The sequence below is a fragment of the Globicephala melas genome, chromosome 8 (assembly GCF_963455315.2).
Source record: "Globicephala melas chromosome 8, mGloMel1.2, whole genome shotgun sequence".
Taxonomy (NCBI): domain Eukaryota; kingdom Metazoa; phylum Chordata; class Mammalia; order Artiodactyla; family Delphinidae; genus Globicephala; species Globicephala melas.
This window is the reverse complement of record NC_083321.1, coordinates 4,302,114-4,371,286: the sequence shown is the minus strand read 5'-3', so window position 1 is coordinate 4,371,286 and position 69,173 is coordinate 4,302,114. Positions and strand designations below refer to the sequence as shown.

Genomic DNA, 69,173 nt, shown 5'->3' with positions numbered 1-69,173 from the left:
TTCATTCAACACGTATTTACTGAACACCAACAAAGTTGGGGCTGGGGAAAGAATTGTGGAGGAATCAGACATGAAGGAAGAGAAGAACGGGTGATAAGTAGAAACAAATGAACACAAGAATTCCAACCGGAATCAGTGCAGTGAGGATAATGAACAGGTGTGGTGATAGAAAATTATGTGGTAGCAGAAGAGAGGGTGTGATGTAGGTGGAATAATGGCTCCCTAAAGATGTTGAAATCCCAGTCCCCAGATCCTGAGCCTATAGGAACTTATGTGGCAAAAGAGACTTTGCAGATGTGCTGAAGTTAAGGATCCTGAGAAGGAGAGATTATCCAGGGTTATCTGGGTGGGCCCTGTATAATCGCAATGGTCCTTACAAGAGGGAGGCAGGAGGGTCAGCGTGAGATGTGATGATGGAAGATGATCAGGAGATCAGTCAGGTGATGTGATGAGTGAAGAAAGAGGTTGGAGGGATGTGAAAAAGGGGCCATGGACCGAGAATGCAGAAGCTGAAAAAGACAGGGAAATGGATTGTACCCTAGGGGCTCCAGCCCTGCCGACACCTTGAGTTTAGGCTTCTGATCTCTAGAACTACAAGAGAATAAATGTGTGGGGACTTCTCTGGCACTCCCGCTGCACGGGGCATGTGTTTGATCCCTGGTCGGGGAACTAAGTTCCCACATGCATGCCACACCGCAGTCAAAAAAAAAAAAAAAAAAAAAAAATAGAGCAGCAATAGAAAAACTAAGAACGGTAGATAAGCCTTTTCAGCAAGGCCAGGCTGAAAGCTCTGCTTGAGCTGAGGCCTGAGGAGGGAGAGGAGAGGCTCCAGATACCCACTGAGTCCACAGGAATAGTCCAGGATAAAAAACAGCAGGTGTAAAGGCCCTGAGGTAGGAAAGGATTTGGTGTGTTAGAAGAACAGAAAGGGGGACTTCCCTGGTGGTGCAGTGGTTGAGAATCCACCTGCCAATGCAGGGGACACGGGTTCAATCCCTGATCTGGGAGGATCTCACATGCCGCGGAGCAACTAAGCCCGTACGCCACAGCTACTGAGCCTGTGCTCTGCAGCCCGTGAGCCACAACTACTGAGCCCACGCCACAACTACTGAAGCCCGGGCGCTCTAGGGCCTGCATGCCGCAACTACTGAGCCCGCGTGCTGCAACTTCTGAGGCCTGCATGCCTAGAGCCCGTGCTCTACAAGAGAAGCCACCGCAATGAGAAGCCCACGCACCATGATGAAGAGTAGCCCCCGCTCGCCGCAACTAGAGAAAGCCTGCGCACAGCAATGAAGACCCAATGCAGCCAAAAAATAAATTAAAAAAAAAAAGAACAGAAAGGGAGGTAGGAGGGCAGTAATGGGAGGGTGTGTGTGATGAGGCTGGGGAGGTGGGTGGGGCCTCCAGCCCCTGCAAGCCCAGGGGCAGAGCCGTCTCCTGGCGCCCGAGACGGGATGTCCCAGCAGCAGGGCCTTGGCTGGTTTCCCATCTTCCTAGTTTGAGGCTTTCTGTCCAGCTTCCAATTCCTCACTTTCCTGCTGCTCAGACATTTTCCAGCCGTGTCCACTTCTCTCCCTCCCCACGGCCACTATGCTGGTGCGGGCCCGTTGTACCTCCCACCTGGACTCCTGGCTGCACCACGACCACTGCACTGTCCCTCTGTGCATTCTGCTCACTCATCAGACTCCTTAATGTGGGTCACTCAGCCAGTAGGGACCGCCAGCATCATTGCCCCGCCGCCCTGCCCACCTTAAACTCCTCGGTCAGCCTTGACACCAGCTGTGGTCCGTCCCTGCTCCCTTCCCTCCACGTCTGCATCCTGGGACCAAATCCCAGTTATCACATCATTTGACCCGTGACCATTTCAGCATGGGATTGAAAAATAAGGAAACTTTTCAAAGGCCACATTTTCATTTTAGAAGTCCAACATGATCGTTTCTAAAAGTCATGAACGATAATTCCCTAAAATTAACAAATACGCAGTGTCCATATTCATTTATTTATTGGTTTATTTACAGGATTGTGTGTGTGAATCAGGATCCAACTAGATGCGCTGGTTGGTACGCTTCTTTTCCCCTATTTTCAACTATAGGTTCCCCTGCAGCATCTCTCTCTGTCTCTGTCTCTCTCTCTGAGTTGGATCAGGAAACAGACACACCACACTATCAGGGAAATAAGGGTTTTCATACAGGAATGTGGGTGGGGCTGGGCCATGGAATTCTGGAAGGCTGGAACCAGAGGATGGGAGAAGCAGTCACTAGCCTTCAGGATACTGGCCACTCACCCACTGGTGCCGGGGCAGAAGCTGGGGAAGTGCTGACCCAGTATCACTCAGAGAGGACATGGTGCAGCGGAAGACACTCCAGCCCAGCCCACTCCCCACCCCTTTAACTATTCTTAACTTCTTGGGGGGCTGCAAGTCATTTATTTGGGAGATGATCCCAGGAAGCACTACACAAAGATGGAGAAGTGAGGCAGAGAAGGAAGAAAACCCTGAGAGTTCACTCCTGCCTGGCTTTGAGAGGTCTGGTCCTCAGTCAGCTCACCAGCGCCCCAGCCTCCATCAGTGTGCTGTTGTGACAATTGCAAGACATAGGCAGGTACCCCAGGGAGGGTGGCTTGAGCGGGAGGAGACAGGCTGAGTCCAGTAGTTGGGGGGAGACTGGTGTAAACCCACTCCTGATCTGGGGGGACAGGAGGGAGGTAGGCAAGGGATGATGTTGCACTAGGCTCTGTGTTTCCACTGGGCCTGCCGTTGGTGCATGTGGACACATAAGATAAAAATATGCCTTGGAGGATTGGTTCAAGATGGCAGAGAAGAAGGACGTGCGCTCATTCCCTCTTGCAAGAGCACTGGAATCACAACTAACTGCTGAACAATCATTGACAGGAAGACACTGGAACTCACCAAAAAAGATACCCCACATCCAAAGACAAAGGAGAAGCCACAATGAGATGGTAGGAGGGGCGCAATTGCAATAAAATCAATCCCATAACTGCTGGGTGGGTGATTCACAAACTGGAGAACACTTACACCACAGAAGTCCACCCACTGGAGGGAAGGTTCTGAGCCCCACGTCAGGCTTCCCAACCTGCGGGTCTGGCAACGGGAGGAGGAATTCCTAGAGAATCAGACTTTGAAGGCTAGCGAGATGTGACTGCAGGACTTCAACAGGACTGGGGGAAACAGAGACTCCACTCTTGGAGGGCACACACAAAGTAGTGTGCGCTTCGGGACTCGGGAAGGAGCAGTGACCCCACAGGAGACTGAACCAGACCTACCTGCTGATGTTGGAGGGTCTCCTGCAGAGGGGGGTGGGGTGGCTGTGTCTCACCGTGAGGACAAGGACACTGGCAGCAGAAGTTCTGGGAAGTACTCCTTGGCATGAGCCTTCTCAGAGTCCGCCATTAGCCCCACCAAAGAGCTGGGCAGGCTCCAGTGCTGAGTCGCCTCAGGACAAACAACCAGCAGGGAGGGAACCCAGCCCCACCCATCATCAGACAAGCAGATTAAGGTTTTACTGAGCTCTGCCCACCAGAGCAACACCCAGCTCTACCAACCACCAGTCCCTCCCATCAGGAAACTTGCACAAGCCTCTTAGATAGCCTCATCCACCAGAGGGCAGACAGCAGAAGCAAGAAGAACTACAATCCTGCAGCCTGTGGAACAAAAACCACATTCACAGAAAGATAGACAAGATGAAAAGGCAGAGAGCTATGTACCAGATGAAGGAACAAGATAAAACCCCAGAAAAACAACTAAATGAAGTGGAGATAGGCAACCTTCCAGAAAAAGAATTCAGAATAATGATAGTGAAGATGATCCAGGACCTTGGAAAAAGAATGGAGGCAAAGATCGAGGAGATGCAAGAAATGTTTAACAAAGATCTAGAAGAATTAAAGAACAAACAAACAGAGATGAACAATACAATAACTGAAATGAAAAATACACTAGAAGGAATCAATAGCAGAAACTGAGGCAGAAGAACGGATAAGTGACCTGGAATACAGAATGGTGGCATTCACTGCTGCGGAACAGAATAAAGAAAAAAGAATGAAAAGAAATGAAAACAGCCAAAGAGACCTCTGGGACAACATTAAACGCAACAACATTCACATTATAGGGGTCCCAGAAGGAGAAGGAGAGAGAGAAAGGACCTGAGAAAATATTTGAAGAGATTATAGACAAAAACTTCCCTAACATGGGAAAGGAAATAGCCACCCAAGTCCAGGAAGCGCAGAGAGTCCCAGGCAGGATAAACCTAAGGAGAAACACACTGAGACACACAGTAATCAAACTGACAAAAATTAAGACAAAGAAAAATTATTGAAAGCAGCAAGGGAAAAACGACAAATAACATACAAGGGAACTCCCATAAGGTTAATAGCTGATTTCTCAGCAGAAATTCTACAAGCCAGAAGGGAGTGGCATGATATATTTAAACTGATGAAAGGGAAGAACCTACAGCCAAGGTTACTCTACCCAGCAAGGATATCATTCAGATTCGATGGAGAAATCAAAAGCTTTACAGACAAGCAAAAGCTAAGAGAATTCAGCACCACCAAACCAGCTCTACAACAAATGCTAAAGGAACTTCTCTAAGTGGGAAACACAAGAGAAGAAAAGGACTTACAAAAACAAACCCATAACAAATAAAAAAATGGTAATAGGAACATACATATTGATAATTACCTTAAACGTGAATGGATTAAATGCTCCAACCAAAAGACACAGTCTCACTGAATGGATACAAAGACAAGACCCGTATATATGCCGTCTACAAGAGATCCACTTCAGACCTAGAGACACATACAGACCGAAAGTAAGGGGATGGAAAAAGATAGTCTGTACAAATGGAAATCAAAAGAAAGCTGGAGTAGTAATACTCATATCAGATAAAATAGACTTTAAAATAAAGAATGTTACAAGAGACAAGGAAGGACACTACATAATGATCAAGGGATCAATCCAAGAAAAATATATAACAATTATAAATATATATGCACCCAACATAGGAGCACCTCAATACATAAGGCAACTGCTAACAGCTCTAAAAGAGGAAATTGACAGTAACACAATAATACTGGGGGACTTTAACACCTCACTTACACCAGTGGACAGATCATCCAAACAGAAAATTAATAAAGAAACACAAGCTTTAAATGACACAATAGACCAGATAGATTTAATTGATATTTATAGGACATTCCATCCAGAAAGAGCAGATGACACATTCTTCTCAAGTGCTCATGGAATATTTTCCAGGATAGATCATATCTTGGGTCACAAATCAAGACTTGGTAAATTTAAGAAAATTGAAATCGTATCAAGTATCTTTTCTGACCACAATGCTATGAGACTAGACGTCAATTAAAGGAAAAAATCTATAAAAAATACAAACTAGTAGAGGCTGAATAATACATTACTAAATAACCAAGAGATCACTGAAGAAATCGAAGAGGAAATAAAAAAATACCTAGAAACAAATGACAATGAAAACATGATGATCCAAAACCTATGGGATGCAGCAAAAGGAGTTCTAAGAGGGAAGTTTATAGCAATACAAGCCTACCTCAAGAAACAAGAAAAATTTCAAATAAACAATCTAACCTGACACCTAAAGGAACTACAGAAAGAAGAACAAACAAAACCCAAAGTTAGTAGAAGGAAAAAACATCATAAAGATCAGAGCAGAAATAAATGAAATAAAAAGAAAGAAAACGATAGCAAAGATCAATAAAACTAAAAGCTGGTTCTTTGAGAAGATAAACAAAATTGATAAACCATTAGCCAGATTCATCAAGAAAAAGAGGGAGAGGACTCAAATCAATAAAATTAGAAATGAAAAAGGAGAAGTTACAACAGACAGCAGAGAAATACAAAGCAACATAAGAGACTACTACAAGCAACTCTATACCAATAAAATGGACAACCTGGAAGAAATGGACAAATTCTTAGAAAGGTATATCCTTCCAAGACTGAAGCAGGAAGAAATACAAAATATGAATGGACCAATCACAAGTAATGAAGTTGAAACTGTGATTAAAAATCTTCCAACAGGGCTTCCCTGGTGGCACAGTGGTTGGGAATCTGCCTGCCAATGCAGGCAACACGAGTTCAAGCCCTGGTCTGGGAAGATCTCACATGCCTCAGAGCAACTAAACCCATGAGCCACAACTGCTAAGCCTGCGCTCTAGAGCCCGTGAGCCACATCTACTGAGCCCGTGTGCCACAACTACTGAAGCCTGCGCGCCTAGAGCCTGAGCTCCACAACAGGAGAAGCCACCGCAATGAGAAGCCAGAGCACCACAATGAAGAGTAGCCCCTGCTCGCAGCAACTAGAGAAAGCACGCACAGAGCAACAAAGGCACAACGCAGCCAAAAAATAAATAAATTTATAAAATAAAAAAAGAAAAAGTTTCAAAAAATAAAAAATCTTCCAACAAACAAAAGTTCAGGACCAGATGGCTTCACACGTGAACTCTATCAAATATTTAGAGAAGAGTTAACACCCATCTTTCTCAAACTCTTCCTTAAAATTGCAGAGGAAGGAACACTCCCAAAGTCATTCTATGAGGCCACCATCACCATGATACCAAAACCAGAAAAAGATACTACAAAAAAAGAAAATTACAGACCAATATCACTGATGAATAGAGATGCAAAAATCCTCAACAAAATACTAGCAAACAGAATCCAACAACACATTAAAAGGATCATACACCATGATCAAGTGGGATTTATCCCAGGGATGCAAGGATTCTTCAATATACACAAATCAATCAATGTGATACACCATATTAACAAACTGAAGAATAAAAACCATATGATCATCTCAATAGATGCAGAAAAAGCTTTTGACAAAATTCAACACCCATTTATGATAAAAACTCTCTAGAAAGTGGGCATAGAGGGAACCTACCTCAACATAATAAAGCCATGTACAACAAACCCACAGCCAACATCATTCTCAATGGTGAAAAACTGAAAGCATTTCCTCTAAGATCAGGATCAAGACAAGGATGTCCACTCCCACCACTATTATTCAACATAGTTTTGGAAGCCCTAGCCACAGCAATCAGAGAAGAAAAAGAAATAAAAGGAAATACAAATTGGAAAAGAAGAAGTAAAACTGTCACTGTTTGCAGATGACATGATACTATACATTCAGAATCCTAAAGATGCCACCAGAAAACTACTAGAGCTAATCAACGAATTTGGTAAAGTTGCAGGATACAAAATTAATGCACAGAAATCTCTTGCATTCCCATACACTAATGATGAAAAATCTGAAAGAGAAATTAAGGAAACACTCCCACTTACCACTGCAACAAAAAGAATAAAATACCTAGGAATAAACCTACCTAGTGAGACAGAAGACCTGTATGCAGAAAACTATAAGACACTGATGAAAGAAAGTAAAGATGATTCCAACAGATGGAGAGATATACCATGTTCTTGGATTGGAAGAATCAATATTGTGAAAATGACTATACTACCCAAAGCAATCTACAGATTCAATGCAATCCCTATCAAATTACCAATGGCATTTTTTACAGAACTAGAACAAAAAATCTTAAAATTTGTATGGAGACACAAAAGACCCCGAATAGCCAAACCAGTCTTGAGGGAATAAAATGAAGCTGGAAGAATCAGGCCACTGGACTTCAGACTATACTACAAAGCTACAGTAATCAAGATAGTATGATACTGGCACAAAAACAGAAATATAGATCAATGGAACAGGATAGAAAGCCCAAAGATAAACCCACACACCTATGGTCAACTAATCTGTGACAAAGGAGGCAAGGGTATACAATGGAGAAAAGACAGCCTCTTCAATAAGTGGTGCTGGGAGAACTGGACAGCTACATGTAAAAGAATGAAATTAGAGCACTCCCTAACACCATACACAAAAATAAGCTCAAAATGGATTAGAGACCTAAATGTTAAGACTGGACACTATAAAACTCTTAGAGGAAAACATAGGAAGAACACTCTTTGACATAAATCACAGCAAGTTCTTTTTTGATCCACCTCCTAGAGTAATGGAAATAAAAATAAACAAATGGGACCTAATGAAACTTAAAATCTTTTGCACAGCAAAGGAAACTATAAACAAGATGAAAAGACAACCCTCAGAATGGGAGAAAATATTTGCAAATGAATCATCGGACAAAGGATTAATCTCCAAAATATATAAACAGCTCATGCAGCTCGATATTAAAAAAACAAACAACCCAATCCAAAAATGGGCAGAAGACCTAAATAGACATTTCTCCAAAGAAGACATACAGATGTCCGAGAAGCACATGAAAAGCTGCTCAACATCACTAATCATTAGAGAAATGCAAATCAAAACTACAATGAGGTATCACCTCACACCAGTTAGAATGGGCATCATCAGAAAATCTACAAACAACAAATGCTGGAGAGGGTGTGGAGAAAAGGGAACTCTCTTGCACTGTTGGTGGGAATGGAAATTGATACAGCCACTATGGAGAACAGTATGGAGGTTCCTTAAAAAAACTAAAAATAGAATTACCATATGACCCAGCAATCCCACTACTGGGCATATACCCAGAGAAAACCATGATTCAAAAAGACATATGCACCCCAGTGTTCATTGCAGCACTATTTACAATAGCCAGGTCATGGAATTAACCTAAATGCCCATCGACTGATGGATGGATAAAGAAGATGTCGTACATGTATACAATGGGATATTACTCAGCCATAAATAGGAATGAAGTTGGGTCATTTGTAGAGACGAGGATGGATCTAGAGACCGTCACACAGAGTGAAGTAAGTCAGAAAGAGAAAAAACAAATATTGTATATTAATGCATGTATGTGGAACCTTAGAAAAATGGTACAGATGAACCGGTTTGCAGGGCAGAAATAGAGACACAGATGTAGAGAACAAACGTATGGACACCAAGGGGGGAAAGCGGCGGGTGTGGTGGTGGTGTGATGAATTGGGAGATTGGGATTGACATATATACACTAATATGTATAAAATGGATAACTAATAATAACCTGCTGTATGAAAAAATAAAATAAAATTCAAAACAAACAAACCAAAAAACCCAAAACAACAACAACAACAAAATATGCCTTGATCCCCACATGAATTAGTCACAGTTTTCCATGAAACAAGTGCAAAATTGCAGAATTGTTCTCCAGTCTGACTGCTCTGTTGTCTCCTGTTTATGGGAGGCCATGTTTCCTAAACTTTCTGGCAGAAGTAGCTGTTTTCCAGATAAACCTCAGAACTGTTTAGCCCCTCAGCTGTTGGAACTGGAATTTTCCCCCCAGGCCTGGGCGAGCTGAACAGATTACACTGATTGGTATGTGTGTGTCTTTCCACTCATTTAAAAAAAGATTTTTTTTTTTAATTCCAGGATCTTTTCAAATAAATTGTGGTGAAATACACTTAGCAGAAAACTTGCCATTTTAACCATTTCTATGTTCTTTGGCAATGAGTACATTCACATTGTCGTGCAACCATCACCAGCAACCATCTGCAAAACTCTTTATCTAGTGACACTGAACATCTGTCCCCGTTAAACACTCCTCTTCCCCTCCCCCACCCCCTGGCAACCACCATCCTACTTTCTGTCTCTAACAATGTGACTCTTCTAGGGACCTCCTCTGAATGGAATCACACAGTATTTGTCTCTTTGCTACTGGCTTATTTCACTGAGCATAATGCCCTCAGACTTCATCCATATGGTAGCATGTGTCAGAATCTCCTTCCCTTTTAAGGCTGAATGATATTCCATTGTACGGATGGACCACATTTTGTTTATGCATTCATCCGCTGATGGACAATTGGGTTGCTTCTGTGTTTGGGTTGCAAATCCCTCTTTGAGACCTTGCATTCAGTTCTTTTGGGGTTGTACCCAGAATCGCTGGATCTTCTGGTTGTCCTCTTTCTAATTTTTTTGAGGAACTGTCATACTGTTTTCATTCCCCATTTTACATTCCTATCAACAGTGCACAAAGGTTCCAATTTCTCCACACCCTCAGCAACACTGGTTATTTTCTATACCTTTTTCACAGTAGCCATCCTAATGGGTGTGAGGGGGTCCCTTCACGTAACTTTTAAACAAAGAAAACAATAATATCTTTCTAGGAATGAAACTGGGTCATTTGTAGTGATGTGGATGAACCTAGAGTCTGTCATGCAGAGTGAAGTAAGTCGAAAAGAGAAAAACAAATATCGTATATTATCACATGTGTGTGGAATCTAGAAAAATGGTACGGATGAACCCATTTCCAGCGCAGGAAAAGAGACGCAGATGTAGAGAATGGACTTGTGGACACAGTGGCGGGGAGGGGAGGGTGGGATGAAATGAGAGAGTAGCATTGACATATATACACTACCAAATGTAAACTAGATAGCTAGTGGGAAGCTGCTATATAGCACAGGGAGCTCAGCTCAGTGCTCTGTGATGACTTAGAGGGGTGGGAAGGAGACTCAAGAGGGAGGGGATATATGTATACATATAGCTGATTCACTTTGTCGTACAGCAGAAACGAACACAATGTTGTAAAGCAATCATACTCCAATGGAAAAAAAAGAACTAACAGAACCCCATTGTCCCCTGTTCAACCAAAGACACACTAATCCTCCCTCCAAAAACGGAGATGCATGGGACTTCCCTGGTAGTGCAGGGATTAAGAATCCGCCTGACAATGCAGGGGACATGGGTTTGAGCCCCGGTTCGGGAAGATCCCACGTGCTACGGAGCAACTAAGCCCGTGTGCCACAGCTACTGAAGCCCACGTGCCTAGAGCCCCAGAGAATCTTTTGGACCCTGGGCATAGTCTCTCCACTGCATTCCCCCTCTGAACCAGGACCAGTCATGCCGGCGGGTACAATAACCCCCTTCTTTGTCTCTTGGTTCAGAGTCTAGGCTGTATCTTAGAAACAGCAAAGTATCATCACCCAGGCATTAAAAGGCCATCCCTTCATTCAACGATGCTTAGGACGATGGGGAACATGGTGAGACCAAGGAGCCAGTGGGCTCAAGCCTGGTGATGCACCTTCATTTGTGGAGAAATGAGCCCCTTGGTGAGAAGCAGTGTTGTGGGGTTTAGTAATGACCAAGGAGATTCCGTATGTCCATGGGTGGTGGTTTCGGCAGAAGACTTCCAGGCAGGGAAGGCAAATTCATGTTCAGAGCAGTCATAACTCCAGAAAAATCGAATCACTGCCCCTTTCATGATGGAAGTGGCCCAGTGAAATCAATCCACAACCAGGTGGCCAGCTGTCCCCCGGGGAATGGTGTCTCCTGGGGGTTCCTGGGCTCGCAGCAGTGACTGAGCTGGGTCAGCTTTGGAGTAGGGAAGCTTGGGTTGCTGAGCCCATGCAAAGCAGGGTGGCTGGGGACACAGGCTGGCTGATGCCATCAGACAGGCCATCTTGTCCCTCTGATGACACTGAGTCTCCTCTGTGAAGCTGGCCTCTGGTGAGTATTTACATGGGATGCTAATCTCTATCTGGCTCCCTTGCACCTACTCCAAGAGGTTCTTCCTCAGGCCTCTTCTCCTGACCTTCTGTGACCAATCATCCAATCCTGTTCCTTGCTTTTTACTTTTTGGTTGTGCCGTGCGGCACGTGGGACCTTAGCTCCCTGACCAGGGATCGAACCCATGCCCCCTGCAGTGGAAGTGCGGAGTCCTAACCACTGGACCACCAGGGAAGTCCCCCAATCCTGTTCCTTTTGGGTCCCTGACCATCCATTAGGTTCTGCAGACGTGTCAGTGTAGACCCATACCTCTGACCCTCTCTCCTTCCAGGTAAAAGGAAAAACCAGGCACATGTCTGAAAATGTGGCCCCAGACCCTTCAGGACCACCTCCCTGGAGCCGCAGAGCTGCAGCTGTCCACCCTCAGACGATGCCAGCTCATCGTGCGGGCCTGAAGTCTTTCTTCCTGTCAGCTGGTCCTAAGGAACTCCCGGGAGATCATTTGCGTGGATGGAGGGAGAGGGGCTGACACAGCAAAGGAAGTACCGTGGGAGTCTAGCTTCTGCTTCTGCAATGACTTGTGCTTTCAGGTCTGATCTGCTGTATCTCACTTCCCCTTGACCGTGGAGAGCCGTGGTGGGCATCTCAGTGTCTATCTTGCTGGGTTGGGTAACACCTAGCTCGGGATGGACAGCTCAGATTGATGGTAACTTTGCAACCTGTGTTCACACGTTTAGTCTCTATTAGGGCCCAGAGGCCAGCCAGGAGCTGTCTTCTCAAAAGGAGAAGAGTTCTTTTCAGAAGAAGATGTGCTTTGCTCCAGAATTTGAACGGTCTGTTCTGCAATACCCCAGTAGGAGCCTGCTGAAGACTTCCCACAGAATCCCCCCATCTCCTGACACCTTATGTTCCATCGGATCTGCTGGGTCATTTGGCCTGAGCAGCGGAGTAGCTTCCGCTGCATCCTGGGTGCATCCCAGAGCCTTCTCTCGTCCTGGCATCTACTCACACCTGCCTTACGTGTCACAGGCAGCCTTACGGGTAGACCAGTTGGACGAGCACACTTTATAAGATGTATGTTGTGTCCAAGATCTAAAGAGGCTCGCCAGGCATCGTGGGACTTTCCTAGCAGTAGGAGCTGGCTGGTCTAGCAACTTGTATTTTCTTTTGGCGAGGCTACCTCAACACGTCCCAGACCATTGTCCTTCTAGAAGTTTCATTGCATTTTGTGGGGATCACTTCCCACCCCCTGACATGCATGTGTCTGACCAAGATTTCTGGAGGGTTTATGTCTCTGGCTCATTGGGTCCAATCTGCCCGATGTCATCGATATGGTGGGTCAGTTTGTTGTCCTGCGAATCGGATCTAGAGGGTTTTCTTTGCTTATTCCAATCAAGTAAATCTCAGTTAGCTGCTCCTTTATGAGTCTGCACCATGTTAAATGGTAGTTCAAGTCAAAAATGGTTCCCTATCACCAATTTTATGGGGCTAAACCAAACGGTTCAGTCCCAGGTACTTCCTGAGCAATTAGCCGCTACCAAAGAGCTCCTCTGGTCATTCATGTTTCCGTGATGGTAACTACACCCTTCTTGTCTCCTTGGCCCCTGCTGTGTTGGGATTCCTTCATCCTCATGGAATTCAGGAAGCCTGTTTCAATGGCAGCGTCTCCCAAGGTCATTCCTAGCCTGCAGAGAACAGCCACGAAGACTTTCCACACACCGTGTTCCCCTCCCAACTGTATTACTCAAAGCTTTGGTGAAGGGCCCTCTTGGGGCATGGTTGGGGCGTGGGGTGTGGGGCGTGAAGGGCGTGGGCGAGTGGGTTGTATATAATGAATCCACTCCAATATTCCTATTTCCCCAAGTGTTTGGAGAACTTTCTCTACAGCAGGGGTTCTCAGTCAGGGAGGATTTTGCTACCACACACCGCCCGCCAACCTGGGGACATTTAGCCATGTCTAGAGACATTTTTGGTTGTTACAACTGGGAGGGGTGTGTTACTAGCATCTAGTGGACCAGGGATGCCACTAAGAACCCCCGCTAAGAGCCTCCCCCAACAAAAAGAATTATCTTGTCCCAAATATCAAAAGTGCCAAAGTTAAAAAACTGTCCTTTACAGTTTACCAAGGGAATCCCATAATCTCATCTCCATCTCAAATGGGCCACCACGGAATGTAAATTGGTGCAGCCACTGTGGAAAACCAAAAATAGAACTACCATATGACCCAGCAATTCCACTCCTGGGAATATATCTGAAAAAAAGAAAAACACGAATTCAAAAAGCTACACGCACCCCGATGTTCACAGCAGCGTTATTTACAATAGCCAAGGTATGGAAGCAACCTAAGCGTCCATCAACAGATGAATGGATAAAGAAGGTGTGGTACATACATACAATGTATACTACTCAGCCATTAAAAAAAAAAAAAAAAACCACCAGAATTTTGCCATTTGCAGAAACATGGATGGACTTGCAAGGCATTATACTAAGTGAAATAAGCCAGACAGAGAAAGACAAATGCTGTACGATATCACTTATATGTGGAATCTAAAAAAATACAACAAACTAGTGAATGAAACAAAAAAGAAGCAGATTCACAGAGATAGAGAACAAACTAGTGGTTACCAGTGGGGAGAGGGCTGGGGGAGGGGCAGCATAGGGGATGGGGAGGGAAAGGGTTATTATGAGATTATATGAAACCATGTGTGTGAAATTTTTTTTTCAGTTTTTTTAATTGAAGTATAGTTGATTTACAATGTTGTTCCAATCTCTGCCGTACAGCAAAGTGACTCAGTTATACACACATATACATTCTTTTTAAATATTCTTTTCCATTATGGTGTATCCCAGGAGACTGGATATAGTTCCCTGTGCTCTACATTAGGACCCTGTTGTTTATCCATTCTAAATGTAACAGTTTGCATCTGCTAACCCCAAACTCCCAGTCCATCCCTCTCCCTCCCCCTTTCCCCCTTGGCAGCCACAAGTCTGTTCTCTATGTCTGTGAGTCTGTTTCTGTTTTGTAGATAATTTCATTTGTGCCATATTTTAGATTCCACATATAAGTGATATCGTATGGTATTTTTCTTTCTCTTTCTGACTGACTTCACTCACTATGATAATCTCTAGTTGCATCCATGTTGCTGCAAATGGCATCACTTCGTTCTTTTTTGTGGCTGAGTATGTGTGTGAAATCTTTGAACATTGTAAAGCGCTGTAGAATTGAAAGAATCTTTCTTTTAATTGAAAAAAATAGTTAAATTTTGGAAAAACAAAAAAGAGGAGTCATTGCTGGGTCCAGACTCCAGTCGATGACATGAAGTCATGAGCATTGTATTAGAGCCAGCTCTGGGTTATTCGAGTCTGGGATGGGCGATTGCATCCGTATCAGAAAACATCACGTTTCTTCCATGCTGGCCTGACACCCGCAGGGCCATTGCCGTGCTTATTCCCAAGGTTTCTGCCAATGGAAACTGGTAATGCCTGTCAGTTCTTTTGTTGTACGCAGTACATCTTCCTGGGTCAGAGTTTTTGTGTTTTGGCTGTGCCGTGTAGCTTGCGGGATCTTAGTTCCCAACCAGGGATTGAACCCGTGCCCTCGGCAGTGAAAGCGAGGAGTCCTAACCACTGGACCGCCAGGGAAGTCCCCCTGGGTCAGATTTTATACCCCTGCTCCTGCGATTCGAGTCCAGATCCAGAAGCCAGAGGTGGTGGCAGGCCCTAGAGGAAGCGTCTCCCTTAGGGGTGATGGGGGGGGGGGGACTCGGGACGGCTTCTGCAGGCAACAGAGTGTCTGAGGGATTTGGAGGTCCAGCAGCACCGCAGTCTTTCCAAATGGGATCCGTTCCAATGTTTGGGGTTCCCCTCTTTCCCATAGGTACCCTAATTCACCCCAGGGAACCCGTGTAGCTACGATTTCAAACGGCCGTGCTGACCCCACGGGGTCAGAGTTTGGGTCTGGTTTTCGAAAACCTTCACCCTGTGATTACAAGAGATGTGGACTTTTGAAGGGCAGTCATGGAAGTTTTCTGGTACTTTAATAACTTGGTCATGGGTTCAGGGTCCAGACTGCCCCAGCACCGTGTGACCCCATTGCCGTCCTCCTGCGGTCACCACAGATAGAAGCCTGCCCGTGAGGTACTGACGTCTGCTCTCGGATGGGACCACCACGCTCTGCAGTGAGAACTGTTGGCAGCTGGGGTGAGGGGTCCTCAGTTCTCAGGACCATCAGAGCCCCGTTGACTTGCCTCCCCGTCCTCCCTTGCAGAGGCTGACACCACGTGGCTCCAGCACCCGTTGGGGATTCATCTCCACCTCCTTGCCTGCCGTGGCCTCCTGGCCGTCTAGTTCCATCCTGGCTGCAACCCATGAGTTTTGGGTTTTGCTATCCTAGGTGCTCTGTCCATTTCTCTAGGGGAATTTGGAGAGATCAAAAGAGATGCGTCACCCTTCTGTCTTCCCCAGACGGCCTTCAAGCTCTCTTGAGATAGCAGCAGAAGTGTCTGCTCTGAAAGTCCCAGGCTTGACGGCAGCTCGAGGTGGGCTGTTTCTCAATAGAAACAAGAGCACCAAAGAGCAGAGCATGACGCCTGGGCCCCTGTCACCAGACCCTGAGGCCTGGCGGAGAGAGCTGCGAGCGGGGCCACCAGGCACTGTCTCTGGGTCACATGTCCTCCGTGCACTTGGCTGACAGGGCAAGTGGGACTGAATTCCAGCCCATGCACGAGCCCTGGGTCCCGTCCCGGGGCTGCAGCCTCCACCCTGAGAATGCACCCTATGTGCTGGGGGTTTCCCTGACCATAGGGAGGGCGTGACTGCCTGTCTTTAAGGCCTCTTTCCGCGGTGGGATTCCCTACAAGGGGGTCAGCAAAGTGGCCTCTCCCTGAGATGGTGGGAGCCGTTGCCAAGGTGAATGCACGCCCTCTTGGCTCTGAACTGTACCAAATCCCTCCCAGCAGAAATGTGGGGTTCCCTCACATCTGTGGTCACCGTGCCACCTGCATCCTCACCTGGGGAAGGGTCTCAGGGATTGGGGGCAGGTGGGCAAGCAAAGCCGGGAGAGTCAAAGGAATCAACCAAGTAGGGAGTCGCTGGCCCATCCTAGCTTGGCCCAGCTCGAGGGGGCTCCTGGCAGAGAGACCCCAGGCTTACCCCCCTCCTGGAGGAGTACCTCCAACTTTCCAACCCCTGCCCAGGCAAGGGCTGCTCGGTTCCCTGGTTGGTGCAGGCCTTTTCCAACCTCTAGGTCTGTGCTTGTGTGTTCTCTCTACCTGCTGTTCTTTGGAAAACTCCCACTATCCTTCAGGGCCCGGTTCAAATGTCACCTCCTCCAGGAAGCCTTCCCATGAAGCCCTGCCAGGACTTGGCACACCGAAGGCACTTGATGAGGGATGAATGGGTCCAGTGTGACTCCCTCAGCCAGCTCTGAAGGGCAGCGAAGTTCCCTTGACATCCTTCTCCCAGATGCTTCCCTGTTCCAGCTGCTGGGACGTCGCTGGCTCTCTGAGGAGCTCACATGTTGCTGAGTCGTGTGGGGACTTCCCCTCCACCCTCAGAACAAACCTTGAGTGTGACCTGCCAGATCCGCTGGCCTGGCTTAGATCCTTGGCAGGACGGCCGTCTCCAGCCCGGAAGACCACCAGTCCCTCCCCGTCAGGTTTCCTGGTCCTGGTGGACTCTGCCTCTTGGGCCCGTGCTCCCCGCAACCCCCCTTCCCCGCCCCGAGGAGCCTGGGCAGCTCAAAGTCCGCGGTGCTTCCCAGGCGGCCCCGGGGTCTGCTTCTGCCCCTGCCCTGCTGCCTCGCTCTCACCCTCCCTGCGGCCGGACGCGGCGCCCGCTCAGCCCCTTTTCTGTGCTGCGGCCTTTTCTCCCTCACCCTGGGGTTTATCATCTCAGGGCAAGGGTGCCTTTAAGATACTGCAGGATACAAATGGCCACAACGGAGCAAGGTGTCCCCACCCACAGTCCCTCTTAGGGCATGGGGGTGAGAACACGTTTGTACTGGGTAAGCCCCAGTCCCAAGGGGTTCCCAGGAGGCATGTGGTCTCCTGGGGGGTTCTGTCTCCTGTCCCCTGTAGTCCACCCCGTCCAGCCATCACACTTTTTAATTTTTTTGCAGTATGCGGGCCTCTCCCGTTGTGGAGCACAGGCTCCGGACGCGCAGGCTCAGCGGCCATGGCTCATGGGCCCAGCCGCTCCGCGGCATGTGGGATCTTCCTGGACCGCGGCACGAACCCGCGTCCTCTGCATCGGCAGGCGGACTCTCAACCACTGCGCCACCAGGGAAGCCCCAGCCACCACACTTTAAAAGCGTAAATCCCACATGTTTCTCTCCCAAGCTTGAGCCCCTCCAGCTGCTGTCAGAACAAGCTACCCCTCAGCACGGATGCCGCCCCCTCCCTGCACCTCGGGCCCCTCCCCTCAAGCTCACTGTCCTCAGCCCTCCGTCACTCCCCCTACGTGCCACACCCCCTCCTGCCCTGCCCCATGGCCACTTCCTCCTCATCCTTCAGACCTCAGCTAAAATGTCACCTCCTCCCAGAGGCCCTCCCTGACCATCTCATGTAAAGAGGACCCTTCTGTGTGTGTTTTTCATTTTAAAAAATTTTATTTATTCCTGTTTTTTTTGGCCACGCTGCACGGCATGTGGGATCTTACTTCCCCAACCAGGGATCGAACTCGGGCCCCCTGCAGTGGAAGCGTGGAGCCTTAACCACTGAGCTGCCAGGGAAGTCCCCGGGTGTGCTTTTTAGGATCGAGATTTAATGAATTCTCTTACCATAAACTTCACCCCTTTAAACTATAAAATGCAATGATTTTCAGTACGTTCACCAGGTTGTGCCACCATCACCACTGTCTAACTTCAGAGCACTCTAATCACCCGGAGAAGAAACCTCGTGCCCCTTGGCAGTCTCTCCGACCCTCCCCTCCCCCAGGCCCTGCCACCACCAACCGCCTTCTGTCTCCGTGGACTTACCTCTTCTGGACACGTCGTATTAGTGGAATCCTACATTACATGGCCTTTTGTATCTGATTCTTCCACTTAGCGTATTTACCGTCATTCAGCGCCTCATTCCTTTTCACGGCTGAATAACATGCCCTCGTGTGGATCTGCCCCGTTTTGTTCCTCCGTCCCTCACTCCCTTTGTGCGCGAATCCAGCCTATGCTTTTCATTTCCCCACGGTGCTCTTCTCACTTTTGGTTTCTTTGATGAGACACGGTCTCCGAGAGAGAGGCCCTGACTGCGTGCTCCTGGCTGTGCCTCGGTGCGTGGCCAGGGCTGGGTGCACCGGGGTGCTCGGTGAATAGGGCGCCCCGAGTGGGATGGTCTGAGCTCCGCCCTGCCTTGTCTCAGTGGATGGCGGCTGGTAGCGCTGTGGACCCACGGATCCAGGCCAGGCCAGCGATACCCTCCCGCCAGCACCTGTGCCTTTCTGCACTGGGAGACTCACACCCTAGGAGTGGCTCCAGCCAATGGCCTTGTCACAGGGGAGTTGGGGGAGCACCTAGGCTTCCTCGCCCCGAGGAGGCGGGGACCCCCTGAGGTTTTTCTCTGAGGTCCCCGCGGGGACTGAGCCTGGCCGCCACGGGCTGATGGGGCACCTTCTATGGCTTCCTTCCCTTCCCTGACCTGCTTCTGGGATTGCCACATCCAAACACACTGCTCAAACTGTCTCAGGATCCCAGCCCGGGAGGACACGAGTGTGCCTGCCTGACCTGGAAAGGCCCCAGATTCCTCCCCAGGCTGACACGGCCCCCGCCTCTCCCAGGCTCTCACTCCAGCTCCCCACGGGCCTTCTCTCCAGCAGGTACCCCAACCCTGAAGGCACCTGGGCTCTGCTCTCCAGCCCCCGCCCCGCAGACCCTTGTCACCCTCAGCCCATCCCTTGGCCGCCACCCGAGCAGCTCGGTTCCCGATGCGACCAGTGATCCGGGTCTCCCCAGATTCCTGTTGCTTGTGTCATGTGTGGGAGAACTCAAAATAGCCAGTGCGGCCTGTGCCCTGCCTGGGAAGGATCTGGTTTTCCCAGGGGTTGGTCCCCAGGGCACAGACGAGGTCTTGGTCACCAACGCCCCTGCTTTTGGCCCCGTGCTCAGCCGATGTGCTCTCTTCCCACGCTTGGGCAGGCTTGATGTCCACTGTGTCCCTCACTCGCCGTGTGACTGTGGACAAAGCACGTGGCCTCTCTCAGCCTCAGTTTCCCCAAGTGCAACAGGAGGATCGTCGCTGCGCTAATCTTGGTGGTCATTTCAAGACTGAAGTATGACGAGGGACTTGAGAGTTCTTGGTGATCTTAAAACACTGCGTCGTGTTTCTCCCAGAGATGGTATAGAAGGGAGGGACCAGGAGAGCAGGGACAGGGTCTGAGGCCCTGTTGCGTGTCCCTTGTCGCTGCAGATGGGAGTTGCTGCCATCATTATCCGCGTTTTATGCAGGCAGAGACCGAGGCTCAGCAAGGGGGTGGGGCTGCCCGAGCTCAGGAAGCTGGTCGTGGGCAGGATATGAATTCAGATCTGCATGATTCCAGGCCTATGATTTTCCCTTGTAGCCGTGAGGACGGGTGATTTAAATTTTTTTTCCATGTGCTTTTAGAAATCATTTGAAACTGTTACGAGGAGCAACTTTTGTCTTATTCAGTAGTACCCAGGCCAGTTCCTGGCATGCAGGAGGCCCTCAGTAGATGCATGGATGAATGAGTGAGTGAATGAATTAAACCATAAAGCTACGTTGGCTTTATGGGCACATAAACCGTGGGCACATGTTTTCTGCTCCTGCAGGTGACAGGGGAGACCTAGCCCCATGGTGGGCGTTGGCCTGAACTGACCAGGAAGGAAATGGATGAGATCAAGCAGCGTCACGAGCAGGCCCAGGGTGCCCGACCTCTGACGGTCATGGGCCCAGGCTGGGAAGACGTTTGGGCCCCTCTGGGGTCTCCTCCATGCCCTGGCAGCCTCTAACCCTATAACCCTATAAAACAATGCAGAAATGCGCCAACACGGTTGGCACGTTGCCCAAAATAACACTGCTGGGGGCCAGCGTTCGGGAGCCGTGGGGGCATCTCTGTCGTTCGAACCACGTTTGGTGCGTCCTGCGGGCTGGTATCTCGGGAGAGAAAGCTCTCTGTTGATGCTGCGAGCCGCCAACAGTGGCCCTGGTATGGCATGAAGGATGCCCAGGCTGACTCAAAGCCAGTGTCCCCACCAAGAGGACATCTTCCTCCACTGCAGGTTCCGGGGACAAGGACCACAAGAGCAACGCTGCAAAGGCAGCTGCGGGGGGTGGGGGGTGGATTCCTCGTCCGTTTACGGTGTATGTGGGGTAGGGGGTGGCAGGAGACAGGAGGACGCTGGCCCCTTATGAATCTCAGGTCTGTTTCCTTGCCTGGGCGCAGGGCAGGGCACAGAGTTTGTGCCAAGGATGCCCTTTCTCATCTGCTTTGTAAACCAGCGGCTCTGCGACTGCCCCGTTGCAGGAGTGATGGTTGTTGCTTCCAAGATTAGGTTCTAGAGGACGGTGATCTCCATCGCGTTAGTCCTCTCCGACTTTTCTCACTTTCTTGTTCTGACGAAGCCGGCTGCCCTGTTGTGAGCTGCCTTATGGAGAGGCCATGGGGCAGGGAACTGAGACCCTTGGTCTATCAGCCCGTGAGGAACTGCACCCAGCCCACAGCCGCTGGGGCTCAGTGAGCCCGGTCCCTGGAGAGGTCTGCAGCCCCTGCCACACCTTGACTGCAGCCTGGAGAGACGCAGGCAGCCATCCAGCTAAGCTGTATTCGGATTCCAGTCTGGGAGAAACTGGGAGACAGCAAACATCATTTCAAACCATAATGTTTTGGGGTTACTTGTTACGCAGCCATAGATAACCAATACAAAGATTTCATTGAATGTGTCTTAGGAAAAACGTAAGTAGCACGTGAAATTGGGTTTGGGACATTTATTGCTCGCAACGACACTAAGCAGGGAAAAGCAATCCATTTAAATCAGTTTGAAGAGAACGATAAGGTAAATAAACGTACAGATGGGTGTGGGACGGCAGAAATCGGGAGGAGGAAGGAGATGACTGACTGAAGTTCCGAGAGCACTGAGATATTGGCGGGAGGGTCACTGATGCCACAGCAGGTGTGTTCAGAGGTAATTCTGGGTTGTGTCTGGGTGCAGCTGTCTACAGGGTGCCACAAGGACTGCCTCTTCCCAGGCTGAGTTCTGCTCTGCTGAGGGGATGCTGCACAGGAGATCACCCCGGTTACTGCCCCCTTCCACAGCCTATGCAGGGTGCAGCATCCCCAAGGGGGGAGGAGTGGCTCTGTGGCCTCTTTGCTGTTGCCCAGTGTCCAGTGGGTTGAGGGGACCAAGGATCTGGGAACCCTGGTTCTAGGACAGCTTCTTTTTTAAATTTTATTTTATTAAAAATTTTTTTTGGCCACACCACGCGGCTTGTGGGATCTTAGTTCCCCGACCAGGGATTGAGCCCACGCCCTCGGCCGTGAGAGCACAGAGTCCTAACCGCTGGACTGCCAGGGAAGTCCCTAGGGCAACTTCTGGCTGTGGCCGTCACCTGCCTGTGGGCTGAGGAGGGACAGTAGGTCCATGGGAGGAAGGGGAAGGAGAGAGGAAGATGGGGGTAGGGGTGTCAGATGACGTCACTGTCACACCCCGGGTTTCCTGCAGGCCTGCTTCCTGGTCTGCGGCACCAGAAAGACCCATGGGCAGAGCTAGGAGGAGGCCTGGTGACCTCATCCGACGTCAGCCACAGACAAGGGGAGATGTTGGCAGAGCCTTTGTCACCTCTGGTCTCAGTTTCCCCATCCCATGGCCTTTTGGGGGGTGTGGCCAGAGCCCACTGAGTCTGCGTCCCTTCCTCCAAGCCTGTCACAGCATCCTCTTTCCCAGTTCCGTCTGTGTCCTCCACTGGACCAGACAGACGAGGAGCTCCGAGGGCCAGCTGGCCCCTGACACTGAGTGCCTCCCTCTGCCCAGCGCCTGACACGTGTCACCTTGCTTGTATCCTCTCAACAGCCGTGTGAGGCTGGTGTAATTCTCCCCTCACCCCCACTTTACAGATGGGGAAACAGGCTCAGAGAGGGGCATGACACGCCTACATCCTCAGAGCTGGGCCAGCCTAGGAGCAGAAGTAGCAGAGTCAGGATGCTGGCATCCCAAAGCACCTGTTTTGTTCGCTGCTGTATCCCAGCGCCCAGACTGGTTATCCCAGCGCCCAGCCTGGTGTCTGGCAGGCAGTAGGTGCTCGGTAGACACTTGCTGGGCAGGACTGGCTGAGTGGTGGCTCTTGGTCAACCTCACAGAGCGGCTGGACCTTGAGGGGCAGCTCACCCGGGGACTGGACCTCAGCGGAGGTTACATTGCCACTAGGGGGGCTGTGTATGCCCAGAGAGTCCTGAGGGCCAGTGCCATCTCCTTCATGCCTCACAGTGGTCTTGGGTTTGTTATGATCCCACTTCACAGAAGAGGAAACTGAGGCACGCAGAGGGGCTGTGACTTGCCTGAGGTCACATCGAGGCCAGGCTGGTGCCCCTCTGGTTTCACTCCCAGGCCAGCTCTGCTCCCTTGGTCCTGTCCCCCTCAGGCAGTGCCCTGGGCTCCAAGAGACCCACACATGGGACCACCAGGCTGTCGTGAGGACCCGGCTACCCAGAGGGCCCCACCAGCCCTTTCTCTCCCCACGGGCACCTCCAAGCGCGAGGCTGACTTACTTACTGAAAGCTAGTAGTGGACATGGCGCAGAGGCCATGTGTCTGCACCCCAGGGTCAGTTTGGTTGTACAGGGGCATGCACTGGCATCTGAGAAACCTTGTTTCTCTCTCCCCTTTTATGAGCACTCCTTCTGTTAACCCCACCTGCATCCAAACCAGCCTTGACTGACTCCAGAAAGTCCATGCAAACGCTTACACAGCACTGCTTTCCAATCGGGCCTCATGAGTTTGTACAAACATCAAAGGAATTCTTTAACTGCAGTAAAGACAAGTCCTTGGGGGATGGGCCATTTTTGCAAAGGGCTGTGTGCATCTATTATTTCCTTTTTCAGAACAAACATGTCTTACTTTTTCCTAGGTTTTATTTATTTATTTAATTTCTTTTGTTTTTGCCGTTCTGCTCAGGTATTTTAGGTGTGTTTGTCTTTTTTCTTTTTTTGGTGGGGGAAAGGTTGGAAGTGAGACAGAAAAACAAAACCAAAGGGAGAAAAAAAATCCACATGACTCTTCCCACCCACTGCTACCCCCGGTCCCGGGCCTGAGTCGATGAGGGCGAGATGAGCACACACGGGGCAGAACAGCAATAACTTAGGGTGGGGGGGGGCATCAGGAGAACCCCAGATATAATCTCCGGACTCCACGGCAGACGACGCTGCCTGTCTAGAGGCCCATACGGCTAGGGGTGAGGTGGGCAAGCGTACCGAGGAAGGAGCGGTGAAAGGGAGGAGAGATCTGGGACTGGAGAAACTTCACTGAGTAGTGGCAGATGAAGTGCGTTTTCAATGCTCTAGATAAGCGCTGGGGAGGAGCTAGAGTTGGCCACACCTCCAGGGGGCGGGGCCCCAGGGCTGGCGGGTTCGGGATCTCCGCGCAGCTAGAGTCCCTGGTGGTGGCCTAGCCGGCGCTGGCTGCGTGGTAGCAGCCGGGGGATACGGCTGGGCCGCTCACGGCCAACTGGCCAGTGTGTGGATGGCCCAGGGGGGCAGGCGGTTGGCTAAACCCCGGCTGACCTGTGCCAGGTGCCAGTTCCAGCCCTTGCACGGGCCCCCAAACCTTGCCAACAGGGCTAGTGGGTGTCGGGCAGTGAGAGGATTACCCCGCCGGGGCCCAGGGACAGGCAGACGGCTGCGGAAACCATCCATCCTCGTTGGTCTTGGGGTAGAGTGCGAATAGGCCCAGGTCCCCCACAGCCCTATAGGGCCCTGAAGGTCATGGGCGACAGACACAGCAGAGCATGCAACCAGGGTCGAGAGATGCCCTGGTGCATCCGGGGGCCCTGCTGCCGCACCCATTTGTCCCCAGCGGCCAGAGCTGCCTGAGGTAGAGCCAGGCCTGGCCAGGCTGGGAGCCAGGCAGCCCCAAGGCCCAGAGGGACACCCATGAGGCCTCGGCGCCCCCAGTGCGGTGCCCTGAGCCAGGAGTAGGAATAGACGGGGGTCAGGTGCAGAGCTGTACAAAGAAGTAGGTAGGAGCCTCCGACCTCGAGGGCCAGCAGGGCTGCCTGCGGGCCACCACCCGCCTGGCCGCCAGCAGTGGGAGCGGCAGCAGAAGTAGCAGGGGCAGGAGGCCAGAGGAGGACCCCGCTGCAAAGGAGAGTCCAGCCAAGAGGCCATGGGACAGGAGTCCAGGGAGCTGGCTAGTCGGGCTGGGCCTCAGGGGTGTGGGAGGGGGTTCGGGGGGCATGTCTGGTGAGGGACAGCCATCTCCAGGATCCCTCGGGGTCCTAGACGGAGCCCCCTCCTCCTCAGGCACCGGGGTCACTGCTGGACCCTGGACCCAGCCAAGCTCTCCAACTCCTCATGCAGGAGGCTACCATCCTCCTTCCCCCACAACCTCCATTTTCCGGATGCCTCCTGGCCCCAGGGGCTCCTCTCCTGGGGTGCCGGGGATGGAACTCTATGCTCCTCCATCTCCTCCCCAGGTAGCCCCCAAACTTCCTCATCAGCCAAACTCCTCTGCTTTTGTGGGCTGGGGCTAGGGGTTCCTGACTCTTTCCCCAATATCCTCTGCTCTCCTGGCTCCAAGGCAGCCCCTTCCTTCCCCAGAATCCTCCTCTCTGGAACTGCTTCCTCCTCCTCTCCCAGGATTCTTCTCCTTTTTTTAAAAGATTTACTTATTTTATTTTATTTTTGGCTGTGTTGGGTCTTCGTTGCTGTGCGCGGGCTTTCTCTAGTCGCGGTGAGCGGGGGCTAATCTTCGTTGCGGTGCGCGGGCTTCTCATTGCAGTGGCTTCTCTTGTTGCGGAGCACGGGCTCTAGGTGCACGGGCTTCAGTAGTTGAGGCTTGTGGGCTCAGTAGTTATGGCTCGCGGGCTCCAGGGCGCAGGCTCAGTAGTTGTGGCGCATGGGCTTAGTTGTTCCGCGTCATGTGGGATCTTCCCGGACCAGGGCTCGAACCCGTGTGCCCTGCATTGGCAGGCAGATTCTCAACCACTGCGCCACCAGGGAAGCCCTCCCAGGATTCTTTGGTCTGCCTCCTGGCCAGATTAGCAGGGCTGCTCTTCTTTAAGGGTGCCTGTGTTAGGTGGTCCCAGAGCCCCAGGAGCGGGGAGTGGGAGGCCCAGGGAACACCGGCCTGCACGTACGTTGAGGCTCTTGGGCTGCTGGCGAACCTGGGCCGCGTGCTCTGCCGCGGTCTTGTGCACGCTGCTTACTGTACTCCAGCTGGTTGCCCAGCTCTATCTGCTGCTGCCGGCGGGTGAGCTCGGCCCGTGTGCGCTGTACGGCCTGGGGCTGCCGCAGCTCCGGCTCCCGTGTGGTCTCATGCTGCCGTAGCAGCAATGCACGCTCCAAGTCCTTCTGTGTCTGTTTCTTGTTCAAGTCCTGAGGCAAAAGAGAGGCAGAGCCCAGAAACTGGTCCGAAAGCCTTGTTGGTGTCAAGGAAGGGAGAGCCCCAGGACTCCTCGGCAGAGGGAGCCGAGGGTGGGGAGACAGGGGGTGCAGGTGAGAGGTGGAAGGGAGCCAAGCTCCTGGCGGGCCTGGGAACTCTAGCAGGGTCTGGCGGGCATGAGAAGCGAAAGAGGTGTGGAAAAGAAGCCGGGCTGTAACACGAATGAGGGCAGAGGGGAACGGCAACCACAAGTGAGGCAAATGGAAAAGGATGTAGGTGTCTGGGATCTGGGAGGGGAACAGGGGAGGGGGTGGCCTACCTCTCGAAGCAGGTCCTGGTCCAGGCTGTGACGAGCCAGCAGCATCTCGCGCTGGTACTGGCGACACTGCAGCTCCAAGGCCTGGCGCTGCTGTAGCTGCTCCTTCGGCTGCAAAAGCCACCCGGGCTTCTCCCGCTTGGGAGTGCTGGGCTTCTGGCGCTCCCCGGCGAGCGCAGCGGGACAGCAAGGAGGTCAGGGCCGCCTCACCCTCCATCAACCCCACCCACCGCTGCAGCCCCATCCCACCTCCTTCAGCTGCGCCTTCCGAAGCTTGGAGGCTCGCTTCTGCGCCTCCGGCAGGGCGGCTGGCTCCTTCTTCTGCTGCCCGAGGACGTGCTGCTGGCAGTTACCCGCCTCAGCCTGGGCAGCTCGCGCCGCCTTCTCGCCGGTAGCCTGGTGCTGCCTTGACAGCGTTTCGGCCGCAGCCCCAAAGCCAGCCCGCCGGCCTCGAGCTCCCGCTCCTGAGGCTCAGCCCTCAGCCTCAGCCCCGACGCCAGCAGCGGCGTCCGGTGCTTTGTCGCCTCTGCCTGCGGCTGCTGCCGCAGGGCTGAGTCCTGCGCGCGCTCCCGGGTCTGACGGCTGACCAGGCAGGCAGTACGGATGGTGGCAGAGTGGTCCCGGCTGCGGCAGTAGGCCTGTCAGCAGGCAGAAGGGGTGGTGGATGTGGGAGCCGGGGCTGCAGGTGGCTGGAGAGGGCCCGGGCTCATCTCTGGCGGGTAGGGGTCGTCACGGAGGCTGTCAGAGCCCGGCAGCCGGTGGACGATGGAGCTGTGGGAGATGACGGCGTGCTCGCCCTCCCGCATCGCGGCCGTGTTCCGGGCTTCAGGGCCTGTGCCTCCTTGTCAGAGGTGTCTGCCAGGCTGTTGACTGAGCTGCTCTGGCTGGAGGGCTCTCTAGACCGGCCCGTGTCTCGGCCCGCTGCATGGAGGGCTTGGCCTCCTCCTCTGGGGCCTCAGCGCCAGGGCCACTGGGCGCCTCTTGCAACAGTATCTTCTTCATCTTGCGGTACTGCACGTTGTCCGGCTCCCGGACAGCATCCTTGGTTCTCTGGATTAAGTCCATGATGACTGCGGGTGGCTGCTTCCGGAGCACAAAGCGGTGCTTCAGAAGAACCTCTGAGGTTGGTCTGTCTCGAGGGATTTTCTGAAGGCAGGAGTCGACACAATTCCGGAGGTACTCAGACCAGTGTCCTGACCGGAGCACCGGGGACTCGCTCTCTGCAATGTGGTATAAGGCACTCATCGCATTCATGCGAAACAGCGGTGGTTTCCATTCTGCCAGCTCGGTGCAGGTGATACCTAAGGACCGAGACATTCACCTTGCCATCGTCCTGCCCCCTCATCCATTGCCAGGATCACCTCTGGAGCCATCCAGTACGGGGCGCCCACGAAGGAGTTGGCAGGTGCCATGACGAGTGCAGAGCCGAAGTCCCCCAGTTTCACCAGGCCTGGCTCTGACAGCAGGATGTTTCCAGCCTCACATCCCTACGGATCACATTGTGGGAGTGCACATAAGCCAGGCCGTGAAGGGCCCCGTGGTTCCCAGCTGCAATCTCCACCTCCTGAAGGGGCTTCTTGTGCACTTCTAGGAGGTCAGAAGCTGAGCCCAGGCGATACTCCACCACACACCCTGTGTGCCTCCTCAGGTAACAGCCCCGGTACTGAATGGCATCGGGATGCCGGAACTTCTGCAGGAACCGCACCTCCTTGATGATGTCCTGCCGTTTCTCATTTGACTGCTTCCCACTGTAGGACACCTTCTTGAGGGCCACAACCCCACTATTCCGGACACTCCCGGCAAAGTACACGGCTCCAAAGCTGCCGTGGCCAATTTCCCGGAGGTCACGGAAGAGCTTTTCCGGGTCGTTCTTGAAGAAGAGCTCAGCCACGTCGGGGTCCTTCAGGCTCCCGGCCCGGCATGGTGGCCCCTGGGGGTCCTGAGAGTGGGGCTTGACCTGCTAGGGGTCACTCTGGTGCCCAGGGTCTCCGCCTCCTCCTGAGGTCCGCCAACGGCTCTGCCAAGCAGGGAGAGGGCCAAGGAGACCTTTCCCCTTGCCACCTCTTCCCCCGTCCTTCCACCCCTTCCTGGGGGGTCCCTCCTCTAGGGCGCTGGTTGCTGGATCCCGGATTTCTGATTGTGGGGTCTGAACCCCAGATATTTGAACGCGGGGGGGAGGCCGAATCTGATATTTGAACTCATGGGGAATGAACCCCGGATGCTGGTGCACGCAGGGTCCTGAACCCCAGAAACAGAGCCCCAGGTTTAGAGAGGAGTCCCAGATATCTGGAATCTCAGGAGCTGAGACCCGGATATTTCAGAAGCGTGGGGTCAGGCCCGGAAATTCGGGACAGAGGGGACTGAGCCCCAGGTTTTTGGCCACTGATAGGGGGCCTACCCGGAGGATTCCGACGGCACAGCCCCTCTCACACCGGAGTCCGGGGGTGAGAGCCCCCACTCCCACCCCGGCCCCCTCCCTTTCCCTTTCTCTCTCCCCAGGACAGCTGAAAGATTGTACGTAGCTGAGGGCGGTCCCGATGCCCTCTGACCCTCTCCTCTTCTCAGTCTCCGCCTCTCTCCTCACCACAGCCCCCCCCCCCCCCCACCGTCTCGTCCCAGTGTCCCTCTCCCTTTTCCTCCCAATTCCAAGATGGACACAGGGCGGGAGCCTTTTCTAGGTTTTAAAATGCACGCCGATTGTTTAAGAAAAAAACAAACCAAACCCATGAACGCATCCTGTGATTTCTCTCTACCCTCCTGGGGTAACCACACTGTGCCCTCCAGAGCTGTATCATCTTTTAAATACTTGCCAAGTGATGGGCTCAAAGATTTCATTGTTATTTTAATTTGCATGCCTGTATTCTAAGGAGGTGGAGCTTTGCGTCGAGCATTCATTATTCATATTTCTTCTTTTGTGTACTTCTGGTTCTTACCCTTTGCCGCTTTCCCACCTAGGGGGAATTTAGTCTTTTTCTTACTGATTTTGTTTCTTAAAGAAGATGTTGGGGGTAGGAGTTTATTAATTAATTAATTAATTTTTGCTGTGTTGGGTCTTCGTTTCTGTGCGAGGGCTTTCTCTAGTTGTGGCGAGCGGGGGCCACTCTTCATCGTGGTGCGCGGGCCTCTCACTATCACGGCCTCTCTTGTTGAGGAGCACAGGCTCCAGACACGCAGGCTCAGTAGTTGTGGCTCACGGGCCTAGTTGCTCCGAGGCATGTGGGATCCTCCCAGACCAGGGCTCGAACCTGTGTCCCCTGCATTAGCAGGCAGATTCTCAACCACTGCGCCACCAGGGAAGCCCCTCTTACTGATTTTTTAAAAAAATTAATTAATTTATTTGGCTGCCTCAGGTCTTTTCGTTGTGGCACGCAGGAACTTCGTTGCGGCATGCAGGCTTCTCTAGTTGTGGTGCACGGGCTCCAGAGCACGTGGGCTCCGCAGTTGTGGCAGGCGGGCTTAGTTGCCCCGCAGCATCTTAGTTCCCGGACCAGGGCTCGAACCTGTGTCCCCTGCATTGGCAGGTGGATTCTTACCCACTGCGCCACCAGGGAGGTCCCTCTTACTGATTTTTTTCTTTTTTTAAAAAATCTTTATTGGAGTATAATTGCTTTACAATGGTGTGTTAGTTTCTGCTTTATAATCTCTCTCTTACTGATTTTTAAGAGCTCTATGGGAGGCAGAATTATGGGCCCCATGACCTCCCCCTCCCCATCATGCTTGTGGTTATGGTCAGTTAGATGGCAAAAGAGATTCTACAGATGTAATTAAGGGTACTAATCATAGCTCACGGGCTCAGCCGCTCCGCGGCGTGTGGGATCTTCCGGGACTGGGGCACGAACCCGTGTCCCCTGCATCGGCAGGCGGACTCTCAACCACTGCGCCACCAGGGAAGCCCTAATCAGCTGATTTTAAACTAAGGAGATTATCCTGGATTATCCCATGTGTCCAGTGTAATCACATGAGCCCTTATAAGCAAAGAGATGCTGCAGAGGGGGAGGTCAGAAGGATTGGAAGCACCTTGCTGCATCTTGAAGCATCTCATTCAAAGCATGGGAGGATTCAGTGCTCTCTTCCTGGCTCCGATGATGGAGGGGGCCATAAATAAAGAAATGCAGTAGCCTCTAGGAGCCGAGAATGACCCCCAGCCAACATCCAGCAAGAAATGGGTACCTCAGGGTGCCACAGTGGTTAAGAATCCGCCTGCCACTTCCGGGGACACGGGTTTGAGCCCTGGTCCAGGAAGATCCTACATGCCATGGAGCAACTAAGCCTGTGCACCACAACTACTGAGCCCACGCTCCAGAACTACTGAAGTTCACGCGCCTAGAGCCCGTGCTCCACAACAAGAGAAGCCACCGCAAGGAGAAGCCCGTGCGCCACAAGGAAGAGTAGCCCCTGCTCACCGCAACTAGAGAAAGCCCGTGCGCAGCAACGAAGACCCAACGCAGCCAAAAATAAATAAATAAAATAAATAAATTTATAAAAAAGAGAAGAAATGGGTACCTCAGTCCTAGCCCCATGGCAGTGAATCTGCCACCCACCTGGATGAGCCTAGCCCAGGTGGGCTGAAACCTTGACTTTGGCCTCCTGAGGCCTTGAGATGAGAACCCTGCCCAGCCACTGGACTTCTGACCTCCAGGACTTAGAGATAATATGTGGGAGTTGTTTTAAGCTAAATTTGTGGTATTGTGTCACTGCAGCAATAGAAAAAAAGCTCTTTACCTATTAATGTTGGAAATACTTTTTATATATAGTGTAAATATTTTTTTCAAATGTATCACTTGTCATTATAAACTTTACCCTCAATTATACTTAACCTCCCTAATTTCATTATCAGAGGGTAAATTCAAATTCCATTTTGGGGGATGACCTTTGGCGTCACTCCCATGTACCTAAAAGTCACATGCAAAACACAGATTCCTGGGCCCTGCCCCGAGTTTCCGATTCAGCGGGTCTGAGGGGGCCCAAGAATGTGCATTTCTAACCCGCGCCCACGTGATGCTGACGGAGCTGGCCGGGGACCACCCTTTGACAGAGAAGGCCTTCCTTAGAAGGCCTTAGAGCCCCGCCCCGATGGAAGGAGGCTGAGCCCCACCCACCAGGAGGCGTGGCCGGCTAAGCCCCCGCCTCCAAGAGCAAGATCTCCGTCTTCATTGGCTGGTAGGAAGGAGCGTCCCGTACATCACAGGGCTGTCCCCGCCTCCTCCCGAACCCCGGGGGCGGGGGCATTGCGCCTGCGCAGTGGAGCTCGGCGCTCGCATCTTGTGCTTGTGTGAGGTCTGGGTGGCCGGCTGTGACCCCATGGCGGACCCCCGGGAGGAATCGGAGCCCCTTCTGAGCCGGACCCGCGGCGGCAGTGCCCGCCATTCCCCGGCGGGCGTACCCTCCTGTCACAGCATCCAAGTCGGTCCTGGTGAGCCGCGGCCTGGGGAGGGGCCGGGCCGCGCAGGGGTGGCGCGTGGGGTCCCGCCGGCCCGCGCCGCGTCACTGCTGTCCCTGCGGGCGCGCCCCGCTCCCCCGGCCGGGGTCCGAGCGGGCCCGGGCGGCGCGGCGCGCCAGGGAGCCGCCTTCCCGAGGGCGGGGCGGCTGCGCCGTGCGGACCCCGGCCCCGGCCAGGGCGCGGGCTTCAGCCAGATTCTGCGGGGTCGCGCCCTGCCCCCGACCGATCGGGCTGAGAAGCCTCGCTCAGCCCAGGGGCAGCCAGCCCCCTGCAGCCCCCACGGTTCGCCCGGGGCCTCGTGCTTTCCGTGGATCGCCTTGGTGATTCCTAGGAGGAAGCACTTCCGTTTTCCCCAGTTCTTACGGGGAAAGTGAGGCACAGAGAGGGGCGTTCCCCTACTCAAGGGCTCACAGCCAGGAAGTGGCCGAGGTGGGATTCGAACCCAGCTGGGAGTGAATTGTGAGGCTTCTCCTTCAGCGTCGGCTTGGGGCAGGCCTCCCCAGACCGGGGCGGCTTCCTTCCTTCCTTCTCTGCAGCTCCATCCTGCTCTTCCTGTTTACCCGCAGAGAGATTGCTGAAACCCAAGGAGGGCGGGGAGGGTGAAATCCTTCTGTCCCTGGCAGACCCCAAGGGCACTGGGTGCTGGGTTAGGGATGGAAGGGCCTCAGCCTCGTTTTGCAGAGGGGGAAACTGAGGCCCAGAGAGTGTCCAGGACCTGTCCAAGAACATAGACCTGGGATCTGTCTCAGCCGCTGCAGGCACCCACACTGGGTGCTCCTTCCAGGCCACCTTCTGTCTCTGGGCTCACTTTCCTCCTCTGTTGGGGAGGGGTCCGCGGTGTGTGCCTGTCCTGGGATTATTGGGGCGGGTCCCTGGCAGGAGATGGAAAACATGCCCACCTGCCCATCTCAGGCTGTCCTGGGAAAGTTCTCCGTCCAGTCCGTGCAAGACCTCCCGGGGCCCTGGACGTGGTGGCATTCAGGGGATGCAGCCTTTGCGCCAGGAGGCCACTTCCCGGCTGTGTGACCTTGGCAGGTTGCCTAACCTTTCTGAGTCTCAATAAAAGGGGGGTGGTCGGGGCGTTGTGAGGATTCAGAGAGAGTCCAGGTGCCCGGCCAGGTGGCAGAGCTGGTGCCCGTCAGTGCTGATGGCCATTCTGGGCAGAGAACCCTGATCACTGCAGGTCCAGCCCCGGGAGAGTGCATGGAGGACAGGTGAGACCCACCCTAGGGACAGGAGCCGGGGCAGGCAGTGTGGCTGGTGAAGGGGGACCCTGGGGATGGCTTTTTGTCCCGACGCCGTGGCCTTGGTGGGGGCTTCGGAGAACATGGACAGGACACTCTGTGTTCTGGATTTCCCTGGTCAGGCTGTCCAGCCAGGCTCTGCAGACCCTCATTCAGTTTCTGCCCAGCTCCTGTGCGGGGCTCCTGGATGGGGTCCTGAGCTCAGGGTCCGCCTGTCCGCAGCTAGCTGGACTCTCCTACCGACAAGGGTGGGGGAGGGCTGCTGCTGGGTGCTCCGTGGACCCCAGTGGGCCCGGTGGTCAGGTCCAGACCCAGCCCCACCTCTGGGCCGTGACCACAGGGTGGGGATAGTCATTTTCTCTTCCTGTTCCTGGTCAGGGAATTACCCTCTTACTGGTTATGGAAAAGTCAGAGGACAAGGGGTCACTGCGCCATAGAAGGGGCTTTGAGAATAACAATAGTAGCAAATGTTTATGAAGAGCTTACCGTGCACAGCACTTCAGCTACAGTAACCCATTCCGCCTGCCCATCAGTCCTGTTGTGTAGGGCCCGCGGGAAGTGAGGCACAGAGAGGGCCAGGGGCTTGTCCAGGGTCACAGAGGCAGCTAGTCAGGACCCCACCCAGGTAGTGGGGAGTGGGCAGGGGCTGGAGCCAGAGCGGGAGGGGGGTTTATTCTGGGATGTTGGGGAGGGCAGGCTTGGGGCGGGGGGACCAGTGCAGGGCTGAGGTGTTCGAGCCCCCATGTCCTCTGTGCTCCGACATTCTACAGTGGTTGGGGGGGGGGGCGCTGACAGCTGATGGCCACCTGAGGCAATGAGTCCCTGGACGCCAAGCTGGGGCACAGCGCTCCTGGTAGGGCCGACAGCCTGGGAGGCTTTGGAGAGCTTGGCCTTGGCGGAGCCAAGTTCAGGGTGAGTGGCGCGGAGGGCACAGGGTGGAGGAAGCAGCAGGGGAGGAGGCGGGCAGGCGGGCGGGGTGTGCCCCCGAGCTGCCGGGCTGGGGGCGGGGTGTGGACTTTCTCCCGGAGCAGTGGGGACCCACGGAAAGCTGTGGTTACCATCTGAGGGTTTGTGACAGGATCCCTCCGGCCACCGCAGGGTGCGAAAGGGAGGCAGGTGTCGGGGCCGCAGAGTGGTGGGGGATGGCTTTCCTGAGGTTTGGTGCCTTGAGGGCCGGGTGGCCAGAGGGAGCCCCTTCCGCTGCACCCAGTCCTGGTCCTGGAGCGAGCTCTGGGGGCCCTGGCTGCCTGTCTCTGCTTATCCAGGAAGCTTGTCTCCTTGGACCTCTCCAGGCTGAGTCCCCTGAGTTCTCACCCGGGGATTTGGTGACATGGGGCCTCTTCCGGCCCCTCAGACCACCCTGCCCTCCCAGGCTCCCCTCGGCTGTTCACTCAGTCGATCAGTGGGACTTGTGGGCTGCTGTGTGCCGAGCCCCATGCTGTCCTGGGCTCTGTGGGTACAGCAGGGAACAAAACAGGGTGCCTTCACATCACAGTGTTCCCGGGCGCTTCCAGGGGAAGCAGGCGGTCGCCACCCTCAGAGCCTCTGTAGGAGAACTTTTTGGCCCCTCACGTGAGCATGGAGGTCGTCCACGGAGGAACCTGAGGCCCAGATGGAGGAGGGTGCTGTTCCTGGGTGACACAGCAAGGTGATGGCGGAGACAGGACAGAGTCCAGCCTCCTGTCTCTGTCCAGGGTCCCCCACGTCCCCGGTGGGCACAGTCCCTGAGGACAGCGGCAGCTGCGTCCCTGGGGTCGGCAGGCGAGTGGGCAGGGCCCGGAGCTCTGCCCAGGTGCCCGGCCTCCCCCGCCTCTGGCCTCGACATCTCTGCATCTCTCGGGACCGGTTAAGGGCGGTTTGGGCAGCTCCTGGGCTCAAGGGCAGATGTGAAAGTAGAACCTTCAACAGAAATGGTGACAGGCCTGTTCACCACGTTTCCAAGCCTGGATCTGGGAGCTGCTGGGGGCTGTGTGCCGGCTCTGCCCCCCCGCCGGGGCCTGGGCTGCGCCGTCTCCGGGGCCTCTCTGGGGGGTCCTTTTTCCTGTGAGCTGCGGCTCCTCGTGCCTTTCTTGGCCCTTTACATCAGGCTTCTGTGCAAAGCTGCCCACCACGCGGTGGGCAGAACCCTAGGCCAAGGTGACAGACCAGGGGTTTGAGCCATGTGACTTGTCCTGAAGGCCCCTCCTAGTCAGGAACCTGCACCACCCCAGCCTCCCTGGCCCCGAGGACCCCAGTCCCTGGTTGGTGAAGGTTCCCTCGCCTCCCACCCTCGGGGTGACTCGGTTGCGATCGCCTGGCCCTGTGGGCCTGTGACACAAGCAGCGAGCCACGATGGCCTCAGAGGGTCCTTCTTAGTGCTGAGTATTTGACGGAGGGCCGCGCAGCGCCTCGAGCTTCTAGATGTCGCCTTCCCGTGTGAGTGTTAAATCTGTGAGCTTGCTTGGTGAGCGGGTGGGCCGGTAGCGCTGCCCCATCTTACAGTCACGCGAGCGGGGGTGCAGCGTCCTGACGAAGGCCACCAGGAGGCTGGTGGTGGGACGGGGCAGAAGGGTGGCTGTGAGCACGTTCTGCGTGCCGGGCCGGCCCTGGGGGGTCCTGCACTTGCACTGGGGGCCAAGCTGCGTGGCTGTTAACACCCCCATTTGACAGGGGGAGACGGGCACAGTGAGCTTAAGCCCACGGCCCTCAGCCTTTGAGCCAGTAGGTGCGGAGCCGGGGTCTGAGCCCCCTGAGCCTGGTTCCGTCCCACTGGCTGCTTTGCGCCCTCTGCCACTCCACCCCAGGGGGTGGGAACCGTGGGAGCTGCTGTTCCTCTGGGCCCGGAGCCCGTGCTTAGACCCTGCCCCACCTGGGGCCCAGCCCTCGGGGGTCCTGCCCTGTGGGCGTGCACACACGCTGCGGGGCAAGAGGCGTCTCGTCCCAGAGCCTTGGAGAGGATGCAGCCGGGTTCTTGCCTTGCTCTTGGTGGCCCTGTAGCGGACGAGCGCCTCCCGAGGCCCCTCCCCACCCTACGTGTCCCCTCTGCCCGCAGGTGCCGTGGCCAGGCGGGATCTGTGCTTGGACCAGGCCGTGGTGTTCATCGAAGACGCCATCCAGGTGGGCGGCGCCTGCTCCCGGCGGCTTGTCCCTGGGGCTCGTGGGGAATGCACGATGGCTGCCCCACTGGCCCCTTCTCTCCTGCCATCCTGGGGCCAGGGCTGCGGTTGCTGGACCGTGTGGTCATTGTGGCTGCGATGACTGGGCTTTGGGGCATGGTCTCCTCGAGTCCCCCTTAAGGAGACACGTGCTGGGTGCTCTTCTGGGTCCCTCGTCCCTCATTTCACTGATTCACCGCCTGCCGAGGGCCTGTCGTGTGCTGCCCTGATCTCGGTCGCATGAAAGATGCCCAAAGGTGGCAAGACCTTCCCCTGCCTGCAGACAGCACACAGGCTTAATCAGGGAAAGAGACTAGAGCCACCAGTGCCCCACCTGGCGGATGAGGCTGGGGGCGTCCTGCATGGAGACAGAGCTGAGGTGGGTGGGGTCAGCCTTGCACAGAGGAGGGGAGACCCTCACAGACAGGGCACAGCTGGCATCCAGCCAGCAAGTGTCCGTCCACCTACCGGCCCTGGGGAAACCTTGCAGCTTGGGAGGGTCTGACCCTGCTGGGTCCCGACGAGCCCCTGGTCCCTGTACTGAGTGGAGGTGGACCCTGCGATCCCCAGCCTGTGTCCCCACCTCGGGCCTGTCGTGGGTGAGAGGGGTGCCCTGCACGGGGCTGGCTGTGCTGTGTGGCACGGAGGGGACCCTCAACGTGCCCCGTGTGACCTTCACTTCCAGTATCGCTCCATCAACCACCGCGTGGACGCCAGGTCTCTGTGGCTGTACCGACGGTACTACTCCAGCACGAGCCAGTGGTGAGAGCGCATGCGCGCGCCGCGGGCCTCCCGCAGCCGGGCCTGGGGAGGGGGCTGGTCTCGGGGGCCAGGCAGGCTCCCCTCCCCGCCGTCTCCCCTCCCCGTCGGAGCAGAGCCCGGCCCCTCTGTGGTGAGGGTCCCTTTCCAGCACCTTCCGGCCAGCCACGGCAATTGAGTTGAGCGCCGGTACGTGTTATCTGACCACACACACGAGTGGCCACGGAGCAGGAAGTGTGGGCTCCGGCCTTTGGACCCTTCCTGGCGTCCCGCCTGCTCCTCTGCTTCTTTGGCCCCGGCGTGTGGCTGGTTCTTTTGCCTTTTGACCAGTTTCGGTCCCTTTTCCAGGACTCTGAGCTTCACCATTTTCTTGATCCTGGCTTTGGCTTTTATCGAGACCCCCTCGTCACTCACCAGCACCTCTGACGTGCGCTACCGCCCGGCCCCCTGGGAGCCGCCCTGCGGCCTGACCGAGGGCGTCGAGGCACTCTGCCTGCTGGTCTTCGTGGCCGACGTCTCCGTGAAGGTGAGGGGGCTGCACAGGTGCTGAGGTTGGGACCCGCGCCCTCCCGGCCCGGCTGCTGCTTCCTGGGTTTACTTTTCGCGCTCCTGGAGCAAGCTGCCTGTCCCACTGTGCGCCACGGAGCAGAGGCCTAGGCTGCCTCCTGGACAGCTCTCCCCCATCCCAGACCACCGATGGGGGCCGGCCGAGCCATCGGGGGCGCACAGCCTTGCGGGACCCTGGGAGAGAGTGGCCGAGGGTCCGGCAGCGCCTCTGTGGGGAGGGACCCCCGCTGAACAAGAGGGGACCGGGCGTCTCTCCATGGCCTACGCTCCCGCCCCGACAGAGGAGAAGCCCGGAGGGGAGGGGCTGCTGTCCCGCCCCCGGCCGTGTGCAGCTCTGGCTTCCTGACGCAGGTCCTTCTAGAAGCTGGAGGTGGGCCCTGCCTTGCTTGCCTGAGCTGAGCTGTGTCAGGGCTTCAGAGCTGTAGTGACTTCCCATTGAGACGCAGGGTGTACCACTGGCCACGCCTTCTGTCGCTTCTGACAAACAACAGTGATTCTGATTCCGTTGCTCCAGCCCCGGCCCACGTGCACGTCCACACCCTGCCTGCAGGGCGCCCCCTTGCGGGGTGGTTTGGCCTCTGTGGCCTGACTCGGAGGGGCGTGGGTGAGCGTTGATGCATGTGTGTGTGACTGAGGGCCCGGGCGGTTTCTTATTTCTTCTTTTTTAGCCTATCATGTGGTTAGGAGGTCTGGGGGTTTTTAAACTGGAACTGAAACTGGGTAGAAGTTCTCATTAGCCTGTTTGGAATGGTTGGTCCATTTGGGAAGTCTCGAAAGGTGAGAGAGAGCACATGTATTATCTGCAAGCTGTGACCTCCGGCGGGGGTCAGTGATGGGAAAGGGCCAGTTAGGTGCGCCGAACAGGTGACGAACTCCCGCCTTCCCAAGGCGCGTCCCCTGCGCATCTGGTCAGATTCCTAGGCTCTTCCGGAACGATTCCTAGGCACAAGCTACAGTGGTGGTTGGGTAGGCAGGACAGGCAGGGACCCCGTTACCCGTGAGGACATGGGCGCAGCCGGTCAGTGCGGAGCCCAGGGTCACGGGCTGCCCAGGGTCACCCGCAGGCTGGGCGAGGACCGTGGGCCTTCTGACCATGGCTCAGCTTCCTGCTGTGAGTCCCGCGGGGACCGTGCTGCTCGCTGAGGCTGCCTAGCGCCCGCGTGCATCACAGGCCTCAGACCGGCTGCCCGGCCGGGGTCTGTGTGGCCACCCCCGGCTCAGCCGCGTCCCTCTTGCAGAGCTACCTGGTTGGGTGGGCCCAGTTTCGGAAGAACCCCTGGCTGCTGGCCTACCTCGTGGTGCTGCTCGTGTCTCTCGTGGACTGGACCGTGTCGCTGAGCCTCATTTGTCAGGAGGTAGGTGGCGAGGCGACTCTGAGGGGGGCGGCGGGGAGCTCTGGGGGTTGGGGGGACGCAGCTGCCCAGGGGAACGGTGGGCGGGAGTCCCGAGGCCCTGCATCCGTCCGGCCCACCTGCCCGGCTCTGCCCGCCCTCCAGAGCACGTCAGTCACCCACGGGCCAGGGAGCTTTGTCCCCATCTTGCAGATGAAGACACTGAGGCCTGGGGGAGGCGCAGGGCCCTGGGGGCGAGTTCCGGGGTTCCTGCCCTGCCTCAGCCTCGCTGACGACAGGATCTTTGTTCCCCCCGAACGCCCAGAAGCATCACCCTGTGATTTGATAGAGCAGAGCTGGGAGCAGTTGGTTTGGGGACATCCTGAGCCATCAGGGCTGGTCGGGGAAGCACCCGTCAGGTGCTTTAGTCGAGAGAATTTAACATCGGGCCTCAGACAGGGGATGAGTGAGCAAGAAATCGAGAAGGGGGCCCGGCGAACACAGACCTGCAGGCGGCAACCCCCCTGCCCCCCTAACCTGGGGCTAGGGGAGGAAAGGAAGGAGATTGGGGTTATGGAACCTGGAAGCTCAGGGGAGGGGCTCCGAGATCTGGGACCCTGCCCGCTGGGGACGGGGTGCTGGCTCCTCCAGGAGGTGCGACCACGATGCTGGTTCTGGGGGTGCCGGAGGAGGGGGACGCTGGATGCCCTGGGTGCTGCCGGCGGGAGCAGCAAGGTGACGGGAGACAGCGGGCCCCCAGCCCGTGCCTCCGCCTCCTTCCCGCTAGGCAGGGGCGGCCGATGAAGGAGAGGTGTCAGTGGCGGGTCCTGGCCCGGCTCACAGCAGGGCCGCAGGGCGGTGGAGGGCGCAGTGCCCCCTGCAGCCCCTGTGCCTCCGCCGTGGCCCTGTAGGAGCGCGACAGCACATGCTTCTCCCTGAGAAGGTGCTGCCATCTTCGTACCAAGGAGGCGGCCCTCACCCGCCCCAGAAGGCGGACAGACACCAGCCTGACCACCGCCGGCCCTACTTCTGAGTGACCGTCTCATGTCACCTGAGCATTTGTCACCTTAAGGCTGGACTGTGAACCTCAGCACCACCAAGGGGCCTTGCGTGAGATTAGGAAGGGGGGAGGGGAAAGGGGGCCACTGCTGGATACAAACCTGTGTCTGTGTAACTGGCCCGCAGGCCTTGTGTGGTTAGTGGCCCAGGAGCCCAGCTGCCCCCTGCCCCAGCCCCACATGCCTTGGGTCCCCTTGTACGGGGACCCAGACTGGCTTTTTATTACTGGAGTTTGGCGATAATTTTTCATGTTGGGCGCAGACCTCCCTGCCCCTCTGGGCAGCAGCATCCCAATCTGTCCTTGGTGATTGGAGCTTTTTTGCCCGCACTGGCCCCCAGCCCTCTTTTCATGAACAGCTGTGGTCCAGCCCAGTGGGCCCAGCGTGCGTCCCTGGTAGAAGCATCTTGGGAGCGGATGCTTCTGGACCGGCAGGGCCCGGGATCGTGGGGTGGGGAGTGGTGTCGCTGCTCCCATTTGTCCTAGTGCTCAGAGGGGTTTTCCCACCCCACGAAGGGCTGTCCCCCTCACCCCCCCACCCCGTCCCGCCTCAGGGCCACCAGGCCCTCCCACAGGCCAGCTGCTTCGGGGTAGGTCCATGGTAAGGTGGGAGCTGTGGGCCGTGCCCGGGTTGGATGCAGCATTGGTCCTGAGGCTCAGACGGTGGTCCAGGGAGAGGCCTGGAGGGCAGGGCAGGCAGAGCCCATAACCCCCGCCTGCATGTCCGCTGAGGACAGCTGAGGGCCTTGCTTGGGGAGGGGCTGGTGTGTCCCCGCGGGGGCGCCTGGGGGCCGGCTCTGGGCTCTGCTTCTGGCAGGGTGGGCCCCCAGTAGTGGCCTGGGTGGGGGGGTCCATGTGGTTGGCCCCGGGCGTCACCCCCGTCCCTGCTCTGTGGCCACTTTGCCTGTGGCCTGTGGAGATCGGTGCGGGGTGGCCAGGGGAGAGGCTGAGGACGTCCACAGACGTGTCATCTGTCCAGAGAGCCTCCTCCTGCTGCCTCGTGGTGGGGGCACTCTGCCCACCCACACGTGTCCTCTCGGACGGTCTCGTCCCCAGACGCCCAGGCTGTTCTCTCCATGGCCCTGACCCCCTGGGAGTCATTACCTTTCTGGTCCGTACAGGGTGGACCCTGCCCTCTGTAAAGCTCCCCCTGTGGGACCGTCGCTAGGGGACTTTCCCGTGGAGGTTGTAACACCACACGCCGTCCACTTCTGGCTGGGACTGGCCCATCACCCAGAGCCGTCTGCACACCGAGCCCAAGGTGCTTCTCCGTGGCCAGCTGCTGGTCTTCAAGAGCTCCCCCGGCCTTGGGGCCTACAGGAGGACCGGGGCCTCTGGCCTGCTCCAGTCTGGTCTTCCCGGCCCTTTTGCACCCGATGGAGTCCTGCTTCCCCAGCCTTGTGGCTGGAGGGTCAGGTCACGTGGTCTGCTGGTCAGCTGACAGGCTGTACTCATGACTGCCGTGCCCGTTTCTCATGAGAGACTAGTTCTCTGCGGGTTCGTTGGCAGCTTCTTTCTAAAGGCTCAGAGGCCTAGGCTGTGATTCTCAGTTGATTTAAGCCTCGTCAGGGGCTTAGCTGGCCCTGGGCCGGCTCTCCTTGCAGGCAGGTCACGTGGGAACGTCTTCCCACCCTTCACATGTGCTCCCTGCATCCGTGGCAGTGATGTGGCCCCAGCTGTCGGGGAGGCCCTCGGTGGGGTGGGTTGGGCGGGGTGATTGCATCTGGAAGAAGCTGTGCTCTGGTCTGTGTCTGACTGCAGGCGAGGGCCCAGCACCCGGGGAGTGGATGCGGCTGGACCTCTAGCTCCTGCTCGGCCTGGGGGACGGGCTAAAAGACTCCCGATATGGGCCCTGAGACTGGCGCTTTCGCCCAGGGGCAGCGAGCGGGTCGTGGGTGAGCTGGGGCCCTGGTCCCTCAGCCTGGGAGTGGGGCAGACCCCTGAGCCTCGCCCGTTCACCGCTGTTTCCTTCTCCCTTCTCAGTCCTGTCGGCAGCCGGGGCCCCTTCTGAGGGCGAGTGCAGCCTGGGGAGGCCGAGTGAGTCCTTGGGACGCTCATGCTGCAGACATTCTGAGGGCCTACTGTGCGCTGCTGCTGGCGGGGCCTCGTTCTGTTGTGAGAGGGGCTGATGGTACCAGGAAGCACCAGATGTGTGCGGGGCGGGGGGGGGAATATCGAGGCGAGTGGCGAGAAGGAAGGTCGCCCATGCAGCGCTGGAGGTGGCACTGAAGGCCGGACGGAAGGGCCCGGTGCGAGCAGCCCGCTGAGCGGGTGGGGGTGGGGGTGGGGATGGCGGTGCCGAGTGCGGCGGCCAGTGGGACAGGGAGGGGTGGGTGCCCTGGGCCTCCAGGCAGCCCCGGAGGGCTGGGCCGGGAGGCGACTCTATCAGCCTCTCGTTTCTGAGACAAGACCTCCATTAGGACGCGTCTGGAGTTGAGAGCTTGGGTTGGAGATTGAACGCGTTGTGACCCTTAAAATCCCAAGGACATGTTCCCTGAGGCGCGAGGAGGAGGGGGCGCAGGGGTCCAGCGCACGGTCGGGCACAGAGGAGGCGGCCGGGCGCAGGGCGGGGCAGCTGCCTCCTGGCAGGAGGATGGGAGGTGACCTTGGGCTCAGAGGCCTGGCGGTCACCGCGGTGGGTCCCCTGCCCTTGGACAGGAGGACAGATTGGCTGGGGTGGGAGCGGGAAACGGGTGAACAAAGGGGCGAGTGTCGTTTTGGTTGCGAGTGGCAGGTTGTGGAAACACGAGGTGTTTGTGTCCACATGCGGGAGGGAGGAAGGGCCCCTGAGGGGAGCCTCTGAGGGGCCGGGGTCCTGAGCACGGGAGGAGGGCTGTTTGGCTGTGACAGGAGGGAGGAGAGGAAGGAGTGTGTGTGTGTGTGTGTGTGTGTGTGTGTGTTCACGTGTGTGTGTGAGTGGAGGTGTGGGGTTCCTGCTCGGTTTCTGTGCACCTGTGCTGGAGGCTGAGGCCCGGAACCGAGCAGAGGGGCTGGGGGCTGCGGAGAGGAGGCCTGAGGAGCCCCCAGAGGGCAGGACAGCCGGCTTCACAGACACGTGCAGGGCGCCCGGCCGCGGCCAGAGTAGGAGCTGGGTGCCGGAGAGGCACGCTGGTCACCCCCCTTCCCCGGTGCTGGCGGGTCTGGGGGCTGGGGTTCCGAGCTGGGCCCCGGGAGGGAGCGGGGAGGGTGTTGAGCCTGTGGGGTCAAGGCCGGGCACCCTGGGAGCCCGCAGACAGCCGGGGCCGGGGCCATCCTCGTGCAGAGCATCGGGCCTCTGGGCCCGCGTGCCGTCTGCCAGCCCGCAGTGGCTGTGCTCAGAGTCCCGGGTCCGCCTCTTCCAGCCCGTGCGGGTGCGCCGGCTTCTGCGCCCCTTCTTCCTGATGCAGAACTCCTCCATGATGAAGAAGACACTCAAGTGCATCAGGTGGTCGCTGCCAGAGATGGCCAGGTGGGCCCTGGGGGCAGGTGGGCTGGCAGAGCGGGGCGGGGGCTCCCCTCCCCTGATCTGGGGAGGCCGGTGGGTGGGCGTTTGGGGGTCTCTGTCTCACACTCAGGGCGGCCCCCTAAATGACCTTGCTTTGAGCCCCACCCCCTGCTCCATCCTGCGGGCACGTCCCACCTTGGCTCTGACCCCTCCCCTCCCCGCCATCCCCCACCCCACCCCCATGACTCACGTGGACGACCCTTCCCCGTCCGGCCCGGGTTAATGGAAGTGGCCTTTCCCCTCTGAGAGTCCGGGGGTCCTGGGACACTGCCTCTCCTGGGCCCCTGGGACGCTCCCTGGGCGGGAGGGCGGCAGGTCTGGGGCGGAGCAGGGACCTGGCCCAGGGCCTCGGCCGCGGGGAGGCCCCTGTGCGGCCAGGTCGGCTGTCCCGGAGCCCGCCCGCCCGGCGCTGAGTGCCGCTCTCGCCGCAGTGTTGGGCTGCTGCTGGCCGCCCACCTGTGCCTCTTCACCATGTTGGGAATGCTGCTCTTCCCCGGCGAGAAGGTACCGTGCTCTCTGCTCCCTGCGGGGTGATGGACAGCGCCGCCCCTAGCTAATCCGCCAGGTCGTTCTCGGGCCGGCAGAGATGGGGACCAGGTTAGGCTGCCCGCCCACCTCGCCACCAGGAGGTCAGCAGGGGCCCCCCCTGGAGCCCAGGCGTCTTTTTCAAGCAGCCGCGTCTCCAGGGCGTCTGGCTCCTCGGCTCTGCCTGGCCGCCTCTTCGTCCCCTTCCCAAGCCCCCCCTCTCCTGGGCCGGTTGCTTGGCCAGGGCTGTACCTCACTTAGATGGAGACCCCTCAGACTAGCCATCAGGATGGCCCCTCTCACCGCCCCTGCCCACCTCTCCAGAGGGCATCTCCCACCGCTTCCTCCCCTCCCCGCGTGGGCCCCCTTCCCTCCCAGCCCCTCACTGCTGCCCGGCCCCCGGCAGCTTGTTGCTGTGCGGAGGTGTCACCCGCGGGGCCTGCCTTGCATCTGCCGTCCCGTGTTCTTTCCTCGTGTCCCAGCCGGGGTCACCGTTCTCCTCAGGGCGGGGCTGTCGTGTGCCTCTGTCCTGGGATCCTTCCCGGTGCTTGGCCAGGGCTGGTCTGCAGTGAGTTCGTGGCAACACTTGGGGGTTGTGGCCGTGCTGCCCACGAGGGAAGACGAAGACCATCCCTCAGACCCCCGGGGAGGAGTTCCGCTTCGCGCGTGCACGTGTGTGTGTGTGCGCGTGTGTGTGTCTCTGTATATCTCTGTGGGTGCTGTGTGTGTGTGTGTGCGTGTCTGGGTGTCGGGGTCACCTAGGCTGTGAGGTGTGGGACTGGCTAACAGACTCTCAGGCCCCGCGTGTCTGTCCAGTGACCCTGCTGTTCGCGGAGCCCAGGACAGGGCGGATGGGTGCACTGGGCGCGGGGGGCTGGGGTGGGCCTCTGACGTGGGAACGCTGAGGGTTCCAGGGTGTCTGCTAGGGGGCTGGCCCTTGGGCGGCAGCCGGGAAAGCGGCTTTGCAGGCTCCTCAAGTGATCAGGTGGTTTTGTGCGTCTGGGCGCCACGCCTTCCACGCACATGGGGTGGAAGGCACACGGCACGGTGCGTGGAGTCTGGCTGAGAGCGGGCTGGCTGGCCCCCGCGTGGGCCCTCTCTGTGTCTAGGCTGTGATGCTCTCTGCCAGGCTGGCCGAGAGCTGTTCACCCGCTGCAGTGGCTGGTGTCCGTGTGGGTGTGTGGCATCCCCGGACGCTGGCCCTCGGGCCCGGAGGTCCTGCATTAGGTCCTGTCCGGCCTCAAGCTCGGAGCCCGCTGGGAGGTGATGGGGAGGTGCGGGTCCGGGGCAGCTGAGCCTCGGTGGGTGGTCCTGGCTTGCTGGGTCCCGGGCCTAGGCTTTGGTGGCCTGAGGCCCGGGCGGCACCTCAGCACTGCCACGTCTGTTCCACAGGACGACAGGCGGGACAGGCAGCGGCTGACCTACTTCCGCAACCTGCCCGAGGCTCTGACCTCCCTCCTGGTGTTGCTCACCACCGCCAACAACCCTGATGGTGCGTGACCCGGGGGGGGGGGGGGGGGAGGGGGGTGGGGTGGGGGTGGGGGGGTGGGGCCGGGCTAGGGGCCTGTTGGGTGGGGGCGGGGCGGGGGGCGGGGTCAGCGCTGAGCCCGAGAGCCCAGCTCGGGGGTGGGAGCCCCTAAGGCCTTTTGTGGAGAGCTGGGGACCCGGGTGTGATGCTGGGGCCTCCCTCCTACCTTCCTTTCCTTCTTGATTTTCTTTTTCTCTTTTTCTAGTTTCCCTTCCCTCTCCGACTTTTTCCCGTTTTCTTCCCTTTTCTTCCCAGTTTTCTTTCTCTGTTCCGTTCTCCTCTTCCCCTTGTTGTCTGTGTCCTGAGAAGCTAGAGGTGGACGGTGTTCTTTGTGTGGTGATGGATCAAGCTGTGCCCAGCGGGGCCCTTGGTGGTCTCCTCTTGGCGGCGCAGCCGTGGGGTGAGGCTTGGCCGCACCGCGTGTCAGAGGCCCTGGGGTCTCCGGTGGCTGTGACGCTCACCGTGTCAGGGATGCTGTGGGGGCCTCTGTTCGCTCGGGCCGGGGATGTGGCCAGGATGGGGTGGTCACGGTCCTCTGGGGCCCAGCTGGGGCCTGACCGCCCTGGCTGAGGCCTTTCATCGTGGGCTCGGATGGTCACTGACCATAGAGGCCCTCCCAGGAGAGTAGCCACTGGCTTTCATACCTGGGGAGAGCTGTGCTCGGGACCCTGAGCACCGTCCCCACGTGTCCTGTGAGTCGAGTCACCCAAGGGAGAGCTGAACTTTCAGTCTGGGAGGCGTGGTCATGGGGAAGCCTAGAGGATGAGCATCCTTGAAAGGTAGTGAGTTCCCTGTCCCCGTGGGTGTGCAAGCAGAGGCGTGAGGAGCAGAGTTGGACAAGAAGACCTCCCAGCTCTCCTAACACAGGGCCCTCCTTTCTGTTGAGAAGGCAGTGGTGTGAGACAACGAAGGGAATCAGACTGGATGCTGGATGTGTGGGTGTGTTTTACTCCCTTTCATCTCTTTCAGTGATGATTCCTGCCTATTCCAAGAACCGGCTCTACGCCATCTTTTTCATAGCCTTCACCCTGATAGGTGAGTCTGGGCAGGTCTGCAGGGTCACGTGGGGCAGACGAGATCCCGAAACCTCGGGGCCGGGTGTACTCCCCAGACCCCGCAACTTCACCTCAGTGGACCCCCTGACCCTGCGACCGCGCCTCGGCGGGACCTCCCCAGTCCTATAACTTCATCTCTCTGTGGCCCGGCCGTGGTTTTCATTCTGTGACCACTGATGACTTGTCCTCAGTGCCCCTGCTGGGCAGGCCAGGTGGCGCCCCTGTCCGCAGACGAGGCCCCCAGGCCCCAGGCCCTGTCTCTGCCCATCTGGGCCTTTCTCGCTGCTCACCTTCTTGCTATGCCCGTGTCGGCCCTCTGGGCCCCCAGCGCTGGTGATCCTTCGAGACTCTGCCCCTGCCCGTGTGCTCCCCACTCACCATGGCCTTTTCCTCTCCAAGGGAGCTTGTTTCTGATGAACCTGCTGACGGCCATCATCTACAATCAGTTCCGGGGCTACCTGATGGTGAGCTGAGCTGCCCACCCTGCCCGGCTGTGAGGGGAGCTGTCCCTGGAGGCCTGGCGGGAAGCTGACCAGCGGGGGGCCGGGGGGACAGGGTCCGCAGTGGCCTCAGCACTGCCCCAGCTCCCTCTTGTGGGTGAGGGGGACTGGGCCCATCCTCCCTCCCTGCCCCCCAGGAGGTGCTGTCCCCAGCACCACCCTGGGGTCCCTCCCCTGCCCCGCCTCCTCTAGAGGGAGCTGCAGTCTTCTTGCAGTGACCCCCAAACCCACCTTGCAGGGGGGCCAGGGACCCCAAATCTGCCGAGAAGAAACACATACCTTAGGGAATTACACAGCGAGTGGCTATCGGCAGGACCAGCCCTTGTTGTCGGGGACTGTCCCCCTGATGCCCACGGGGCAAGGAGGTGCTCCCCAGGCTGCCGGTGGGCAGGGGCTGCCCGGGGACAAGGGGCTGGGCGGCTGGGGAGAGGGCTGAGCCGAGCCCCTCAGAGCCATACCCTTTGCAGAAGTCTCTGCAGACCTCACTGTTGCGGAGGCGCCTGGGCATCCGGGCTGCCTACAAGGTCCTCTCGTCCATGACGGCGGAGGGAGAAGCCCACCCCGAGGGGTGAGTGTGGGGTTCCAGCCGTCTTCCCCTGGGGCTGCCCTGGGGGGAGGTGTTCACGGGGGGGGCGTGTTTCCTGAGCACCCACTCTGTGCCGAGCTCCCTGCTGGCAGCAGGTTGCAAGGCTCCTTTGGGATCACGAAGACGTCCCTGGGCTCCAGGGTTTCTTTCCATGGTCCTTGCGTCTGAGTTAACTCGTGTGTCCTCGTGACCCACTGGAGATCCCTGGCTCGTGAGGGGCCGTGTGCTCTGACCTGTCCCCCTCCAGGGGCACCCTTCCCACACCCTGGTGCTGTGACTCGTGTGTTGGGACCAGAGGGGCCCTGGGACACACGTCGACTCTGCCGCCTGGCTTGGAGGCCGTGTCACGGGGGAAGCTTCAGTGCTCCCTGCTCGTTAGCCACGGGGCCTGTCGGATTGCACCCCTTTCCCAGCTTCAGCTGCTCCTCTCTAAGGTGGAAGATGAGGTCTTGGGGTTTTGGACACAGGAGGACCATGAGGCACTCCTTCTTGGAGGCCCTGTCATCGCCTAGGGCTGCTCAGGCCAGAGGTTGGGGCGCCCAAGGGTGCTGAGCTGGCTGGGCTCACGGTGGGGCGTTTTCCCCACAGAGTCGGGGTGAAGCCCCAGGACTTCCTGCAGGTGCTTCAGAAAGTCCAGCTGGACAGTGACCACAAACAGGCCATCACGGAGGTACCGGTCCCCCTGCCCCCCGCCTTCCCCTGCCAGTGCCTCTGGGCTCCGGGCGTCAAGTGGGTGTCATTTCGGATCAGCCGGGCTGGCCCAGTCCGGGTGGGGCTGGGGGCAGCTCCCCGCTCCTGCCCTCAGCCCAGCTGCTGTGTTGACCTGTGCTTTCCTGCTTTGCAGAAGCTGCATTCCCGCAGTGGGGACCTGCTGTCAGCTGACGAGTTTCAGAAACTCTTCGATGAGTTTGACAAAAGGGTGATTAAAGAGGTAACGGGCCAGACTGGAGTCACCTGCCCAGTGCCAGGGCCACCCGGGGTTAGGGGAAGTCCTCGGTGTCTGTTGGCATTGATCATCTGGGTCACGCTTAGTGACCATTGCCAGGACTTGCCTTCCCAGGGATTCTGGTCCTCAGGATGATACGTGGGAACAGAGATGGTGTGGCTCTTGGGGAGATTTTGTTGACCTCATGAAATTCACAGACCACAGGGACTGTTGTCTTGACCCAGAGGAACTTTCCAAACAGTTTTCTCCGTCTCCGTGATAGACTTTTATCCTCTTCCCATGTGTCCTAACCTGCGAGGTTCCTGAGTTTGTCTAAAACCTTTGTTTGTTGTCCTCGACCCTGAGTTTTAAAGTTACCGAATGGGCCTCAGCATCCAGCTCAGTGCTGTGTCCATAAGACCCTGGACCGCCTGCATTTTACGTAGCAGGTTTCTGGGAGGCGGGGGCGCGGGGTGGGGTAGGTGAGGGGGGTGGCAGAGGTGCTGAGAGACAGCCAGGCTGTTCACAGGCAGACCGTGGGAGCAGCGGAGGGGGCTGCCACTGCAGCCACTTGGCCTTGAGAGGGCCAAGCCGGACTCGAACGGGGATCGGAGTGAAGAGGTGGAATCAGACGTCTCCTGCTGATCGGACTCCTAGCAGCTCTGTGTCACCGTTGAGTCAGTCAGCTCAGCTTCTGTGACAAATACCACAGCCTGGAGGTGCTTAAGTAACAGGGCTTATTATCTCCCAGTCCCGGAGGCTGGAAGTCTGAGATCCCGGTGTGGGCAGGGCTGGGTCCTCCTGAGGCCTCTGTCCCTGGCGTGTAGACAGCCGTCTTCTCCCTGTGTCCTCACAGGGTCGTCCCTCTGTGTGTGTCTCTGTCCCAGTCTCCTCCTCTTATAAGCACCCCAGTCACGTTGGACTAGGGCCCCACCCCAGTGACCTCATTTCCCCCTGACTCCAAATACAGTCACATCTGAGGTTCTGGGGGTCAGGATGTCAAAATACAATTTTGGGGGATACATCTTAGCCCACAGCAAAGGTCAGCTTCTCCAGGTCTTGTGGTCAGCCTCTGTGGCCTCAGGCCCCGGTCAGAGGTGGTTTTCCTAAGAACATGGTTTCCTGAGGTCTTTCCAGGTCACCTGGAGGCAGGCCCTGCTAGGCCTGGAGCTCTGGGCGGTGCGTCCGTGGCATGTCTGTTCTCAGCAGCATCCTCACTGTGGCACCCTCGGGACATGGGAGCTGGTAGTAGGGACACACAGGCAGACACTTTGTATGTTAGTGCACATCGCACCTCTCTTGGGAAGAGGCTAGGCAACAGTGTCTGCTTCCAGGTGACTCGAAGGAAATAGTAAGTATGTACCATCAGGTGCAGATTTCGCAGAAACTGTGACACTGGGTCCTCAGACGGTAGAAGATCAGGAAGCACCTTTCTAGCTGGTGGCCCTCACCCTGGGGCAGGAGGTTTGCTGGGCCCAGGACGCAGCTCCCGGCAGCTGTCATGCGATCCAGCCCTTTTCCGGGTTCAGGCTGACCTGGGCAGGAAGACATCTGGGAAGGCGGGCTCCTTTCTCAGGGTTCGCTCGGTGGGGTCCGCTGGGCCAGCCAGGCTCTCCCTGGGCACTTGCCTGCTGGCCTGTAGGATGCTGCTGGGTCCGGGTCTTCCAAAACCGACTCTCCCTTCCTCTTCTGGCATCAGGATCTGTTGATATCAAAAAGGAGGTGCTGTGGTTGTGACTGGCAGAGCAGGGCACATGCTGGGCGCAGACGCAGGGATGGTCTAACACGCAGGCCACGCCCCTGCCCTGACCACGCCTTTCCTAGTGTGGTCCATGGGATGTTCTCTCTTCTCACAACTCCCTGGGTCTAAAGTCCAGAATTGTGATTTGAGGTGGGAGTTTGGGTCCTAGAGGTTTGGGGAGCTGTGGTGTTCTTGCCTGGGTTTTATGACAGCCTCTTACCCCGAAATGCTGATTGCACGGGGGCAGGCAGGTGCTTCACGGATTGTTAGCATGTGGGGGCTTGTCCCAGGTGCCCTGGCAGCCTGTGAATTTGGAATCGCTGCTGAAGAGAGGCGTGCTGCAGGCAGGCTGCTACCAGGAAAACGTGAGCCTTCCACGAGAGCCCTCCCATGTGTGGCCAACCCCTGTCCATCAGCCTAGCCTCTAGTACTGGTCGGTTCTTGCTAACTGGTTGTAGAGAAGGCACTGTGCCAGCTTCCGAAAGTCTGTTTTTCTTTTAATAAGAAGCTTTTTGGGTTAAAAGCGTAGCAGTCATTCATTATAGGTAGTAGAGGAAAATAGAAAACCCCACCCAGCTGTCCCCCTTCCCAGAGACAAACACTGAAATCATTTCAAGGTTTGTGATTTCTTGATAACAAGGTAATCTATGAGTCCATACTTCTTGTAACCATTTAAACATCATGGATAATGCTGATATCTCTCTTGGCCAATATATCAGTCTGGGTCAAAGCAGGAGACAGAAACCACACAGTGGGTTTAGCAGGGGAAGTTTAACATTAAGAAGTGTCAACTGTGATGAAAGAGTAAGTGTAAGATACGAGGAAACTCTGCGGTACCTGAGGGGTGAGGGAGATGCCTGAGGAAGAGTAGAGTTGGGAGGGGGCGTCTTCCCCAAGGCCAGGGTTCACACTCCCTTGGAGAAGTTGTGGTCCAGCCCACAGGGTGACAGAGGCGTTTGCTGGTTTGCCCGGCCTGGAGGTGGTCTGCAGTCACTGGGCAAGCAGGAAGCCACCCTCTGGGGTGCAGCAGGGTTGGGTGCGGGTGCAGAGGGAATTGGTACCTAATTCTCTCTGCACCCACACCGTACTAGTGTGGGCAGGTGCCTCTGGGCACCAGTTCCCACGTGGAGGACTGTGGGAAGATTGGGAGCGTTCTTACTGGGTCAGGCTGTGGCTGTTGTCACCAAGGGACCATGCGTCTGAGTGTGGGGCTGGGCCAGAGCTCCATGGGTGTCCTCATGCCACTTGAGATGTGGCTATCGTGACAGAGAAGCTGAGTGTTTAATTTGAGCGGATTTAAATTTAAATCAAGTGGCCACGTGCAGTGAGCGGCCCCTGCGTGGGACAGCGCAGGTGCGGTCCATCTCACGCTGCGGTGACCGCCCTGCGCCTCTGTCCTGGCTCTGGGGGGTGCCGAGCATGGGAGTGCTGGTTCTGACGGGTGTCTTCACATTAGTATTTGTTGCTTAATTGCCTTCCTTTGAGTTCCACTCCAGCCTGGTCACAGTGTGTGAGGTCCCTTCGTTCTGTGCTGAGTTTTCATAGTTATTAGCTTGTAATTTATACGTGTATTTTCACATGGCGCTTTGCATACATTTAAGACGACTGTGTGATAGTCCGTCACGGGTTACTTACAGCATCAGTGGCCGTCTGGGTTATTTCCACCTCTCTTGGTGTTAGAAAGACTGTGATGAACATCTTTGCGCATAAAACCGTTACTGTGTTTGAGACGATTTCCTTAGGCTGGAGAGCCTGGGGTAGGAAGTAAGGTAGGAAGAGGTCAAATCCCAGGATAAGGGGGTACAGGCATCGTTGGGCCCCTGTGGCCGTGGCCACCTCCGGCATGTTTCTGAGCGTGTGTGTCCCCCCAGCACCCACCGCGGCCCGAGTACCGGTCTCCGTTTCTGCAGAGCGCCCAGTTCCTCTTCGGCCACCACTACTTTGACTACCTGGGCAACCTCATGGCCCTTGGAAACCTCGTGACCATCTGTGTGAGTGAGGATTTGCCCTGGCGTCTCCCACCCCCTAGATCTCTCACTTGCCCTTCCTCCTGGCTTCGGGGCTGAGTTGCCGTCCGCTCTGGCTCCACAGGTGTTCCTGGTGTTGGATGCACATGTGCTGCCCAAGGACCGTGACGACTTCGTGCTGGGGGTGAGCTTTCCAGCCGTGCGGGGTGCTGGGGAGTTAGTGGAGTAGAGGGCACAGCCTCCCCACCTGGGGCCCCAGGTCCCTGGGAAGCTGGGCTGTCCTAGTGCATCACAGGGACGGCCCAGGGGTCGGGGTGCCGGCCATGGGAGGGCAGCCGGGAGCCCGTGCAGAGCCCCGGGTGAACCGGCGTGCGGGCCGGACGGCGGAGGGAGAGTTGTGTAGAGAGAATTCCTTTCCTAACATTCTGAGGTCTTGTCAAACACCTTAGGAACTTAAAAACAATTTTTCCGTTTTGGATTTTAAGCAAAAAGCTGTACACGCCGTCCCCGCCCCCATAATGCCAGACCTTCACAAAGCATGTATTTTAAAGCTTATTTTAATGAAAAATATTATGAATGATATTAAGTTGATGAAAACCATTGAACGTTCTCTAATTATATAAGAAAAGCTTGATTTGTCCAATTAAAAAGTGACACATCAGGTCATGTATGTTAAACACAGAGTTAAACTTACAGCATCAAAACTGAGGAAATGGCTTCTTGGCCTGCCGTTTGAAATTCCTCTATTTTACACTTAAAATCAAATTTTCTACTTTCCTAATTTTTTTTTTTTTTTTCTGGATTCGACAGGAATTGTTCAGTCTCCTCTGTGTGAATAACATATTGCAGAGGTGGCTGGTTTTTATTCCTGACAAATGTCAAGTTGGATACAGCTGACCTGTATTTCATCTTTTTTAACAATAGTTTTTCTTTTTTTTTTTTTTGCGGTACGCGGGCCTCTCACTGCTATGGCCTCTCCCGTTGCGGAGCACAGGCTCCGGACGCGCAGGCTCAGCGGCCATGGCTCACGGGCCCAGCCGCTCCGCGGCACGTGGGATCTTCCCGGACCGGGGCACGAACCCGTGTCCCCTGCGTCGGCAGGCGGACTCTCAACCGCTGCGCCACCAGGGAAGCCCGGACAATAGTTTTTTTAAGCACTTGAGTCAGCTTGGTTGCTTATGAGAGACTTCTGGTCAGATCAGTGCCACGTAGGGTTCTTGAGGTGACTGCAGAATTCCATCCTTTTATGCCCCTTGATAACTGCTCATAATGTTTATTCTTCTGCCTTTAACGGTGATCTCTGTGTAGGTGTGAATGAGACAGCATTGGCTAAGAATATAGAATTTAGGCTGGACACTGGGCAAGGTGACCGCAGGGCTCAGATGACCCCGTGGCCCCGTCACCCCACCGCGACGTAGCCCCCTTTAAGGGAAGAGCTACTTGATACTTTATTTACTGGCTTCAAAAAAGACAGTGACCCCGTAGCCTGAGACCAGCTTTGCTGATGAGGCCTCCTAAACACACCCCCAGCGACTGCGAGGATGCTGCTGGGAGCCAGGAGGTTCCGTCAGGGAAGGACACTGCCCGGTGTCCCCAGGAGATTGGACCAGAGGGGCCAGGTTGGAGGCGGAGACCCCCGAGGAGGTGTGGGTGACCCAGGCCCTGCCAGCCTAGAAATGATGTGGGGTTGGGAGACACCGGGCCTGGGGGGTTGAGGGCCCGTCGGATGGTGGGGGGAGTCTGGGTCGGGGGATGCAGACGTGTGAATTGTTGTTGAAGCCGTGCACGGGGTGCAGGTCACTCCAGGAGAGGCTATGGGTCAAGAAGGGGGCTCTGAAGATGCCCGTGTCTGGGGCTGCGGGGGTGTCGGGAACAGCAGCCCAGGGGGGCCCGAGGAGAGGGTCACGTGGCTCCGGCAGGGGCGGGGCTGTCTGCTTCCCGGCCAGCCCCCGTGTGCAGCAGGGCGGGGTCCAAGGGGCCCCGTGGCGTCCAAGCCGCGTGGATCTCTCCTGGGCCCCATTGCAGTGGGGGGCAGGGCAGGGCGCAGGGGCGGCACCGGAACTGAACGCCGGGTCCCGCTTCTCCCTTTTCAGATTCTCAGCTGCGTCTTCATCCTGTACTACCTGCTGGAGATGCTGCTCAAGGTGTTTGCCCTGGGCCTGCGGGGGTACATGGTCTCCTCCAGCAATGTGTTCGACGGGCTGCTCACCGCCGTCCTGCTGGTAAGTCCTGCGGTAAAGTCTGAGACGGGCCGAGGCGCGCTCTCGGGCGGGCGGTGAGCGCTCGGCGTCTGGCCGGGCCTGGGGGCCGCGGGCACTGGGGCTCCCGCCTCCGGTGACACAGGGGCTGGCCTCCCCCGATGAACTGCTTGGCGGGCGGCTGCAGGAGGCTGGTTTCTGCTGCATCTGCGCATCGTGGGTGGAGGTGTGCAGCGGTGGCAGGCTGCCTCTCCTGGCCCTTGAGGGAGGCCCGGAGGGAACCCGCAGTCCCCGCTGGCCAGTGGGGCCTCGATGTTGGTGAGGGAGGGGCAGGGGTTCTCGGGCACCGCGGGTCTCGGGACACCTTCCCCAGGGCCTGGGGGAGTGAGGGGCCACGCCTGGTGTGCGTGTCACTGCAGCGATATTGGCGTGACACGTATTCGTATTTGATGGATTCGAGCCGTGGGCCCCTGGGAGCAGGAGGGAGACAGCTGACCGAGTAGCTTCTCCCGTGCCCGGGACTCAGCCGGCCCTTCCCGAGCCCTGCCCTTCGTGTGTGCAGCCCGACGCCTGGGGCCAGGTGTCTTTCTCAGCTGCAGGATGTCCCCACGTGGCACCCGCCGTGGGGATAGGACCCCCTGGTCCTGATTTCTCCCTGGAACCCCCTTTGGGGACAGCGTGTTAGAGCTGCCAGTGGGCCTTTGCCGTAGCGAGCTTCTTTTCTTTTGTGATTAAAGGTTTTGGAGATCTCAACTCTGGCTGTGTACCGCTTCCCACACCCGGGCTGGTATGTGACTGTGGAGGACCCAGGGAGGCCTGGCTAGCGCCCCGGGGAAGGGTGTGCGCCCGGCTTCCGGCCGCTGGCCCGGGCAGCTCTAGAGCCAAACGCCCAACTGTCGGGGGGAGCGGCCGCGGCTCCTGCCCTGCTGAGGCCTATGGGGACAGGCCCCTTCTCATCGTAGCCGCCTTCAGAAGGGTAGCGTTCCCAGAGCCGGGATGGGAAGCTGTGGAGCTGCCGCTTGCAGTGCCCTGGCTCCGCGCCCCCTGACCCCCACCCCAGGATGGGACACGGGGCCCAGGTGTGCTGGGGGCCAGAAGCAGGGAGGACCTGGGGGCACTGGAATCGGGCTGGGGCCCTCCTCTGGTTGGAGGCCCTGTGACCCGGGGTTGTCACCTCCCACTCTGGGTGTCAGTTCACCTCCCTGTAGATGGCAGGGATGGCCCGGGGCTCGCTGAACTCACGCTGCCACCAGTTCTAGCCGCGCAGAGCGATGGACATCTGGCCAGGGGTCCCAGGGCGCCTCGTGGTGTGGCAGCCTTGGGGTCTCTCTGCCCAGAGTACAGCCGCCAACAAGCACGCGTGCCGACCTTGGGCCCTCGGGCAGCCCTGGTGTCTTGGTCCCTCTGCTGGGCTGCTTCCGTCTCAGTGGAGCAGCTGGGAGTTGCCCGAGATGGGGGTGGGGCCCCGGGAAGGGTCTGTGTCGGGAAGACGGGGGCCGTGCGGTCCTCAGCGGGGACCTGCGCCCTGGGAGCAGTGGGGCTGCTGCACCACCCGGCACCTTGGGGCCGGCTCCCCTTGTTTCTCAAGTGCGCTAAAACCCGCATTGGGGAGGCGGGGTGAGCTGGGGTCGGGGGGTAACATCTTGGGTGAGAATGGGTTTAAATTTAAATAGAAATGAGAGGCCAGTAAGGCCACGAGAGACACCAAGGGGACGGGGTCAGGGCTCGGGATGGCTCAGAGGTTAGGGAATGGGGTCAGAGGATAGGGGATGGGTCAGGGCCCCACCTCTCCCAGCTCTGCTGGGACCTGAGCTGGGCATCCGGAACCTCAGTGTTCTCCCGTGTAGGAGGGGGGTTGGGTAGCCCTGCGGCACTGCGGCGGGCTGTGCCCTGGAAGGTGTTGCCGTGACCGCCCTGGGGCTGCAGGCGTGGGCGGCTCAGGCTCTGCCCTCCTGTCACGATGGAGCTTTTCCGGTTGGCGTTGGCTACGGGGCGCGTTCCCGGCACTTCTGTGGCTCTCTCTGAGTCCCTGCGTCTCTGTCTCTGGACCACGTGTCTCCCGTCTGCCCCTCGCTGGCCTCCCGGCCTCCCCCAGCCCGTCTCCATGTGTCTCCGCAGGAAGCCGGAGGCGCTGGGCCTGCTGTCGCTGTGGGACGTGACCCGGCTGGTGAACATGCTCGTAGCCTTCCGTTTCTTGCGCATCATTCGCAGCGTGGAGGTACCGCCCCCGCCTGCGCGCGCCGTGGCCTTGCCCTGGGAGTGGGTGTGCCAGGCGAGCAGGGACCGGGCCGAGCACTGTCCACCCTGCCCGCCTGCCCCCGCCACCTGGGGCCCTTCGGGCTGCGGCCCCGCCTTGCACTGCGGCTGGGCCATGCTGGCGGCGGTTGGAAGTATGAGTGTCCAGCCCTGTTTCGTGGGGGTGCAGGCGGGACCCGTGTCGGCCAGTTGCAGGGGTGGCCTCGTGCTCCTTGGGGTCCCTGACCTTTGCAAGGAACTGGTATGCTCCCAAGCGTCCCGCGTTTCTGAAAGGCCTTCGGCACGGGCTGCTGGTGGCTACTGGTGCTCGTTTCCAGGACCCCCAGAGCAGGAGTGGGGCGGCCTGTGACCGTCTCTGAGCCTCGGTTTCTCTTAATGTTCCCACCCGGAGTAACACCCACCTTGAGGGGAGGGGAGGGGAGGCGGGTGCTCAGGCCCGGCTCCCACCTGGCACGGAGCCTCCCGTCTGCTTTCCTAAGCACTTTTCAGGAGGAAAGGAACCAAGGACATCTGACCCCTTTCTAAGTGTCCAGGTCCTTCCCCTGTCCATGTCTGTCCTTCCTACCAAGCTGTGCTCCTGGCCTGTCAGGGGAGTGACCTGTCACCCAGGGGTATTCCCCATCTGAAGGTGGCTCGGGGGTCCTGGGTGCAGAGGGGGGCTGCTGCCCTGAGGCCTTCACACACACACACACACACACACACACACACACCCCTGTGCGATTATACACACGCACACACATAGTGTACGCAGGCATGTAATCACACACACAGCCCCACAAGCACACATACAATTATACACACACACACGTAATCACACATCCACACAATCACATGCGTCATCTCACAGATACACATGACTATACACGTGCATACACCGACACGTGTATATGTGTAAGCACACACAATTGTACACACACGTGCATGGAATCACACACATACACATAATCATACACTAGAGCACACACAATACATGCGTATACAAGCACAACTGTACATACACACACAAATAATCACACGTGTGCACTCATACACACATGCGTGATCACCTGCACACACATGCGCACATGCGTGTACATGCGTGCACATAAATCACATGTGCACACACGTACAGCACGGTCCCCGCCTGCTACCATCCAGCGCTGTGTTCTCCTAACTTACCGGGTGGGGTAACCAGGCTGCTTGGAAAGGCCTTCTCCGGGGCTCAGGGTAGCCTGTAGCCGGGGTTCCCGATGGGGTCTCTGAGGCCCCATCTCAACCCTGTCACCCGGGGCTGACTGGCCATCTCCAGACCAGGGACGAGCTGACCCCGCCTCAGTGGGTTGGTGGGCAGTGTGGGCCGAGGCCCTGCACACCATGGCTTCACCAAGGGTCTTGGACTTAGATCTGCAGGGAAGGGGGTGTATGCATCTGCGTGGGTGGGTATATCCAAGTGTGAGTATGTATGGGTGGGCACAGAGGTGTGAGTGTGCGTGTGCACAGGTATAGGTATACAGGTGTGTATGGGGCCTGTGGGTGTGTACAGGTGCGTGTACAGGTGAGGTGTGTATGGGTGTGTGTACAGGTGTGTGTACAGGTGAGGTGTGTATGGGTAGCTGTGGGGTGTGTGTACAGGTGTGGGTATACAGGTGTGTATGGGGCCTGTGGGTGTGTGTACAGGTGTGTGTACAGGTGAGGCATGTATGGGGGCTGTGGGTGTGTTCAGGTGCGTGTACAGGTGAGGTGTGTCTGGATGCCTGAGGGGTTTGTGTACAGGTGTGTGGGTTGGGAAGTCACCAGTCTCCTCCTGCCTTTCCAGGTCAGCGTTGGGTGGTGGGCGGGTTGGTGTCACCTCAGTGGGACCAGGAGGAACCGGGTCTGTGCTTTCTCCCCGTCTCAGCTGATGGCTGTGGTGGCTAGTACCATCCTGGACCTGATCAGAAACATGCGGGCTTTCGGCGGGATCCTGGCGGTGAGTCTAGCTGCCTGCGCTGGCCCCTCGGGGGAGCGGAGCTGGACTGTTGGGGAGCCAGGGCTCAACAGGAGGCTGGCGGCCTTCGGAAGGAGGGTCCCTGTGTTAGGGGAGCGGGTGACCAGGGCCCAGGAAGCACAGGGCGGGGCAGGAAGCCAGAGAGAGGAGCTCAGGGCTGGTCTGGCTGGAGGTGCTTCCTGACCACACCCCTTCCCGAGCCGGAGATCCTCTTGGTCACTTCTGAATCCCTCCTGTGTCCTGGGCCAGGGGCCACACTGAGAAGATGAAAGGTGTAAGAGGCACCAGGGACCCCTCAGGGCCCACAGAGCCCCCAGTGGGGTTTGGTCAACCATCCTTGCTCAGAGGGATCTGGGGAACTCACAGTCACTTTTGCTGAGAGAGCCGTGATGTCCCCCCGCCACCCCCGGGGTCAGCCCTTCCCCCGCCGCCGCTGTTGACTACCCTGTGGCCCAGGCGGGGCAGGGCCTGGTGAGCAGGGGCCCTGGGCGCTGCTACAGGCGCGAGGCCTGGGGGGCAGGAGGGCAGGTGGCAGAGCCCTGCTGCTGCTTGCTTTGGACAGTGAGGGGCTCCTGGGGGCTCTGGCTGTCGCGGGGCGCTAGAGGTGGCGCCTTGCTTCGGGCACTGTCCCCCAGACCCCTGTTTGCACAGTGGAGGAAACTGAGGCCCAGAGGGGGCTGGGTCAGCCTGGGGGGTGCGCCTCTTCCCTGCACCCCTCCCCCCCACCGGGCATGCTGGGGACAGGTCAGGGGCGGCCAGCAGCCCCTTCTCTGACTGTGGCACAAGGCCGCCCAGTGGTGTGCTCAGACGTCTCCTGATGGATGTGGGGAGAGTGGTGGGACTTCTCTGGAGGGACCTGGCCAGCCCCCGGTCACCCTTCCATGGCACACCGTCCCCTGGCCCTCGCTGCCCTGTTCTCAGTGGAACCCTCTTCCTGCCACATCAGCCCTGGAGGAGGGGTGGACAGCCTCCGTTCTTACGCCTGGGCCCCCGGTTTATCTTGGGGCTGCCCACCGTGGCTCCTCCCCGCTTCCCTCTGGCGCGGGTGCCTGGGAGCCCCAGTGTTCCCAGGAAGGCCAGCAGTGCCCGCAGTTGGGAATCCCTGCTGGCATGCCGCCCTCGCAGGCCCAGCCTGGCTTTGCGGGGGTCCCTCCGGGGGTGCTGACAGGCCCCACCTGCCTCCCTAGGTGGTCTACTACGTCTTTGCCATCATCGGCATCATCCTGTTCCGAGGTGTCATCGTGGCTCCTGGAAACAGCAGGTGAGGGGGGTCCGAGGTGCAGAGAGCGCCCCGCCTCTGGGGGCGCTGGAGCCGCGGGTGACGGCGCCGGGCGGGGGGGTGGAGGGGTGAGACGCAGCTCCCCAGGAGGGAGCCAGGAGGCCCCTTTCTTCCTTGGCCTCTCCACCCGCCCGCTCCTCACCGAAGCCCTCCCTCGAGCCTGCACTGAGGGTGTTTCCCGTGCCGGCTCAGAGCCCCCAGCCGTGCCCCTTTCTGGGCCTACAGGCCAGGCCGTGCGCCGGCAGGGGGCGCGTCCAGGGCCAGGCCTGAACTATAGGGCCGAGGGCCCCCCCGGGCTGGCCGCTGGCCGTGTGTGTCCACAGCGTTGGCCTCCTCGCCGCCCTCAACACCTCCGAGGTCGGGGGCCGTCTCCCCTTTCCCCCGCTTCCTCAGGGGCCCAGCTGGGTCCACGCCGAGCAGGGGCCGCGGCGGTGCCAGGGCGCCCGGGTGTGTGTCCTGCCCCCGCCTCCCACCGACCTGGCTTGTGCCCCCCCAGCCTGGCCCCTGACAACGGCTCCGCGCCCTGCGGGAGCTTCGAGCAGCTGGAGTACTGGACCAACAATTTTGACGACTTTGCCGTGAGTCCTGCGCCCCCCCACCCCTCGGGACCCCCGCCTCCACCTCCCACGGCCTCCTGGACCCTGCATCTGCTGCCCCACAGGCCGCGCTGGTCACTCTGTGGGACGTGATGATCGTGAACAACTGGCAGGTGTTCCTGGACGCCTTCCGGCGCTACGCAGGCCCGTGAGTGACCCATCCTGGCGGCCCCGGCCGCGGCTCCGCGCGGGGTGCGTGTCTGGGTCTGCGCCTCCCGGGGGTGGCAGGGCGCGTGCAGGAGCAGGTGGCTTCTGGGGGCCGTGACAGCGGGGCTCGTGGGGTGACAGGGCTCAGCCTGGAGCTTGCAGAGCTCAGACCGGCTCCCGGCCGCTGGCCGAGCGCCCCTGAAGGCCAGGCTGGGCTAGCTCGAGGGCGGGAACGGCGATGGCACAGGCGGGGCAGCAGGGTCGGGGGAGCAGCCGCGCTCGGCTCACGCGCGGCCCCGGTGGCCTCCTTGTTCTCCGCAGGTGGTCCAAGATCTATTTTGTGTTGTGGTGGCTGGTGTCGTCCGTCATCTGGGTCAACCTGTTCCTGGCTCTGATTCTGGAGGTATCAGCGACCCTGCCCGGGCTCTTCTCAGTCGGAGTTGCTAACTTGCTGATGGGGGCCCACCCGGAACTTGGTCCAAAGAGGCCGTGCTGGGTTCGGGCAGCCCTGGTGGGTTCAGGCTCCGTCCTCCCTTGGGGCTGCTCGCCCTGGCTGCTGGGGGCCTCTTGGAATGCTCCTGACCTTTGACCTGTGGGAGGGGGGCTGGAGGAGGGCTCTCAGGCATCTGCTCCTGTAGGAGCTGGTGGCCTTGGATCCTGGTGTCCAGGGTGGACTTCTCAGCCAGGCCGACACTGTGGGATTGGGGTAGGGGGACAAGGCTGGTTCCGCGCAGGGCCCACGCCTACTGGTCACCCGTCCCTCCCTCCCTCTTGCCAGAACTTCCTTCACAAGTGGGACCGCCGCAGTCACCTGCAGTCCCTCACAGGGGACCTAGGGGCCACCTCTGAGGTGACCGTGGAGCTCCTGTTCAGGTGCGTGGAGGGCGGAGGCAGTGGGCGGGCGGTTGGTCCCCACGAGCCCGGGGTCTGCCTCTGCTCCTGCTGCGGGGCCGGGCCTCTGTCCTGCTCTCCGGTGAGCATCTTTCGGGAAGCACCCTCAGGTTCCGGTGGTCTCCAGGTGATTCTGTTGGTGGGTGTAGACAGGTGGCCCGAGGAAGCCTCGCCCTTCTCTTCTCCATGGTAACCTGGAGATTGTCGCTCTGCTGGTGCAGAGAAGTGACAGCCGTCCCAGAGTCAGCCCCGGGTGGTCACACTGGCGTCTCTGAGCGTTTGCTGTGTTGTTATGGCCACGCGGAGAGGTGTCCTCCCGGGCTTTGAGGGACGCCACGTAAACATCCCAGAGGTGGACCTGAGTCCCCGGGGGGTGGTCCCGAGGGGCCCCTCGTCCCGAGCACTGACGGGGCTGCTGCATCAGCTCTGCTCCCCTGCTCCTCTGGAGGTGCCCGGGGCTCCCCAGCCATCCTGTCCCCGATTCCGCAGGGATGTCCTGCAGGAGCCCACGGAGGAAGAGCTGGCAGAGAAGCTGAGCCACCACCCGCACCTGCAGCTGTGCAGGTGACATCCAGACGCCTTCCTGGCTGGGGCGGCGGCAGGTGATGCGGCCTCGGGATGGGCGCTGGCCGGGGGAGGAGGCGGCCGCGGCCTACTGGAGAGGCTGCTCCCTTGGGCAGAGCCACCGTGCGTGCCGACGCTGGGACACACACAGGCCCTGGTTTGCAGCCGAGCTGGACCTCCTCCGCGGCCCCTCAGGCGCTCTCCGTGCCACCTTCTTTTTATAAGCTGCTTCCCTGAGACTTATTTTTCTAAATATTGAAAGAGGGTGACTGGGAGGGAGATGCAGTGGCCCTCCCCCTGGGCCCTGGGATTTCCGTGGTGCCTTCACTGCTGGTGGCCTTCAGGGACCAGAGGCCCACGTGGGGCCTGCACAGGCCAACCGGCAGCTTTCCAGGGCGTTAAGCTTGGGATCCTGGTTTTACATGATAAGAATCTGGACTGTGTTTTATTATTTTATGGCTCGTGTGAGTGTGATTGGGTGCGTTTCTTTATGAGTGAGAATGCCAATCATCTTCATCAATAAGTCTTGCAAAGAAGGAGGTGGTCATCCTTATTCCGACACGACTGTGCTTCTCTGGAACGGGGCCACCCGGTCTCAGCCTGTCAGGAGCCAGTGCTGTGGTTGGACCAGCCCTTGTGGTTCATACTGTGTTAGCAACCACCGTCAGGAAACTTTGAAAAAATAAAGGTTTATTACTTACGAGACCTGGAAATTACATAGTACACCTGGGGCCACACAGCGAGGTCTCGGGTAGAGAGAGAGAGAGTGTGGGCCTGGGGTTATGCTTTTGTTGGGGTCGAGGGTTTCAGGGCCTCACTCTTTATTGGTGAATTTAAAACATAAGAGCAGGAATTTAAAGCCAAGGAAGAAAAAAATAAAGTGGTCCAAATGGTCAGTTATCAAACTCAACCAAGATTTCTAAAATAAATGAGCCTCAGTGGAGGAAGGTGGCCTGGCTCTTTATCTCATCGAGCGGCTGCCAGTGTATTTATTTGAGATAGCCGTGTTTGAAGTGGACGCCTCTGCAATCAAAGCTTAAGACAGGTACTTGCATTACAGAAAAGAAGAAAACAACTGTCGGGGCGTAACACTACCCCGGGTATGGTTGTGTAGGTTGTGCACTGCACAAGGGTACCTGGCTGCAAGGGTGTGTCCTGGCATTGACTGTCTACCCCAGGAGGGGGACACCTTTTTCTAATTTGCATAAAGACATGTATAAGTCAGCGGTGGCCCTACTTTGTGTGTCCTCAGGGTGTGTGACAGAGGGGGCTGGGGTGGGGAGGAGGGGGAAGTGAGCAGTGCGTGGCAGGCCACATTGCCACTTGGTCTGCCATCGATCCAGGTTGATAAGTGGGTTTCTCATTTCAAGGGCCAGCTCGAGTGGTTGGTGGTAGCTCCTGGCGGTTCTGTTGAGAAGGATTGGAATCTTCATGGGAAGTGGTGCTGGGATCTATTAGTGATGTCTGCTGTGGGCACCGAAGGGGAAATCAGGCTACAGATGCCGACTCCACTGCAGGAAGTCATCCCAATCTTCCCCAGCTTATCTGGGAAATGGGATGAGAGGAAAGCTTAACTGAAAAACGGCACTTCTAAAATGTCACGAAATCCAACTGCTTGAGGTTTTCTAACGGCTGGTAACGTTTTGTGTGTCCAAGCACATTGGGTTGCTGATCCCGGAGTTTTTCTGAAATTGTGGGCATTCCTCAGGTTTTGGGGACCTTTGTGGAGGTAGACAGGACTCTCCCAGACCTGCCCCCCTGTGCAGGCTGCCTTCCTGGAAGGCTGATTTTGGGTGGGGAGGCTCTCGTGGAACATGGTTTAGAAGTCGATACCCAGCTTGCCTCAGCAAGGCCCTGCTCTTCTGGGGACGAGGGTGAGGCCTGTCTGGTCAGCTGCTGTTCCTTCTGGCTGTATGTCCACCCCCCCCCCCAGATCTGAGCGCCATCTAGTGGTGGATTCAGTTCAGTTGACCTGACTCGTGATCCCCAGGGGACAGCTCCTTGCTTTTCCCAGTCCCCCTGCAGGCCTGCTTCCTCTGTGACCCGCCTGTGATCCGAGGCTGGGAGCCCGGCCTCACTGGGCTGCAAGCTTGTCCACCCAGAGTGAGCCTGGTTCTTGTGGGCGGTGTGCCCTCTGCCCTGCCCTTGTGCCGGCCCCAGCTGAAGGTCCACCTCAGAGGGTCCACGTTCCGTGTCTTGTGTGCAAAGAGGCCCTTCCGGACAGCCCACGCTGGGCCCTGGGAGACGCGGACTCTGCCCTCGGGGGGTGGGGGGCACGACTGAAGCCGCTGCTGGTGCCTGCCGTGCCGGTGCCTTCTGGACACAAGCTGGGGCACCTGTCCCTGCGTCGGTTCCCCGTGTCAAGTGATGTCCGCCTCGGAGCCTTTGTCTGAATGAGAAGTAGGGCCGAGTTCAAGGCCGAGCTGGGGCCTGGCTGCTCGTTAAGGGGGGCAGGGCTGGTGGGGTCACCCGCTTTGCAGTGCTGCCGGTGTCCTCTGTCCCCAGCCAGGCGCTCTGTGGAGCTCAGGAGGATGTCACGGCCACACCAAAGACGCGTGTGACAGAGAACACGTGCTCGCATTTGTCACTACACCCTTGCGGCCCTGGTGAGGTCTCCTGCTGCTTCCTGCGCTGCAGCGTCTCTGGTCACCCCCCAGCACTCTGGCTGAGTGCCAGGTGCAGGGGGCTCAGCCCTGTAGGACCCTGGGATTGCCCAGCACAGTGGCAGGAGTCGAGGACACCGGGAGCTGCTGTGTCTGCCCTGATGAAGACAGAAGGAAGCAGGCTGGGAGGCGGCTGTGGCTGGAGGAGCCCTGGGGCCTGGGTTAGGGGGTGAGGCAGGGCCTGTGTCTTCAGGGACTGCGGAGTCCTGGGCTGGGTGTTGGCAGGAAGTAGGTTGGAGACAGCCGGCCTGGTTGGGGGGGCAGGCCCGGGGGGGAGGGGGAAGGGGTTGGCACCCACCTGGGAGCATGGCTGGAGCGGGAGGGCAGGGCTGTGGGGCAGCACAGGGGCACCGGTGGGGCGGGGTGGTGTGGGTGCCCGTGGCCTGGACCTTGGGCCTAGGGCTGCCCACACCAGAGAGAAGCCGCTAAGATCCCGCATGCCGCAACTAAAACCGCGTGCCGCAACTAAGACCTGACGCAGGCAAATAAATAAAAGAAAAAGAAAAGATGCCATAAGGTAGGCAAGACACAACCTGGGAGAAGATACTGGTAACAGATATAACTGATGAAGGACTTGTATCTAGACCACGTGTTAGAGCGCCTACAAATTAGCAAGGAAAAGATGAACCAGTGAAAAAAAATGGGCTTGAACTGGCTTCCACAGAAAAGCAAACTCCCAAGTCCAGCAAGTATGTGAAAAGATGCTCGATCTCACAGTAATGAGTGACACGCAGAGTAAAACCTCATGGCAATAACTTCACTGTCACTACAAGGTAGGAATTGAAGAAGTCTAACCAACTGAGTGATTAGCACTTTTATATATACTTGGAGGAAATTTAAATGGACTCAATCTGTCTGGAAGACAAGTTGGCTTATTTATTGTAGTTGAATATGACATACCTTATTCTCCTGCAAGGTACACCCTCAAGAGAAGCCCCTGCCCGCGTGTGCCCGGTGGTAAAATGTCCAAAAGAGCAAAGCGAGCCCTGCAGAGAGATGGACACAGCCCAGATGTCCCCCACAGAATGCACGTGACGCTGAGGTTTATTCGTGCAGTGGGATGTGGTGCGGCAGTGAACATGGACGATCTCCAGCCACAAACGACTACGTGGCCAAGTCTTAGAAACACAATGTCGAGTGAACAAAGCAAGTTCCGAAGACTCTGTGTGGCACCATATTATTTATAAAATTCAGTTAAACCCTACAGTGTCGGCATGTACACAATGGCAGTAGGATTACTTAAAAGTGAAACACAGGGGCAGCCTGTAATCCAGCAGAGGGGTCAGCGCTGCGGAGACGGGGCAGCGTGAGAAGGGCCGTCTGGGTGACACGGGCGTGTAATTAAACTCTATAATGTACACACGTTTACATACAGGAAGTCCCCTACTAATGAACCTTCAAGTGGCGAACTTTCAGAGATGCGAATGTGTGTTCACACGTCCGGTCACGTAAGTTAGTTCATGTGTCTGGTGTACGTAGTCGCGTGCATGCATCCTCTACGAGTGGCTGTGCTTTTGTGTCCTTTAGTGTATGGAGTACAGTAGTGCAGTATTTTTATTTCAAGCCAGGATGTCCAGAAGCAAGTGTACAAGCAGCGGTGTACAGCCGACTGTGTTAGTTGGGTACCTGGGCTCACTTCGTGCGACTTAATGAACAAATTGGACTTACGAACGCGCTCTCGTAACGGAACTCGCTCGTATGTAGGGGACTTACCGTATATTCTTTTGTACATACCAAAATGTAATATATTAAAATGTAATAACGGAAGAGCACAAGAGGAGGGGAGTTGAAGACACAGGGTAGGGGCAGCTCCCCCTGGGAATTTTGTTGCCAAGGGAGCAGAGACATGAGAGCGATGGTTGGAAGGCAGGGGGGTCAAGACAACGTTGGTTATGTACGTGGGAGGAATTGTGTGGACTGTGGGGAAGATCCAGGGACGCAGGGGTGCGACAGGGAGTGGCTGTGGCCTTGGCTTTGAGTGGGGGACAGGCGTGGCCCCCTGGACGAGGGCAGTGGGCAGCAGCGGGGGCGTGGGGCAGGCTGGGGGGTTCTGTGCGCCCTAGAGTCGGCCAGCAGCATCTGTGTGTGGGGTTTCCGCCGGCCCCGCAGGCCCAGGTTCCTCGTGGGAGCAACAGAGGCCACTGAGGTCCCTTCCCGGGCCCCCTCCCACGTGCTGCCCCCCAGCCCTGGCAGCCGGGCAGGGTCCAGGCCCGGGGCCCGATCTGTCGGTGGAACCTTGGAGCGGAGTCCCAACAGGCGGGTGTGGGGCTTTCACGTGGTCTCCTCCGAATCTTGTCTTTCACCAAAACAGCCAGGGTTTGGTTTCGTGCCTTGCTGATAACTGGTGGTTCTGATTAAAACGTGAGAACAATTCCTCGCTTAAAACGAAAAGGTGGAAGGCAGGTGCGCTGTACCACTCTTAAGAACCAAAGAAGGGGGCGTGGGGCTCACGACGCCCCTCACATCAAAGCGGCCGGCAGATGCCGCGTCCCCCCGCCCTCTGAACGCGTTCGGCCGAGCTATTCTCCTGGGAAATACGATCGGAGCCGCCCCGGGGCGGCCGGCCCACACCTGCGGGACCTGGGCGGCCCGGCTGCTGCCCCGGGTCCAACAGCAGTTGGCTAATCCGTGCCTGGTCCCTGCCACACCTGTCGCCAGGTGAGCCAGACCCGCCTGGCCTTTGCTGTTTCATCGCAGTTAACGGGCAGGAAGACGTGTGGGGATGCGGGAGCTGCTGGCGCCAGAATCCACGGCTGAGGCCACAGCCGCACCCACTGTTGAAGCCTGTTGCCGGCTGAGGGCTGAGCGTCGGGCAGGAGCCTCTGCCATTGGCTCTGACCTGCGGGAGCCTCCGAACGCCCTGGAGGAGGGCTTGTTAACACCAGTCCTGGGCCCCAACCACACAGCATCCGGGGGCCTGGAACCTGCATCCCTAAGAGTTCCCAGGTGATGCTGCTGCCGGTCCAGAGACCACAGGTAGAGAACTTCCCACCCCTTCCCTTGTTTGCTTTCTTTTAGCACGTATGGAACGAGCACATGTAGCTGCTGTTGGTAAATTTTTAAAAAGCGACGTTTTCGGAGGGAGCTATGAAAGGACTCCTTTCTGGGGGGTCAGAATTGCCCAAACTGTCCGCTCTGGGCAGAGGATTCAGGGAAAGATGTCAGCTCAACAGGACACACGTGTTGGTCAGCAGGGTCCAGGCAGACGGTGCCGCCCATCCTTGGCTCCGGGTCTGTGCCCTAACTGCATGACTGGCCGTGGAGAGCCGGCTGGACCCTGAGGGCCCCTCCCAGTCTCGGGTGGGCTGGGTGGAGTGGGCTGGGACGGCACCAAGGGCCCCCGGGCTGGAAGTGGGGAGAGATGGGGGTCCAGCCACCCGCTCCCAGGCCCACAGTCCTGTGTTCTCACGCTGCCCCCCTGCACTCCCCCTGCCCACAGTGGGGTGTTTCCACTCCCTCCTCTGTCCCCAGGGCCTGCGGTGCTTAGCGTGTAGCTGGCTCGTAGCCAACATCTGTGCGTGAAAGAATCCGCAGCTATTCACACCATCTAATGCGGGAGAGAACACGAGGAGTCCCGTGTCAAACACTAGCATTTGCTCTACAAATATGTCCTGGGGGCCACTATATACCAGAACGCAAACGGAGCAGCAGGAAACGTGGGCAGCCACACTCAAGCCGGCAGCCAACGAGAGAAGTGGGAGAGAGAAGCGAAAGGGCTGAAAACAGAAGAGGCGGGGCCGGGAGGAAGAGAAGGGACTGCAAACACACCTGAGGACCTTCTGCTGCTGCAGGCCAGCTCCAAGCTTCCTGGCGGCCTCTGGGAAAAGGGAAATGAGCCCCTACCCACAGCAGCCTCCCTAGCCTTGGTTTTGTCATCTGCGTGTTTCAGGGCTCACCGTGGGGGCCCCACGAGGTAAGGATGTGAAAACACCTCCTTTCAAGTCTGTGAAGCAGCGCACACAGAAGGCGTCAGCATTTTATTTCCCTTAAGGGAACCCTCAGGAGAATAACAGTTACAGTGATAATTAGTCACAATAAAAACCACGGTTTGAGTGCTTGCTCTCTGCAGGTGCTTTTCTGAGCACTTTACACTGGCTAGTTTAATCCTGAGAAGTCCCCAGCTGCGGCGCCCCTGACAGCTGGGGAAACTGAGGCAACAGAGAGGTTGGGTAACTTGCTCATGGCCACACAGCTGGTGATGGCGTTGCCTCCTCTCCTGGCCCAGGCTTCTCTCTCTTTCCATGCCCCTGTGCATCAGTGGGAGAATTCACAGAGCAAGTGCTGCAGCGCCAGGTGTAACTTGCAGGACTGGCAGGGTCACCGAGGCCCTGGTGGGCTCCGTGTGTCACCACAGGAGGTGGGAGGTGGCACGCATGATGAGGTGACCTTCGGGATGCAGGCTGGGCTCCTTGTGACTTTCTCCTGTCTTAGCCACT

The 69,173-nt window shown here is 57.4% G+C and overlaps 1 protein-coding gene and 1 pseudogene across 8 annotated transcripts; one reads left to right on the top strand and one right to left on the bottom strand.

The window, feature by feature from the left end:
- Nucleotides 1–23,859: 23,859 nt before the first annotated feature.
- LOC115840691 (serine/threonine-protein kinase TAO2-like) lies at nt 23,860–27,761 on the bottom strand (annotated as a pseudogene).
- Nucleotides 27,762–31,582: 3,821 nt separating this feature from the next.
- TPCN2 (two pore segment channel 2) lies at nt 31,583–62,779 on the top strand. 8 transcript variants are annotated; one of them, XM_060302816.1, is made up of 26 exons: nt 31,583–31,747; nt 36,050–36,114; nt 36,838–36,914; nt 37,260–37,437; nt 38,717–38,833; nt 43,208–43,314; nt 43,782–43,854; nt 45,268–45,367; nt 45,609–45,803; nt 46,373–46,438; nt 46,858–46,922; nt 47,426–47,526; nt 48,133–48,214; nt 48,389–48,475; nt 52,082–52,201; nt 52,302–52,361; nt 54,271–54,399; nt 55,113–55,162; nt 56,494–56,593; nt 58,508–58,579; nt 59,785–59,858; nt 60,373–60,454; nt 60,538–60,620; nt 60,941–61,022; nt 61,398–61,492; nt 62,000–62,779. In XM_060302816.1, the coding sequence occupies exons 1-26, from the start codon at nt 31,636–31,638 to the stop codon at nt 62,076–62,078; spliced, it is 2,451 nt and encodes an 816-aa protein (XP_060158799.1). In that variant the 5' UTR covers nt 31,583–31,635; the 3' UTR covers nt 62,079–62,779. The 8 variants fall into 8 exon arrangements, 7 of the variants coding, with proteins under 7 accessions (XP_060158799.1, XP_030689106.1, XP_060158801.1 ...); XM_030833246.2 differs by lacking the exon at nt 45,609–45,803; XM_060302818.2 differs by lacking the exons at nt 31,583–31,747; nt 36,050–36,114 and adding an exon at nt 36,265–36,531.
- Nucleotides 62,780–69,173: the final 6,394 nt, after the last annotated feature.

Excerpts from the sequence above, each read along its gene's own strand:
- TPCN2 (XM_060302816.1), top strand. The coding sequence starts at position 31,636 with ATGGCGGACCCCCGGGAGGAATCGGAGCCCCTTCTGAGCCGGACCCGC. Across the intron at positions 43,855-45,267 it reads TGCTCTTCCCCGGCGAGAAG|GACGACAGGCGGGACAGGCA; the intron begins GTACCGTGCTCT and ends TCTGTTCCACAG. Across the intron at positions 48,476-52,081 it reads ACAAAAGGGTGATTAAAGAG|CACCCACCGCGGCCCGAGTA; the intron begins GTAACGGGCCAG and ends GTGTCCCCCCAG.